The 72,089-nt window shown below is 44.6% G+C and overlaps 1 protein-coding gene and 1 pseudogene across 1 annotated transcript; one reads left to right on the top strand and one right to left on the bottom strand.

Moving 5' to 3' along the window:
* The first annotated feature begins 22,376 nt into the window (after nt 1-22,376).
* Nucleotides 22,377-27,951, top strand: LOC147974287 (putative disease resistance protein RGA4; annotated as a pseudogene).
* A 5,330-nt stretch (nt 27,952-33,281) lies between these two features.
* Nucleotides 33,282-36,201, bottom strand: LOC147974286 (uncharacterized). Its single transcript, XM_087519991.1, has 4 exons — nt 35,420-36,201; nt 34,805-35,376; nt 33,895-34,758; nt 33,282-33,826 (listed from the first exon to the last, which is right to left on the bottom strand). The coding sequence occupies exons 1-4, from the start codon at nt 36,199-36,201 to the stop codon at nt 33,282-33,284; spliced, it is 2,763 nt and encodes a 920-aa protein (XP_087376117.1).
* Between the last annotated feature and the right edge of the window lie 35,888 nt (nt 36,202-72,089).

Below are 72,089 nucleotides of genomic sequence, written 5' to 3'. Positions count from 1 at the left end.
ATATAATTTACAAGGAGCGAACCGGGATTAATGGTATTACGAGGGCCAAACCATAAGACATTGAAGCATTTCAAATGAACTCTGAAAAAGTTGAAAGTTGGTATGGTATCATAATTTCACCCACATAGCATGTGCATGTACAAAACGGACAATGGTATCATACTCATCTGTTACAAAGTTGGCATGGTATTATCATAATAGTTGCGGGAGAAAGTCTTCACTTTTTCTTCGCTTGTGTCATTTCATTATTGCGCCGTAACCATGGATAATCTTCATCGTTTATCAGGATGCTTGGGTCAGCCTTGACTTTGAAGGGAGGAATTTCATGAAACTTTTCATAATCTTCAGACATGTCTGTCTTGCTCTCCACTCCCACGATGTCCCTTTTCCCTGAAAGAACTATGTGGCGCTTTGGCTCATCATATGATTTATTCGCTTCCTTATCTTTTCTTTTTCTCGGTTTGCTAGACATGTCCTTCACATAGATAACATGTGCCACATCATTGGCTAGGACGAACGGTTCGTCAGTGTACCCAAGATTTTTCAGATCCACTGATGTCATTCCGTACTATGGGTCTACCTGTACCCCACCTCCTGACAGATTGACCCATTTGCACTTAAACAAAGGGACCTTAAAATCATGTCCGTAGTCAAGTTCCCATATGTCCACTATGTAACCATAATATGTGTCCTTTCCCCTCTCGGTTGTTGCATCAAAGCGGACACCGCTGTTTTGGTTGGTGCTCTTTTGATCTTGGGCGATCGTGTAAAATGCATTCCCATTTATCTCGTATCATTTGTAAGCCAATACTGTCAAAGATGGTCCCCTGGACAACAAGTACAACTCATCACAAACAATGTTGTCACCTCTGAGACGTGTTCCCAACCAACTGCTGAAAGTCCTGATGTGTTCACAGGTAAGCCAGTCGTCGCACTGCTCCGGGTGTTTGGAGCGCAGACTGTTCTTGTGTTCATCGACATACGGGGTCACCAAGGTAGAGTTATGTAGAACTGTGTAGTGTGCTTGAGACCAAGAATATCCGTCCCTATATATTATTGAGTCCCCTGATACGTCTCCGTCGTATCTACTTTTCCAAACACTTTTGCCCTTGTTTTGGACTCTAACTTGCATGATTTGAATGGAACTAACCCGGACTGACGCTGTTTTCAGCAGAATTGCCATGATGTTGTTTTATGTGAAGAAAACAAAAGTTCTCAGAATGACCTGAAACTCCACGGAACATCTAGTTAAAAATTATAAAAAAATCCTGGCCAAAGATGAAGACCAGGGGGCCCACACCCTATCCACGAGGGTGGGGGGCGCCCCCCCTAGGGCGCGCCCCTACCTCGTGGGCCCCCTGGAGCTCCTCCGACGCCAATTCCAACTCTATATATTTGCTTTCGGGGAGAAAAAAATAGTGGAGAAGACATCATCGTGTTTTACGATACGGAGCCGCTGCCAAGCCCTAAAAGCTCTCGGGAGGGCTGATCTGGAGTCCGTTCGGGGCTCCGGAGAGGGGGATTCATCGCCGTCGTCATCATCAACCATCCTCCATCACCAATTTCATGATGCTCACCGCCGTGCGTGAGTAATTCCATCGTAGGCTTGCTGGACGGTGATGGGTTGGATGAGATTTATCATGTAATCGAGTTAGTTTTGTTAGGGTTTGATCCCTAGTATCCACTATGTTCTGAGATTGATGTTGCTATGCCTAATGCTTGTCACTAGGGCCCGAGTGCCATGATTTCAGATCTGAACCTATTATGTTTTCATGAATATATGTGTGTTCTTGATCCTATCTTGCAAGTCTATACTCACCTACTATGTGTTATGATCCGGCAACCCCGAAGTGACAATAATCGGGACCACTCCCGGTGATGACCATAGTTTCAGGAGTTCATGTATTCACTATGTGCTAATGCTTTGTTTCGGTTCTCTATTAAAAGGAGGCCTTAATATCCCTTAGTTTCCATTAGGACCCCACTGCCACGGGAGGGTAGGACAAAAGATGTCATGCAAGTTCTTTTCCATAAGCACGTATGACTACATTCGGAATACATGCCTACATTACATTGATGAATTGGAGCTAGTTCTGTGTCACCCTATGTTATGATTGTTACATGATGAACCGCATCTGGCATAATTATCCATCACTAATCCGATGCCTACGAGCTTTCCATCTACTGGTTTACGCTTATTTACTTTCTCGTTGCTATTGTTACAATCACTACAAAACACCAAAAATATTGCTTTTGCTTTCATTACTCTTTTGTTACCGTTACCACTACTATCATATTACTTTGCTACCAAATACTTGCTACAGATATTAAGTTATCCAGGTGTGGTTGAATTGACAACTGAACTGCTAATACTTGAGAATATTCTTTGGCTCCCCTTGTGTCGAATCAATAAATTTGGGTTGAATACTCTACCCTCGAAAGCTATTGCGATCCCCTACACTTGTGGGTTATCAAGACCAATTTCTTGCGCCGTTGCCGGGGAGCATAGCTCTATTCTTTGAGTCACTTGGGATTTATATCTGCTGGACACTATGAAGAACTTGAAAGACGCTAAGACAACAATTTATCCCTCAACTACGAGGGCAGGTAAGGAACTGCCATCTAGCTCTGCACGTGATTCACCTTCTGTTATGAGTAAGCTTGCGACACCTAAACCTGCTTCTGCTATTCGTTCTGATATGTCGCGTGTTATTGATGATGCCACTTCTGCTATGCATGAGACTTATGATGAAACTACTGCTATGTCTGATACTACTGTTCCCCTTAGTGAATTCCTTGATGAACAAATTGCTAGGGCTAGAGAGAAAGAAATTATTGAATCTGATTATATTGATGAAAGTGATGATGAAGATAGGCCTGTTATTCCTGAGGGTTATGTTTTTGATATGGAAGCTTATACAGCTATTTTAGCCTGCAAAGATAGAAACGAGCTTAAGAGGCCATTAATTAAATGGAGTAAGGAATCTCTTAGAGATAAAATGAGGCCTGACCCTACTTTTGCTACTTCACCTATTTGTGTCGCCGATAAAGATTATGAATTCTCTGTTGATCCTGATATAATTACTTTGGTTGAATCTGATCCTTTCCATGGTTATGAATCTGAAACTGTTGTGGCGCATCTTACTAAATTAAATGATATAGCCACCCTGTTCACTAAAGATGAGAGATCTCGTTACTTTTATATCCTAAAAGTATTTCCGTTCTCATTAAAGGGTGATGCTAAGATATGGTTTAATTCTCTTGATCCTGGTTGTGTGCGTAGTCCCCAGGATATGATTTATTACTTCTCTGCTAAATATTTCCCCGCTCATAAGAAACAAGTTGCTTTAAAGGAAATATACAACTTTGTGCAAATTGAAGAAGAGAGTCTCCCACAAGCTTGGGGGAGGCTTCTCAAGTTACTTAATGCTTTGCTTGATCATCCTCTTAAGAAAAATGAAATACTTGATATCTTTTATAATGGACTAACCGATGCTTCCAGAGATTACCTGGATAGTTGTGCTGGTTCTCTTTTCAGGGAAAGAACACCGATGAAGCTAAAATTCTATTGAATAATATGTTGACAAATGAAAATAATTGGGCATCTCCTGAGCCAGCTCCAGAGCCAGTTACTGAGCCTATTCCTAAACCAACTCCGAAGAAGAGAGGTGTTCTATTTCTCAGTCCCGAAGATATGCAAGAGGCAAAGAAATCTATGAAAGAGAAAGGTATTAAAGCTGAAGATGTTAAGAATTTACCACCTATTGAAGAAATACGTGGTCTTAATTTACTGTCTGTTGAAGAAACATATAATCTTGATCCATTACCTATTGAAGAACCTCCAGGTCTTGATATCCCGACACAGGTAGTAAAGGTAAATTCTCTCTATAGATATGATAAAGATGAAGTCCCTCCTACTAAAATTGCTTGTCAGTGCTTGGATGAGTTCGATAACTTTATGTTTAAGCAAGAAGACTTCAATGCTTATTTTGGTAGACAATTAAAACAAAATGCTTATATGATTAAACACTTGGGTGGGTATATGGCTAATATTAGAAGTGAACTTAAACTTGTTAGCAAACATGCTTCTATGGTTACCACTCAAGTAGAACAAGTACTTAAAGCTTAAAATGATTTGCTCAATGAAATAAATAGTAAGAAAAATGATTATGCTGTTAGAGTTGCTACTAGAACTGGTAGAATGACTCAGGAACCTTTGTATCCTGAAGGCCACCCTCAGAGAATTGAGCAAGATTCTCAAAGAAATAATATTGATGCACCTAGTTCTTCTAAAAGGAAGAAAAAGAAAAATGACAGGACTTTGCAAACTTCTAGTGAACCTATGGCTAAACCACCTGATAATCCAAATGATATATCTATTTCTGATGCTGAAACACAATCTGGTAATGAACATGAACCTAGTGAAAATGTTAATGATGATGTTCATGATGATGCTCAACCTAGTAATGATAATGATGTAGAAATTGAAATTGTTGTTGATCTTGATAGCCCACAATCAAAGAATATAAGAGATACTTTGTTGCTAGGAAACATGGTAAAGAAAGAGAACCATGAGTTCAGAAGCCCATACCTTTTCCTCCCAAACCATCCAAGAAAAAGGATGATGAGGATTTTGAGCGCTTTGCTGAAATGATTAGACCTATCTTTTTGCGTATGCGATTAACTGATATGCTCAAAACAAATCCTTATGCTAAGTATATGAAGGATATCATTAATAATAAAAGAAAGATACCGGAAGCTGAAATTTCCACCATGCTTGGTAATTACACTTTTAAGGATGGAATACCAAAGAAACTTGGAGATCCAGGGGTACCCACTATACCATGCTCCATTAAAAGAAATTATGTTAAAACTGCTTTATGTGATCTTGGAGCCGGTGTTAGTGTTATGCCTCTCTCTTTATATCATAGACTTGATTTAAATAAGTTGACACCTACTGAAATATCTTTGCAAATGGCTGATAAATCAACTGCTATACATGTCGGTATTTGTGAGGATGTGGCTGTTGTGGTTGCAAACGTTACTATTTTAATGGACTTTGTCATTCTTGATATTCCCGAGGACGATAGTATGTCTATTATTCTTGGAAGACCTTTTCTGAATACTGCAGGGGCTGTTATTGATTGCAACAAAGGCAATGTCACTTTTCATGTTAATGGTAATGAGCATAAGGTACACTTTCTGAGGAAACAACCTCAAGTTCATATTATCAATTCTATTGGAAAAATTCCATTGATTATATTTGGAGGTTTTGAATTTCCTCTTCCTACTATCAAGAAGAAATATGATATTCTTATTTTTGGGGATGTGCATATCTCCGTTGAGATAACTTAGTGTTATTTGAAATTTCTCCGGCTTCATGATTATTCGGAATGAGTTTATTAACAAGACCTGATCAACCTTGCTAGTGGATTCCTTTTGACGAGCATGAGACGGATGAAACTAGAAGCACAACCTTCTGTACCCTCTTTATAATTCCTGTTATTTAGTTGAAATAAAGTAAAAATAGTATTTTCTGTCTGTTTCCTGATTTACCTGTGAAATATAAAAATATCCCAAAAATAAAAGTCCTCCAAATGCCATGCCAATTTAATATGATTTTTTCAGGAATATTTGAGGATTTATGGTGCAAAAATCACCGCGGGGGGAGCTGCCACCTGGCCACGAGGGTGGAGGGCGCGCCCCCTGCCTCGTGGGCCCACGGTGGCCCTCCTCCACTTACTCCTGCACCCATCCTCTTCTTCTTCCTCCCACAAACACGAATAACCAGCTCAAGCACGAGTTCTAGCCCACTTTGCTGTGATTTTCGATCTCCTTGCTCAAAGCACCTCTCACAAAACTGCTTAGGGAGATTGTTCCTTGGTATGTGACTCCCCCATTGGTCCAATTAGTTTTTGTTCTAGTGCTTTATTCATTGCAATTGGTGCTGCATAGGTGACCATGTTCTTGAGCTTGCATGTCAAATTTATATGGTTCCAAGTAGTTCTAATGCTTGATATAGACTTTAGGCACTTGTATGAGTAGTTGCTATCAATTTTGTTGAAGTTGGTTCACTTTTGTTTGAAGTTACTAAAAATTTTGGAAAATTTTCAGAGAAAACAATATGCTTAGGAAGATGTTCCAAGGTGGTTCTTCAAGGAAGCAAGGCCCTAGGCTTGCTATGCGTGATGCTGACGAGGAACCACCAAGAGACGCTCTAGTGCGGCCTTGTGAGTGGCCTTCGGAAAATTTTATGGATCGAGCGGGAATTAAAGAAGAATTTAACGCATATTTGTGTAACGCCGATCTTGAGAGTTTTGAGGCAGACAAATGCCCACAGTACCATGATCTCACAAGCTCATTTGTGAGGAGGTGTGAATTTTCATCTTCGCGTGATTCTCCTTCTTTCATGTTTGATCTTTATGACAAATCTTATACCATGGACTTAGAGGATTTTACTTTTGCCTGCAAACTCCCACAATGGGGTAGTATTAATGATCCCCGTAAATCTGAATTTAGAAACTTTATTGCTAGTATAACTGTGGGAGAATCTAGAGATATAACACAAGCCACCATAGGGAGCATTCACTTTCCTGCTATACATTATTTTGCTCTCTTCATAGGTAGGTGCATAAATGCTAAGGATGAAGCATATCACATGTGTGTCCCTAACCTTAGCATTCTCAGGAGTGTTGTGTTAAGGGACCAATCCTATCATATGGGAGCCATTGTAGCACATAGGTTCCATCATAATAGATATAATGGAGATTTTTTTGGAGGAATTTATGCAACCCACTTAGCTAATTTTCTTGAGGTGAACGTTCGTGAGGGTGACATGGAGTTGCCTCCCACTTATTTAGATTTTAATTCTATGGTCTGCCACCAGTTTGTCGAGAGGAGTGATCACCTCTCTTATATCGACTAATCTTTGATAAACGGCGTGTTGTCCGTATTACTCTTCCTGCTCCTGCCTTCTTTGATTCTCAGACAAAAGAAAGATATGTTATTACCAGAGAGGAGGCAGATGAGTACGAGAGGAGAGTAGAGGCAGCCCAACGCCATGATGCAGCTCAGGCGGCGATCGCCGCTGCGTCACAGTACGACCCCAGCTATACCTACGGATATCCGCCAGGCCATCCCTGGCAATAGACCAACTTAGGCCAAAAGCCTAAGCTTGGGGGAGTATGTATTTCCCACCGACATTACATTTATGTTCACACACACTCATTGCTAGATGTCGGTGCTCATACTTTTTCACTGTAATATCCATGCTAGTTTATTTTCTTTTTCCTACTTTCTTCTTGTGTGTTTAATAAACATTAAGAAAAACCAAAAAAATTATTAGTAGTAGTTACTTTTCTTGTTGTAGTAGTAGTAATTAAAAAGAAAATCCAAAAATTTCCCGTTCTTCTTTTGCTTGTTGGGAGCTTTCCCTTGTAAATAGTTTTATTTCTTTTCTTTTCTTTGGGGGTCGATAGGAGAAGACCATAATCAAATTGTTGAAGTGGCTCTTATATGCATTATTGTTTATTTAACCAAGAGCCCATATTGCCTTGTCTTCTCCTGTTTATTGAATGCTCGCAGATTCCAGCTTATTCCAATGCACGTTCACTCTTATTATTATTCACATCGTTCGGTCGTGCAAGTGAAAGGCAATTATGATGATATATGATGGACTTATTGAGATGGGAAAAGCTGGTATGAACTCGACCTCTTTAGTTTTTGTAAATATGATGAGTTCATCGTTCTTGATTCAGCTTATTATGAATAAACATGTTTGCAATGACAATTAGAGATCATAGTTACTTGTGCCATGCTTGATTAGCTATGAGTTATAATGGTTTACCTTGCGTGCCAACATTCTATTAAAATGGTTGTGATGTGATATAGTGGGGTGTTATCCTCCTTTGAATGATTTAAGTGACTTGACTTGGCACATATTCACACATGTAGTTGAAACAGAATCAACATAGCCTTCACGATATTTATGTTCATGGTGGATTATATCCTACTCATGCTTGCATCCAATTTTTATTAATTTTAATGCATGTTCATGGCTGTTGTCGCTCTCTAGTTGGTCGCTTCCCAGTCTTTTGCTAGTCTTCACTTGTACTAAGCGGGAATACTGCTTGTGCATCCAATCCCTTAAACCCCAAAGTTATTCCATATGAGTCCACTATACCTTCCTATATGCGGTATCTAACTGCCGTTCCAAGTAAATTTGTATGTGCCAAACTCTAAACCTTCAAATAAACATTCTGTTTTGTATGCTCGAATAGCTCATGTATCAACTAGGGCTGCCATTATCTTCCATGTTAGGCGGGTTATTCTCAAGAGGAGTGGACTCCGCTCCTCACTCACGAGAAAATGGCTAGTCACCGGGATGCCCTGTCCCATACTTTATGCAAACTAAATCAAAATTAATTGCAAAAAAAACTCCCCCTGGGACCTGATGATTGTTGGAGGCACTCGTTGTTTCGAGCTAGCCATGGATTGATGCTTGTTGGTGGAGGGGGAGTATAAACTTTACCATTCTGTTAGGGAACCGCCTATAATGTGTGTAGCATGGAAGATATCGCCATCTCTTAGTTATTATGTTGACAATGAAAGTATACCGCTCAAAATATTATTTATCTCTATTTCAAAACCGAGCTCTGGCACCTCTACAAATCTCTGCTTCCCTCTGCGAAGGGCATATCTATTTAGTTTTATGTTGAGTCGTCACCCTCTTATTAAAAAGCACTAGCTGGGGAGCACAGCTGTCATTTGCATTCATTACTTTTAATTTATATTGGGTATGACTATGACTGGATCTCTTTTACCATGAATTACAATATCTAGTCAGTCCTTGATCTTTAAAGGTGCTCTGCATTTATGTTTTGCGGTCTCAGAGAGGGCTAGCGAGATACCATCTTGTTATATTATAGTATGATTGTTTTCAGAAAGTGTTGTCATCTGAGATTTATTATTATCGCTCGCTAGTTGATTATGCTATTGATATGAGTAAAAATAAGACCTGAGAATTATTGCAAATGTGGTTAGTTATAATCTTTGCTGAAAACTTGAATGTTGGCTTGACATATTTACAACAACAAGAGCAAACAGAGTTTGTAAAAGTTTTTCTTTATTACTTTCAGTTTGTCAACTGAATTGCTTGAGGACAAGCAAAGGTTTAAGCTTGGGGGAGTTGATACGTCTCCGTCGTATCTACTTTTCCAAACACTTTTGACCTTGTTTTGGACTCTAACTTGCATGATTTGATTGGAACTAACCTGGACTTACGATATTTTCAGCAGAATTGCCATGATATTGTTTTATGTGTAGAAAACAAAAGTTCTCGGAATGACCTGAAACTCCACGGAACATCTAGTTAAAAATAATAAAAAATCCTCGCCAGAGATGAAGACCAGGGGGCCCACACCCTGTCCACGAGGGTGGGGGGCGCCTCCCCTAGGGCGCGCCCCCCTACCTCGTGGGCCCCCTGGAGCTCCTCCGACGCCAACTCCAATTCTATATATTTGCTTTCAGGGAGAAAAAAATAGAGGAGAAGAAATCATCGCGTTTTACGATACGGAGTCGCCGCCAAGCCGTAAAAGCTCTCGGGAGGGCGGATGTGGAGTCCATTCGGGGCTCCGGAGAGGGGGATTCGTCGCCGTCGTCATCATCAATCATCCTCCATCACCAATTTCATGATGCTCACCACCATGCGTGAGTAATTCCATCGCAGGCTTGTTGGATGGTGATGGGTTGGATGAGATTTATCATGTAATTGAGTTAGTTTTGTTAGGGTTTGATCCCTAGTATCCACTATGTTCTGAGATTGATGTTGCTATGACTTTGCTATACTTAATGCTTGTCACTAGGGCCCGAGTGCCATGATTTCAGATCTGAACCTATTATATTTTCATGAATATATGTGTGTTCTTGATCTTATCTTGGAAGTCTATAGTCACCTACTATGTGTTATGATCCGGCAACCCCGAAGTGACAATAATCGAGACCACTCCCGATGATGACCATAGTTTGAGGAGTTCATGTATTCACTATGTGCTAATGCTTTGTTCCGGTTCTCTATTAAAAGGAGGCCTTAATATCCCTTAGTTTCCATTAGGACCCCGCTGCCATGGGAGGGTAGGACAAAAGATGTCATGCAAGTTCTTTTCCATAAGCACGTATGACTATATTCGGAATACATGCCTACATTACATTGATGAATTGGAGCTAGTTATGTGTCACCCTATATTATGACTGTTACATGATGAACCACATCTGGCATAATTATCCATCACCGATCCGATTGCTACGAGCTTTCCATCTACTGGTTTACGCTTATTTACTTTCCCGTTGCTATTGTTACAATCACTACAAAACACCAAAATTATTGCTTTTGCTTTCATTACTCTTTTGCTACCGTTACCACTACTATCATATTACTTTGCTACTAAACACTTGCTGCAGATATTAAGTTATCTAGGTGTGGTTGAATTGACAACTCAACTGCTAATACTGGAGAATATTCTTTGGCTCCCCTTGTGTCGAATCAATAAATTTGGGTTGAATACTCTACCCTCGAAAGCTGTTCCGATCCCCTACACTTGTGGGTTATCATCCCCTCCAAGCGTTCCTTTTCCAGTCAGTCTTCCCTCATACCGCGATATAGGGAGACATATCTTCTTAAGGCCTGGAATGAAGTCAATACAAAACCAAATGACATCCTCTATTTGATGGCCCATGGAGATGCTTCCTTCTGGTCTAGCGCGGTTACGGACATATTTATTTAGGACTCCCATGAACCTCTTAAAGGGGAACATATTGTATAGAAATACGGGCCCCATAATGACAATCTCGTCGACTAGATGAACTAAGACGTGCGTCATGATATTGAAGAAGGATGGTGGGAACACCAGCTCGAAACTGACAAGACATTGCGCCACATCACTCCTTAGCCTTGGTACGATTTCTGGATCGATCACCTTCTGAGAGATTGCATTGAGGAATGCACATAGCTTCACAATGGCTAATCGGACGTTTTCCGGTAGAAGCCCCCTCAATGCAACCGGAAGCAGTTGCGTCATAATCACGTGTCAGTCATGAGACTTTAGGTTCTGGAACTTTTTCTCTGGCATATTTATTATTCCCTTTATATTCGACGAGAAGCCAGTCGGGACCTTCATACTGCTTCGGAGGCATGCCGTCTTTTTCGTGCAAACGTTGCAGGTCCTCCCGTGCCTCAGGTGTATCTTTTGTCTTCCCATACACACCCAAGAAGCCTAGCAGGTTCACGCAAAGGTTCTTCGTCATGTGCATCACGTCGATTGAAGAGCGGACCTCTAGGTCTTTCCAGTAGGGTAGGTCCCAAAATATAGATTTCTTCTTCCACATGGGTGCGTGTCCCTCAGCGTCATTCGGAACAGCTAGTCCGCCGGGACCCTTTCCAAAGATTACATGTAAATCATTGACCATAGCAAGTACGTGATCACCGGTACGCATGGTGGGCTTCTTCCGGTGATCTGCCTCGCCTTTGAAATGCTTGCCTTTCTTTCGACATTGATGGTTGGTCGGAAGAAATCGACGATGGCCCAGGTACACATTCTTCCTGCATTTGTCCAGGTATATACTTTCAGTTTCGTTTAAACAGTGCGTGCATGCGTGGTATCCCTTGTTTGTCTGTCCTGAAAGGTTACTGAGAGCGGGTCAATCGTTGATGGTTACAAACAGCAACGTGTGCAGGTTAAATTCCACCTGTTTGTGCTCATCCCATGTACGTACACCGTTTCCATTCCGCAGCTGTAAAAGTTCTTCAACTAATGGCCTTAGGTACACATCAATGTCGTTGCCGGGTTGCTTAGGGCCTTGGATGAGAACTGGCATCATAATGAACTTCCGCTTCATGCACAACCAAGGAGGAAGGTTATACATACATAGAGTCACGGGCCAGGTGCTGTGATTGCTGCTCTGCTCCCTGAAAGGATTAATGCCATCCGCGCTTAAACCAAACCATACGTTCCTTGGGTCACTTGCAAACTCAGCCCACTACTTTCTCTTGATTTTTCTCCACTGCGACCTGTCAGCGGGTGCTCTCAACTTCCCGTCTTTCTTACGGTCCTCACTGTGCCATCGCATCAACTTGGCATGCTCTTCGTTTCTGAACAGACGTTTCAACCGTGGTATTATAGGAGCATACCACATCACCTTCGCAGGAACTCTCTTCCTGGGGGGCTCGCCGTCAACATCACCAGGGTCATCTCATCTGATCTTATACCGCAATGCACCGCATACCGGGCATGCGTTCAGATTCTTGTACGCACCGCGGTAGAGGATGCAGTCATTAGGGCATGCATGTATCTTCTGCTGTGTATGTACTGTCGGGCAATTCGTTATCCTTTGGAAGCTTCTTCTTCAATATTTTCAGTAGCTTCTCAAATCCTTTGTCAGGCACATCATTCTCTGCCTTCCACTGCAGCAATTCCAGTACGGTACCGGGCTTTGTGTTGCCATCTTCGCAATTGGGGTACAACCCTTTTTTGTGATCCTCTAACATGCGATCGAACTTCAGCTTCTCCTTTTGACTTCCGCTTTGCGTCCTTCGACAATGACCCGGCGGAGATCATCATCATCGGGCACATCGTCTGGTTCCTCTTGATCTTCAGCAGCTTTCCCCGTTGCAGCATCATTGGGCACATCGTTTGGTTCCTCTTGAACTTCAGCAGCTTCCCCGGTTGCAGCATCACCGTATTCAGGGGGCACATAGTTGTCATCGTCATCTTCTTCTTCGCCGTCTTCCATCATAACCCCTATTTCTCCATGCCTCGTCCAAACACTATAGTGTGGCATGTAACCCTTGTAAAGCAGGTGGGTGTGAAGGATTTTCCGGTCAGAGTAAGACTTCGCGTTCCCACATTTAGGGCATGGACAACACATAAAACCATTCTGCTTGTTTGCCTCAGCCACTTCAAGAAAATCATGCACGCCCTTAATGTACTAGGAGGTGTGTCTGTCACCGTACATCCACTGCCGGTTCATCTGCGTGCATTATATATAATTAAGTGTGTCAAAAACCATTACAAAACATCATGGATAGATAATTAAGTGAACAAATTAATAGAAGTTCATCATCACACTAAAACCAAAGTACATACATAGTTCTCATCTAACAACATATAGCTCTCCAAAGCATCTAATTAATTAAACCATACATTGAAACTATGTAAAATATTTCAATGCGAAAACAAATGCGATCATAATCGCAACCAAGGTAACAATTGATCCAACGGCATAATGATACCAAGCCTCGGTATGAATGGCATATTTTCTAATCTTTCTAATCTTCAAGCGCATTGCATCCATCTTGATTTTGTGATCATCGACGACATCCGCAACATGCAACTCCAATATCATCTTCTCCTCCTCAATTTTTTTTTATTCTTTCCTTCAAGTAATTATTTTCTTCTTCAACTAAACTTAACCTCTCGACAATAGGGTCGGTTGGAATTTCTGGTTCACATACCTCCTAGATAAATAAAATCTATGTCACGTTGGTCGGCATAATTTTCATAAACAGTAAATGAACCAATAGTTATAAAGATAATATATACCACATCCGAATCATAGACAGGACGAGGACCGACGGGGGCGGATACCAAAACCATCGCACTATATAATAACAAGCAATAAAATAGTAAAAAAAATTAGACAAGTATCTATCTAAAGTAAGAATTTTTTTTAAAAAAGAAGATAAGAACAAGAGGCTCACCACGGTTGTGCCGACGACGAGATCGGCCCGGGCGATCGACGGCGGTGAAGACGGGAATGGGACGTGACGGGCCGCTAAACTTAGACAAATCTCGAGGAAAATGAAGTTTTGAGGTCGAGCTTCGAGAGGAGAAAGCTTAACTAGTGTGGCTCGGGCATTTCATCGAACACCTCATGTGCATAGGAGGTGAGGTAGAGCACCACAAAGCCCTCCCCTCGCCGGCCAGAGAAAACAGAGCACTGGAGTGGTCTACTCGCGGGCAAGGGGTATATATAGGCACCTCATTGGTCCCGGTTTGTGGCATGAACCGGGACTAAAGGGCAGCCTGTGGGCCCGGTTCAAGCCACCAACCGGGACCAATGGTGGTGGGCCAGGAGCGAGGCCCATTGATCCCGGTTCATCCCACCAAGCGGGACCAAAGGGGCCAGACGAACCGGGACCAATGCCCCCAAGGCCCGGCAGGCCCCTGGCCTCACGAACCGGGACTAATAACCCCATGGGTCCCAGTTCTGGACTGAACCGGGACTAATGGGCTGACCCGGCCTGAACCAAAGCCCTCTTTTCTACTAGTGTAAGCTGGCAAGTCTTGATTAGTTGTTATGCCCATAATATTTGCCATCCATCCAATCTATACGGCATTGATTTTGTGAAAGTATAGAATCAATACCTGTCCACAAATTTGGAGGGTTTGTTTGCCTCCGAGATCTGGACATCAAAATGTTGCACGAGCTTGAAGTGTGGAGTAGCAAATTTTCCGCCATCTCTCCAACGACTCTATATTGACTGTAGCGGTGAGCTTGACAGGTCATTAAAGCCAGGCTTATTAGATAATCTCCCCTATCTCACCCTTCTATATTTGAACAATTGCCGCAGTGTGGAATCCATTCTACTGAACTCGAGCAACACAAACAATCTCAAGGGTCTGATTCTTGAAGAATGCCTTCAATTATCCTCCATTGGAGGATCGCATGCTCTTTCGTCCATACAGGATGTCGACATATCTAACTGCCCCAGCTTACCGAAGTACAACATCCATTCTTAAAGAAGGGACCGAAGAGATCATAGCAGAATAATCTACTGGCCTTGTATAAATGTATGATCCCTTAGAGCATCTCTAGCGGACCCCGTAAAACGCCGACCCGCAAAACGCGTTTACAGTTTGCGGAAAAACAGCTTTGCGGGCCGGCGCGGGCGAGGGCAGAATCAGATCCCGCAAAACGGACCCGTAAAAAAGGATGCTATCTTGATGCTTTTCAAGATTTGATCTTTTAAGATTGTGTACTTCTTTGATCTCACACTTTTTTTGCTTGCGCTTGCTCATACGTCCCGTCATCTACCTCCTCCACTTCATCTTCATCCTCCATTTCATTGTAATCGAAAAGCGAACGGGGCTTGGTCAATGTCGACGGCGTTGGTGTCCAACAAGCTCACGAACTCGGCACTGGCATTGTTCGAACCACCGCTACATTGAGTGACATCCAGTCACGAGGTGCCACAATGGCGAAAAGCGAAGCAAGAACAAGGGATCAAAGATGCATACCTTCCGGCCAGTTCATCGAACACGTCGCCTGCGGTGGATGCAGCGCCGTCGAACGGCATTGTCGGGGAACATCTCGCCCGGGCGGAGGGAGTGACGAAGGCGCCGGCCTTTTCGTAGGAACCTTTTTCCGCTTCACGCTCAAAACCTTACTCACCTTCTCCGCCGGCGGCCGGGCAGATCATGCAGCGGCGGCGGTGCCCGGCGCTCGTGCCTTTCCGGCGGGGCTAGAAACTTCTTCATATCAAGTTCATCTCGTCTAAAGATCAACTTACTGACATCTTCACGAAGCCACTTTCCCAACCACAGTTTGAAGGTTGTAGAAGCAATCTTAACTTACTTTGTACTTCAGGCCATAGTTAAGATTGAGGGAGAGTGTTAGATAATATATATACATAGTTTCTGTGTATATCCCTATATCTTGTATTTGTACACTTTATGTACCCGTATATGTATGAGATAGGCACACCCGTAATTGGTGTCGTGCAGTTTCCCAAATCCTAGCTTTTACAAGTTTTGCTTCTTCTTGCTCAACTTGTTTACATCATTCATTCACTCAATATTGGTCTACAAATTATGTAGCACGCACGCGTCGCCGTGATGTACAACAGGACAGAGGGACGGCCATTTACGCACACACTATTGGTTGAAGCTGAAAGGGGAGTATGTGTGGGACGACATGATCTGTTGATGAAAATATTGTTGGACATCCGGTAAATTTAGTTTAATTAGAGACATTATGTTACTAGACTTAAGTTGCATGCTATATATGGATGATTTGTTGCTTTTTTCTATCAGAACTTTGATGAATATCAGCTGGTTTTGCATGAATTTTCTCCGGTTAGTTAAAATGCGAGTTGCAATGTATGTGAGCAGTATTGGATGGCGGCCTCCCGCATCCGTGTTCCGCCCGTGGACTGATCCCTCCTGCCCACAAACGGATGCGGAAAGAAATTTGGCGTTGGAAATGCCCTAAAAGGACCCACACACACTCATGTTTAAACCATCAAAATCAAACGGGCAACGCAGTACTAATTCTCGAGTCAACGCGTTTCAAAAGAAAAATTTCAAGTCAACTACTCAACTGATGAACAGTATTTTTGTTTGAAGCAAGATATATTTCACACCGGCAAATACTCTTCATCCATGCTACTCCCCCGTAAACTAATATAAGAGTGTTCAGATCTCTATTTTAGTGATCTAAACGCTCTTATATGAATTTACAGAGGAAGTATATGATTTCCAGCTAGGCGCAGGCTGGTGATTGAACTGCACTTCATCCAAGCATCCGTGAATCTCGCTCGTTACGCAAGCAGCGGCCAGATGTAGATCGATAATGTGAAACCACGTCCTCGATTCGTCGGTGGATGCGGCGTCAATGATTCATCACCGCTGGCAGCAACGACCGACGAAACCAACATGCAGCAGGAGAGCATATACTAACTTCCAAACGAATATCTAGCGGTACTGGTACACGTACGATCGATCTCTATTGTGTAACAAAGCCGCGTGATGAGTTCCAACTTGAAACTCTATGCATCCAGCTTCCGAGCGGACACGACGACTCTCGAGGTCTCCGGTAGGACACACGCTCAAGTCAAGTGTTTCTCCGTGTTGTCAGCATTTTCAAAGCTTGTGAGGCCCCATGTTCAAGCACCTACACTCATGAAGAAAAGCTACACATGGCGAATGCAGACAACGGAGTGTCGGAGTCTCTATCGTCCCAATGGTCATACCAAAGCATGCGTCTGCTACTCTGCTAGCATGCATGCACCGTCCGACCAAAGCAACCACACTAGCTAGTACCGGTACGTACGGTCTGTCTCCATGCGGAAATCAACTGGAAGCCATCCAAACGCTGGACCATTGCACATGCATGCACGCAGGCATACCAGCTCCAAGGTCCCACGTATTTTGCCAGTGGTGACACTTCGCTCGCCTTCGTAATGAAGATAAGTGGCCTGAAGTGCGGAATATAATAAGTTAATATTATGTATATATGGTACTAGTGTATGATACTTTCTTCATAATGTGTAGTGTCATAGATCAGTATATCTTAGATGATCTTATTTATTGCCATACAAAATATAAAGAGTATAAAATTTATTATAATACAGTATCATTATATGATACTTCGCTCTTTTTTTATTTAATTCTATGTCACCTTATCAAAATTGTCTAGTTAAGATGCATGATACTAGTTATGATAATCCACTACGAGCAGCCTAATTTACGACACAAGGTGAATATGGATATCTCCGGTAGCTGGACCAGGGCTCATTAAAGAAAATGCATTAAGAGCATCCCTTTCCTTGATAATTTTCTTATATCAGGGAGTTGGATAAAAGCCCGCTCCAAGAGAGTGCGGCGGTTTGGTGCCGGGGCTCAGATGAACCCGGGCATAAACAGTACCGCCATTTAAAATACAAAAAAAGGCTCAAAAATACTTTTGAAAATTGCATTGTTCACGCCTGATTTGGTCTTTTTTGTCGCGAGCTCTTCGAATGTCCAAACTTCACAAAATTTTGCACAGAATACGTGCACAGGAGCATCTTGCACAACAAAAAAATTTGAAATTTTTTGAGGTTTTTTTATATTTTCAATCAAGGTACTGTTTAGGCTCCAGGTTGAATTATCGGAAGAGCTCATCTTATTCCAATATTTTTTTATGGTAAAAAAACTCCTCCTCCAGAGAGGGGGAGATGTATCTCACCCAATATTTCCACCCATCGGTGGTGGAAAAAAAAGTCTTGTTCCCCACCCTTGCTGCCGCCTGTCCTCCGTGTGTCACAGATGGCTGCACCACCCCCTACTGGCGAAAAAATGATATGATACTGATGCATTATCTTTCATCAGTTAATGTTATGTCATGTCATCAATATGCCAAGCATACATTAAATGGGGTTGCGTGATATTATGCTATGATACACCACTGTGATGTCTAAGGCTAGTTGTAATGGGGAGTATCATATACTAGTATTATGCATGATACTAGTATATGATACTACCTCCCTAATGCATAGTCATATATTAGTATCATGTAGTACTCTATTAATTGACATGCATGACACAAAGTAGCATAGCATTTAATATGATACGGTATCATGATATGATACTACATCCTCTCTTTCTTCATTTAATGCTATGACACCTCATCAAAATTGTCCAGTTGGCATGCATGATACTAGCCTTAAATGTCTAATGCATCTTCTAGAGCACGGGTAATAATATATATACTCCCTCTGTACCGGTGCGGAGGTAGTACCAAAATATTGTTGTCGTGTTATCAAGAGTCATCATACCAATCAATAATGCTTTTGAATTCCATTACAGGAGCATCTAGCTTTCAAACAGACAATGTTGGTATCGAGGTCTCCAGTCGGAGGACAAACACATGAGTAAAGTTTTTCGCTGTTGTCTGCAGTTCAGGGCTAAAATGAACGGTCTCTTAGCAATCAAATTTTGATCATAGAGATAGTACCGTCTGCAATATCGGTCGGTCCATCTCAAGACAGACTGATCTTCCCTTGTAATATGATTGAAACTTTTTCTTGTAATATGATTAAAACTTTTTCTTGTAATATGATTGAGTCTTTGATCATAGATACTACTCATGATTGCTCGTCACTCAAGTCCAGCATGGGAAGGGCCCACATATATTTCTTGCGACTGTGAAGAGGATGAAATTGGTAGCCCACCTCTCTCATAAATCGCATAAAATGGCACAGAGAAATGATATCACGGAAAGAATAGAAGCTCATGACTCCGGCAATTTTTTGTAACTAGTGTCGGGCAAAGTTCAGCCTTGCATAACCAAGTTCTCCTCTGAAATAAAGAGTTGATCATCATTTTCAGTTTTTTTCTGGGTATACATATATAGTTTCCTTTTCAAAAAATACTTATATAGTTTGTCTTGGTCTCTTTTTTCAGGGAATTTTATTCTTACTAGACTAAGATTTGACTAGTAATAATTAGTGGGGTGAGCATATTTTGAAGGAAAGAGTGAGCATTACTGAGTTTGTTCCCGATCAATGTCACCAAACTACATGCAAGATATGTTTCGAAATTATTGAAACTTCAGTTGCAAAATTTTGAATTTCCAAAATTAGGACATCACACACTTATGAAATTTGAGCAACTTTTTTAAAAGAACTACACTGTAATTGGAGGACTGCAGGAAATTATGTTATTTTGCTATTCCCCATAAATATAAATTCGATGGTTTTTGGGAGAGGAAAAAGTTGGATGCTTTGTCCGCTAGTGTTGTCCACTAGACGTTTCTTTTGTTTGGTACCAGATGACCCATTTTATCGATCGAGTGTTAGTAAAGCACAACCCTATATATTCAGCGGTACACACGCTTAAATAACCTCACCACACAAGCACATTGAGTAGAGAGACATGATCTATCCCCGTACTCCCACCGTGATGCTAACCAGCTGGGCATCCATTGCCATGATGATGCTGCTGCTGATCACGGTGCCAGCGGTCGCCGCCACCGGTGATCCACCAACGATGATAGGGATGCCAAACTGCAACACCACCTGTGGCAACGTGACCGTGCCTTACCCGTTTGGGATGGGCCCGGCCCGTTGCTACCGGTCGCCGGAGTTCAAGCTCACCTGCGACCACGGAAGTAGTAATGTCCCAAGGCTTCTGCTCTGGTGATGGTCATGCCGGCATGCTTGAGGTCGTCGACATCTCCCTCAACGACAGCACCATCAGGATCCACACAGTGCAGTCTGTAAACATGGGCGGCTGGTCCGGCCAGTGGAGCCTCGGTGGCGCTGAGACCAGCGGTGGGTTGTCATACTTCCTGGAACCGGGATACAACGAGCTCATCGTCACGGGCTGCAATGTGAAGGCAATGCTAAGGGGGAATGGGAGCCTCATCAGCGGCTGCACCTCTTTGTGCGGCGCTGGTTCTGTTAAGCCCGACATTTATTGTCGGCCAAACAAGCCATAGATACAACCCATAGTTTGGCATTTATAGCATATCAAGGCAAAATTCGTAGTTTAATTAGATTGAAGCCTTTTCTTTTCCTGCATAGTTGCTACGTGCGTAACATGCTCTTAGCTAGTTGATGTAGCTTGGAAGGTGAGGTTAATTGGAACATATTTTGTAGAAGTTAGATGCATTGTGACGGTAGGTTCAAGTTTGAAGGAAGGCCTTTGTTCAACACCGATGTTGCATGGTTATTCCCATGTAGTAGGTTTGATGTTGTGCAAGGTCCTCATAAACAGGACTGATTCTGTTCAGCAGCAGCTCAGGCAACTACTGGAAGATTTGGGTATTTGGAGCATCTGATTTCTATTTGTGAAAGGTCTTTGGAGCTTTGGTTTGCATAGTAGAAAGGCCATGATTTGTTTAGCACATAGCTTTGATTTTGATCTGTGCAGTACAAATTAAGCTCAGTCTTTCTTTTGGAAGCTTTCTTTTGTGTGCAAGACACACTTTTCCGTTACAAGGAATTGTTGGTAGTCTCTGCTGACTGTATCTACATGACTATCCTTCTTTTCCATTTTCAGCATGTGATTGTTGATGTGTGAAAGGTAGTAATATAGAGGACTAATTTTGTTTGCATCTCTTGTTTTCAGTTCCATCTCAAGCCACTGAACCCTGCAACTACTTAAGAGGGATATATATCTACTCCCTCCGTCCAATAATGTAAGAAAGTTTTTGGTTCTAGTGTAGTGTCAAAAACGGTCTTATATTATAGGACAGAGGGAGTAGCTTTTGCCCTGCAACAATATCCGTCTCTCATCTTTCCAGTCAGTTCAAGGTGCAAATTAGAAGAACATAGCGCCAAGAGTTCGGACTTTTGCGTGGAGGCTTCTTTGCAACACATTAGCTATAGGTAAAAGGGCAGGTAAGTATTCTAAGTATATCAGTGAAAATTGTTCTACCTGTGGAAATGTTGAAGATGAAATGAATCTTTCCTTTTTATGTCCTTTTGCTAAAGCAGCTTGGTATAGTTTTCCATTGTTCATCAAAACTGAATTATTAGCCCATCATAATCACTCAATTCCAAATTTGATCAAAGCTTTGATTACTTCCAATCACCCACAAATAAATATAACATCACTATATACTTTTCTGTGGTGCATTTGGAAATTTCGGAACGACGCACGTTTTTTGCAGGAAATTCCACACTCCTTCTCAGGTACATGCAGCTGCAGCAGCAATCATGCAAGGTGCAAATTTTGAGGCAACAAATACGTCTCAGGCTAGCAGCGCAGGGCAAACAGGAGCTGTTCTTACTCACAGTGTGCTGCCATCTCTGTTGGAGTTGTGTCGAATATAGTGTACAAGGTAGGTTACAGTTGGACTTGTAGTTGTATTGTGTTTACATAGGATATGGAGTCGTGTCCCTTAGATTTATTGTAACAAGTGGTATCAGAGCTAGGTTATTCGGAGGCTGTGGATCGTTGATTTAGAGGAAGGATCGAGTTGAATATGCAGCCGGCTGTGGCGTGGTTCTCGACGAGATTGGCAGAAGCATGCAGAAGTTCTACGCGGCGGCGGACACGCGGAACCACAGCATGTGCTGGTTCGCAGGGCTGGCGGTCGCGGATTCGATCGATCAGCAGCGGCACATCGCGTACGGGCAGGCGGACAGCAGGTCGATCGATTGACGGGTGCTGATTGCGGAAGCCCAAGGCGCGGGACAAGGCACGTGCGTGGGCAGTGGCCCAGGTGGCGGAAGCCGCACACGCTGCAGGCACGCGTGGCACGTACATGCGGAGGAAGGCCTAGATGGATGCGTTAGCGATCTACGAGAGATTTGTTGAAGACAAAAAGAGGACCGAGTCCTCATGTGATACAAAGAGGAAAATCGAATCGGCAAGGGAAATAGTCTATCAAGACATACACGTACATCGGAATTAGCAGGCGTTTTGGCAGACAAGTTCGCTAGCATTGGGAAGTTGACCAAGATCAAAGTTGCTATACACGTGAAGACCAGAAGAGTTTTTTTGGTTGGAATTGCTAGTAGTACACAGAGGACCGGAGGTTCAGTTTGCATATTTTGGGCATCGCGTGCAAAGCTCAGATAATTTTTCGCAGGGTCAGCCGTATGAAGAAGCATGGCGTCATCAGGCATCAGGTTTGAGGTGAAGAAGTTCAGGAACTGGAAACCTTGGGTTATGGCCGACATGGATGAAAGATTTGTTGACACAACAGAGATGCTTGAAGGCGTTGGGGGAAGTCATGTCAGCTAAGATGGAATTATCATCTGATGGATGGAAATTCGCCGAAGACGATTTGAGAGCCTTGAGTGTGTCGTACAGTCGAACGAGTTCGGCTGGGTTGGACTGGACAGTCTGACGGATAGACGCAAGTCGGTTGGTACAGAAGACGGTGGTGGGATCGACGACGATGACATAGGAGCGTGATGCTGATGGTGACCGACTTCTGAGTCGTGGAAACACATGGCACATGCCTAAGGGCTTGTGTGGCTTCGACAAGACTATCGCGCGGGATTGATACAAGGTGGTGTATACACGGAGCTTGAAGTCGATGCGGCGCAGGGGTGGACTGATCATCTACCATGGAGTCATGTTGAAGGTGGAGCTGGATTGAGAGGCTATGTCATAAGTCGACAGGGAGTCGAAGGCTATTCAGCGATGGAAAAGCGAGGGACACGTAGTTCGGACTGGAGCCCAGTGGTCTGATGGAAGCGTAAAACTCGTCATCGGTCGGTGATGATCGGTGGTACTCTGCAGTGGGGGTTTGAGTGGTGTGGGTTTGCGACCCTTGAGACTCGACCGGGACAGCGGAGGCTCGACGCAGTAATAGCGGCGAGGCGTGCGGTATGCACGGGACATGGAGACGGGCCAGGGCTCCGGTGGTCATACATGTGGTGAGACAACTGTGAATTTGACTCGGGATGACTACAAGCAACGGTGAAATTCCTTGAAGTTTCAGACAGGCGGTCAAGAAAGGAGCGGTGATGTTGAGTTCAGATAACTCTTGTGTGTGACACCCAATATGTGAGTTGTTCACTTTCACGCAGGTCAGTGATTGGTGTTTGATGGTGTTGAACTGATACTCTGGAAGTTGGGAGCACAAACTAGAGTAACAAGGAACTTAATTTTGCTCGAGTGTTGACTGTGGTTAAGAAAAGAAGGGACTACAAGTTGTAGGTGGAGTGACATGGAGTCTTTGGAGTAGCAGTGGTTCTCATGGGATAAACTCAAGTTCAATGTACATGGAAGTTTGATGCATGGAAAATTCAAGGTGGTGGAGTATATTGCCAAGGTGGAGTTTGTTGGAGTTGTGTCGAATATAGTGTACAAGGTAGGTTACAGTTGGACTTATAGTTGTATTGTGTTTACATAGGATGTGGAGTCGTGTCCTAGTAGGACACTTGTATCCTAGGCCTCTCTTATATAGCGGGGGTAGACACACGATGTAACTTATGCCAACATAAGAGCACAGGCGCGCAAGGGGGAGCCGGCGGCGTGTGCCGGCGCCCGGGTGGCCGGTGTGCGGTATTGTGACGGTGTCACGGGGAGGAGCGCCCGTAGTCAAGCCCCGGGGATGCAGCCATATCGGTGAACCTCGTTAACAAATCTCGGTATCGTGCACGTGTGATTGCTTGGTTCTCGAATGATCAACAGTATGCCTTGAATTTATTCTAACAATCTCCAGGAAAAACAATCATGGACTGGCCAACATTACAGGTCCCATAGTATTTTCAGATGCTTCCTGGGCTCTAGGACCTAAAGGGGGATCGACAATTGGAGGAATAGGAGTTTTTATCTAGTTTGCAGGTTATAGAAGCTGCTCTCAGCTGTGCATATCTGCCACTTCGACACCACTGGCGTCGGCCATTCAGGCTGAAGCATTCAACATGATGCTTGCTTCCCAGATTGCTCAGCTACTCAATCTTCAATATGCCACTTTCCTAACAGACTGTGCGACATTGGCGTCAGCTGTAGTTTCTCAAGACCTTATTTTAGATCCAGGTCATTGGATAATCAGACCTCAGCTCGCACATATTGCAGGTTCCTCGGTGTTTGATATCACAAGGGTCTACCACATTAACAGAGGCTATAATTTTTGTGCTCATCATCATGCCAAGCTTGCTCTCAAAATTCAGAATACACCTTACAGGTTCAGATGCTTAGGAGTAGGCAATGAAGCCTGCCTCAATGCAGTTGTAGCTGCTCTTACTACTCTGCTTAACTGCACAATTGTACATGTACGATGTTGCTAAATAAATGAAATTTATCTGTTTTTAAAAAAGGTACTTTGCTGATTCCTGCTACACCACACTTACTCTAGCGATTTTTCCCTCTCTGAAAGAGATGATCATGTGCCTTTCCGTTTCAATTGTTGGTGTTTGTTCAAGGTAATACTGCCTAGGTTTTATTTCAAGCCAAATTTGTGTGCAATGTCTTCTAGTTTGCGAGCCACACTTTCTTTCCATTTGTTGCTAGTCTCTAGTGACTAATTCTGATTGTCCTTCCTGTTACCATGGGACTGTTCATTTGTAATACAGAGGAACAAGATGCTTGCCGACCTGGCCAGAGAAAAGGTGGCCATGCTAATCGGCGCGTCCGACGGGATCAAAGACCTGAGCATCAAGCTTGGGGAGCTCAAGAATTTCCTTGCTGATGCTGATAGGAGGAACATCACCAATGAGAGTGTATAGGGGTGGGTGGGGGAGCTAAAGCGTGGCATGTACCTGACCAACGACATCATTGACCTATGTCAGCTCAAGGCCATGGAGCAAGGTCAAACCAAGGATAGGGGGTGCCTTAACCCTCTGTTCTTTTGCATGTGAAATCCCGTCCACACCCACGACATTGGCACCCGCATCAAGTTGCTCAACCAAATTTTGGATGCTATTTGCAAGAGGCGCAACAGTTTCATTTTCATCAAGCTAGAGGCCTACGAAGACAGAAAGACGAAGGGTAGGCTCAAAACATAAGTTTATAAGCCTAATTAGCAAGCGCATTGCATTTGTGGCACGTAAAGCACCACAATATAATTCCTAAGTGGTATATTTAGTTGAAATATGATGTTCAGATGGCAGGCTTAAGCCTATTGAAGCCCCCCTAATAGAATCACCACTGCTTATGGAGGTGCTTACAAGAGAGGCACCTGGTGACAAAAGTGATTGCCACATGGTGGTCGCCATTGTTTGTGGTCTGCAATGATGATGGTATCAAAGGCATGTTCACTAAGAGGATATGGCTTAGCATCACACAGGATTTCAATGATGTTGAGCTATTGAGTACGGATATCATAGCTGTTGGTGGAGACCTGCCAGGAGGTGGTGGGGCTCGAGACGGAAACCTACTTGTTGGTGCTCTCAAGATTACCATCGGGGATAAGAAGTTTTTTTCTTTTTACTAGATGACATGTGGGGTGTCGACGCATGGGACAAACTGTTGAGGGGGCCCCTTTAGCTACGGCAGCCCTGGCAGCAGAGCCCTTATGACCACAAGACATGACACTCTAGCCCCAAGCATGAAAGCTGTGCACTACCACCATGTTGACAAATTAGGTGCTGAAGATGCATGGTCATTTCTTAAGAAGCAGGAGAGCATACCTACTTACTAGTAGTAACTTCTCACTACCCTTAATATATAATAATCTAATAATCTAGCACTAGTTTACTTCCAACCAGATTAACTTGCTTCCTGTCCTAAATCCACCTTCATTGATTGTCCACCACCGTTCGACGAATACTATAGCATATACTAGTACTATTTGCTGTAACAGGCAGTGGGATTTGTATGTCCAACACAGTAAACTTCATGCACTTTTGATGCTTCTTTCAATTTACCATTAGACCTATTCACTCATGTGAGTAACAGTCAACCACACACATGTGATGCATTATGCAAAGTTCACAATATATTTCAAGAACTATATTTATAGGTAAGTTTAAGATTACAACATACACATACAACTATCGACCATGATATCACTTTTTTGGCAGTTTAATTCAGATATGACAGGATTACCTTTTGATAGTATACTTTAGGAACAATCTAGCTTATGTGTAAAAAAAAGCATGGGCACTAGCTACTGCTAATGTGTTATGTGTCTATTATTAACTATATATCCAACTCCTTGCAAGTACTATTGGCTTGCAGGAACAATAAACAAAGAACCTGAGATTGAGATCCTAAAGGATATTGGCTTGCCGATTATAGAAATGTGTGATGGTCTAACACTTGATGTAAAAGTGATGGGAGGGCTTCTATGCCAGAGGGAAAAAGAACAACGTGCTTGCAAAAAGGTTCTCAATGATGCTATATGGTCAATATCCCAAATGCTAGAAGAGCTAAATTATGCAATATTTTTTAGCTATGAGGACTTGCCCTCTTCTTTGAGACAATGTTTTCTCCATTTCTAAATTCAACCTAAAAAGAAAGTATGCTATCGTATGAAATTGTCGGCATGTGGGTCAGTGAAGGTTTTGTTCATGGAAACTCAGATGGATTAGAAGAATCAGGACTTGAGTATTACAAGGAACTGACACTACGTTACATTATAGAGCCCGATCCGGATGACATTGCTGTAGATATGTACAATATGCATGATGTTGTTCACTCATTTGCTCAACTTTTAGCTAGAGATGACGCGATAATAACTCACAATGGAGAAAATGTTTACCACAAAATTAGTTTGCAAAGTTTTCTTAGGTTGTTTGTAGAAACTGAAGGATTGGGATCAGATACATTTGACTGGAGAACTTTACAAGAGGAGAAATCACTCACATCGTTAATGATAATTGGGAGTTTCAAGATACAGATATCAATGGCAGAGCTATGTGTATAGCTGAGGGGGCTGTGGCCCCCCGCCCCTCAGCCCAACACAAATTCCTAAAGGAATTTTTTTTTTGGGGGGGGGGGACAAAATTAGAATAAAGTATTCTCATCAGCCCCACCAAACACGTATACTTTCCCCCCCCCCTCCCCCCCCCCCACCCTCCACATCGCTGTCAAGCTCCGCCATTAAAGGTCATATGCTTCATTGTTAACCTTTTCAAGCCTACGGATGCTACATATAGAATCCTCAAACTTTGTTGCCTTGGCTAAATCTTTGTATAAGCTAAAACACTTGAGGTATTTGGCATTAAAAAATGCAATGGGTTAAATAGACTACCAAAAATGCAATGGGTTAAATAGACTACCAGAGAACATCAACCAGATGAAATTCCTACAACACATTAGCCTTGAAGGTTGTGAAAATTTTGTGGAACTTCCCAGTAACATTGTAAACTTAAGGGAACTAAGATTTCATGACCTTGACGAGACATCTATACATAGTATGCCGAGGGGATTTTGTGCTTTAACAAATCTGAGGACACTTTATGGGTTTCGAGCCCACATGGATGATAATTGGTCTAGTTTGGAAGAGTTTGGGCCTCTTTCCAACCTTAGGATCCCTGGATTAGAGGGTCTGAAGAATGTATCTTCTGCCTCTTTAACCACAAAGGTCAGGCTTGATGCAAAGGTCAATCTCAACATTCTGACTCTGAACTGCATGAGCAGACGGGTCAGCAATGAATTGATGAAAGATGGAGTGTCTGAGAAGGATCTAGGAATGATTGAGGAGGTGTTTGATAGCCTCTATCCTCCTCCTTGCATACAAGATATTCATACCTACAGCTATTTTGGGCATCGACTCCCAATATGAATAGAGCCATCACCTATTTTACACATGTTGGAATTTCGCCCACAGGATCAATCACATCAAATCATGATGAACACGCACACGCAAAAACTTTTACCAAAGGCACGTGTCGTGCCTCTCTTATCATCTTTATTTCTGTTCTGGTTTTCTCCACCATGATGTTACAAATATCTCAGCCCCGGTCATGTATATATGCACATCCAACCAGAGCAACCAACGACTAGGACTCCAAGCTAGCTAACCGACTAGACACAACTCCTTCTCCAATACGAACTAGTTATCCATCACGGACTAGTCCTTTACATCGATACTTACCCAGTTAATTAATTAGCATAGTCCAAACCGGACTACTAAACACACGGCAACCTTGATCACTACGTACCAAACTTGACACGCATCTAGTCAAGCACATGGCAGTTTGAACCAGCTACACACTTGACGCAACACTACTTCAAGATTAAAGCTAACAACACAAGGGAGCCCTACAACATGGAGACAAACATCAGGTGTAGTTACTATGTTTTTCTTCATCTTCTCTTGTTGATTCTGTCATAGTATAATAGTTCATCGCTAATGCTAGAGCCTGCAAATTTGTTTTGCTTGTCAGGAGTTGTCAGGTGTTGTTAAATTTCTCTAGTCAGAGGGTGAAGATGGACTGCCTCGTTTTGCTGCCCTGATGGAGTCTGCGGATGAAAAAGTGGAGGATGCAGAAAACCCAGACAAAATCGATGAGGAACTCATGGGCCAAGGAAGGAGGAATAACAAATCAAGGTGGCAACAACATACATGATTTCCTGTTGCTAGTTATGTATAGTAGAAAATGGAACTGGAGACCAGCCTGGGAGGGATCACATGGTTCAAAAGCTAATTATATATTTCCGCATTTTATTTGGTGTAATGTAGAAAACTAAGTACAGCTATGCGATGGTTGATCTGTGCATTATGCTATTTGCTTTCTTAGTTTGTCAACATGGCAGAAATATATGAGCACTTCCTCTTCGGTACACCCCCCTTAAACACATCGACGACTATTTGCTTGATCTGTGCATGACGCTATTTGCTTGGTTAGTTCGTCAAAATATATGACAGTGTATTCACTTTGTAATGCTATTTGTACAGCTACTCCTGAACTTTTCTTGTGCCCCAGTGTCTGTGTATTCACCCTGTTGCCGCTGAGGCTGAACATTGCAATCTTCAGTTGTTCTACTGTGTTTGTCAACACTGAAATCTGAAGGAGCATGCATATCAATCGTAGAACCTACTGTAAGAGAATCGAGAATGATTGATATCCATGATCAAACTGAATCTGCTGCAGTTCTTGTGCATGCAAATACAGTGCAGTGAGTCGAATGAAGATGCATGTAGGCGGCTCTTGTTCTTGATTTCTCAGGACTATGATTGCAATGCGTGGAAGGAAACAAACATGGAGACAAATTTCAACCCCAAGGTAATATATATAGTTAATCTTTTTTCTTAATCTGTTGTTGTTGATTGCATTCCATCTTAGTAGTTCAGTGGCGTATATGCTAGGGCCTGAAGATGTGGAGGATGTAGAAGACAGCCAAGACCAGAATGACCTTGCCGTGACTCTTGGAGAGGAAGGAGTGACAAGTTAAGGAGGCAACGACATTGTTAACTTCCTGCTAGCTACATACGGTGCTGCTCACAGTACTTGGCGTGCAGCTACACCAAGTTGGAACAGAGATGTATCTTGCTCCCTGTTTTCTTTTGTTTCTAGTATTAGCGGTGGTTATTTAATTTGGCCTGTATGTATATAAGTTAGCAACAGATACCTGCTGACATTAACTGCATGTACTACTCAACATGCTTTGTAATGAATGGATTATAAATGTAGAACAAGTCCTTTTGGGTTTAAGGACGACAAATGGGTGCCAGGCAGCCCTTATGATATATGCAGGAAGCTGTTGTGCTGCTACGTAAAGATCCAACACTAGTTTCATAGTTTGGCTTTCTACCATTGTGTGCTCCTTCACGAAACATCTCTTGTCTACGTCTCACGGTTTGGAAGATCTAGAATACAGATAAGTTAACTGGCTATATGAATATGATGACCAGTAGTGCATATAAGTGGGTCATGTTGAAATTCAGTATTAGAATCCTATGAATAGGACGCATCAGGAATAGGAGTTCAATCCGAAATTGAGAAGTATATGGTCGATTTGGATCAAGTTCCGTTGGATGCGAACGGGAGCTGGTGGTGCTGTCCTCAAAGCATAACTCACAGATGCATTCCAATCCGGTCATGTTTGAATGCATCGTTCCACAAAATGAAAAAATCAGCCTTTTGTCGCACTGAAAAAAATCATCAAGTATGTTAGCTTCAAGATATTGACCAAAGTCGCTAAAGATAGGATGAATTCGTTGGCTGATCGTCTGGTGAGTCCAACTCAAACAGCTTTCATGCGAGGACGGAATATCCTAAATAGGGTCGTCATCTTGCATGAAACTGTACATAAGTTGCATTTAAAGAAAATGAATGGGCTGTTCTTTAAAATAGACTTTAAGAAAGCCTATGATGAAGTGAAATGGTTGTTCCTGTTACAAACTCTTCGTCCAAGTGGATATATTGGATTGAGTCTTTTGTCTCGCGAGGACACTACAAAACATGCGATATTCTGTGATGTTTCACTTGTGTCCCGTAAAACCGTTTTTCCTCACCAAATATGGTCTCATTATTAGAGAAATGGCTATAGCCACAACTTTAATCGATGGACCCCCATTTTCAATCCATGCCACCACTATTTTTCTAACAGTGGTGGCAGTGGCATATTTGGTATGCCACCACTATATCGTTACTGGTGGTGTATCTTCTAAAATACACACCACTAATATTTGGGATACAACAGCTGGGTGAGAGACCGGGCAATCCCTATTTGACGCTGCGCTTCGCTGAAGCCGCTCGAGCGAGTACCAGGGCCAGCCCACTTCGAGCGTTAGAGCAGGGCCAGGCGAGCCGGTTTTGGGAACCTTCTAGAAGGCTCCCTCAACCGGTTTTTCTTTTCTTGTTGTCTTTTTTTTTGGTTTTTTGGTTTTACCTCTTTTCCTTTTTTTCCTTTTCTGCTTATGTTTTCTTTTTTCTTCTGTTTCTGTTCCTTTTTTTCTTTCCTTTTATTTACACTTTTTCATTTTTACTTTTATCCTTTGTTTTCATTTTTTTTCGAAATTCCAATTTTTGTTCATGATTTCAAAATTTGATCACAGTTTTCCAATTTGATTCACATTTTAAAAATTTGTTCACAATTCAAAATTTGTTCATCGATATCAAGAAAATGTTCAATGTGTATTTAAATTTTGTTTTTGTGTATATCACAAAAACGATCAGTGTGTAGTTAAAAATAGTCCAGCATATATTACTAAAAATGTTATATTTAAAATTTATTCATCTTATATCACAGAAATGTGCAGTGTGTTTGAAATATTGTTCAGTGTATATCACAAAAATGTTAAATGTGTAGTTACAAATTGTTCAACGTGTATTACAAAATGTTCATTGTCTATTTAAATTTTATTCATCGTATACTAAGACATTGTTCTACATATACTATAAAATGTTCATTTTGAGTATTTTTTTGTTCAATATATTTTGCAAAAAGTTAACTGTATTTTAAATTTTGTTCAACGTATATCATAAAAATGTTGAATGCAATTTTTAAGGATTTGCCGCTGTATATTGTACTTTAAGGTTTCCACTGCGTTTATATTGTTCAGCTTCACTATCTGTTCTGGCTAGCCTCGCTAGAATCCTGCGTGAGGTCGGTGGGTCGATCCCACGCATTTGCTTGTTTCTGTTTTGAATTTTTGCCTATCGCGTGATAATTGGGCCGGCCCGTGTGTGCATCGCTTCAGCGAAGCTGCTACGATCGGACGCACGTGGGCGGCATATATATAGGAGCTCCCAATAGACGGTGCGAACCCCTCATCTCTCTGCCGCAACCACTGCCAGTGACCACACCTTCTCTCACACCTCATGGCCGGCCCACTCTGCTCCCCTCCCCACCCCGACCTTAGGCAGCGCCCTGATCCACCTCCACTGAGTGGCCCCCGTCGTGACCACTTGCTACAACCAAGAACTCAGACCAATTTCGGCGAACCCCGGTGGCTATGGTGGACGCGTAGCTCAGCCCCGACCTCGCCTCCCTCCGCAGCATCATCCCATCCGTCCAGATCCGCCACATGTGGCCTCTAGCACTCGTGCCCAAACCCTCCCCTTCGTCGCTGGCGCGGCTCCGCTCAGCGGCTCAGGTACTATCCTACGATCTTCTTCTATAGTACACTATTAGGTTGTCTCCTAGTAGGGTACAGATGCTAGTTTAGTGCTTGTTGTTGTTAGCCCGAGCTAAGCTACTGACCACTACTCTCGCTTGCTCTACTTTCTGATCTTGCTGTGCTTAAACACGCTAGTGAAGCACACATTCACTGGTGTAGCACACACACACACAAGTATCTAGTAGTAGTACTTGTATTAGCTCTTGGCTTGGAATGGAATACTTACAACCGGGGGACTTGGGGCCTATTTATAGGCAGTACAAACCGACTATGAAGCTAAGATATTTCTACTAGCTGCCCACCTCATCTCATACGTGTACTAGACTAGAAACTACTACTAGTTACTACCTAGCTTGCCTTAACTGGTAAGCCACGCAAGTGTTGCCGACTTGCCGACCTGCCGATTTACTACCTTGCTAAGTAATAGCCGCTGCTGCTGCCGACATGCAACCATGCATGCATCTGTGTAAATGCTGCTCACCAAGGTTCACTCAACATTCTCCCCCTCAACCTTGTCGAACAAGCTTGGTGTCGATGATCCCGACCTTGTCGTGCAGCTCCTGGAACCGGACACGACCAAGTGACTTGGTCAAGATGTCCGCCTTTTGCTCACCAGTCCTGATGAACTCCACGATCACCGTGCCTTTCTCGACGCAGTCACGTATGAAGTGATAGCGGAGATCGATGTGCTTGCTGCGGTCGTGAAGCACTGGATTCTTGCAGAGGGAAATCCCCGACTTGTTGTCGACGAAGATGAGCGCAGGGGCTGTGTCCTGATTCAGCATCTCGCCGAGAAGGCGAGCAAGGAAAATGCCTTGACAGGCCTCTATAGCTACCGCGATGTACTCCGCCTCGCACGAAGATACGGCGACAACCTTCTGCCTCACCGATTGCCAGCTGACGGGACTATTCCCAAGAAGGAATAGTATGCCCGAGGTGCTCTTCCGGGAGTCCACGTCACCAGCGTGGTCGGAGTCGCTGTACCCGACCAAGCTCTCGCCGTTGCCACGACGATACATGCATCCATGCGTGAGCGTACCCGTGATCTAACAGAGCAGGTGCTTGATGGCAGCGAGGTGATTGCTTGCCGGGGCTTCCATAAACCTACTCAGGTATCCGACAACGAACGTGATGTCCGGTCGGGTGTGCACGAGGCATCTGAGACTCCCGATGATGCTACGGTAGAGTGTAGCATCCACCGCCTTCTCGGGGCTCTCCTTGCTGAGCTTCAGTCGTGCCTCCATTGGAGCGTGCACGGCATGGCAGTCCTTCATGCCTGCTCGCTCGAGCATCTTGGTGGCATAGTCCGTCTGTGTGATCGTGATGCGACCACCCTCCTGGTTCACCTCCAGCCCGAGGTAGTACCGGAGTAGCCCGAGGTCGCTCATGCTGAAGAGACGATGCATCTCTCCCTTGAAGCGTTGAACCTCTTCAGGTTCTGCCCCGGCGATGACCAGGTCATCGATGTAGATGCCGACGATGAGCAGCGTGTTCGCGGTGCCACGCGAGTACACACCGTGCTCAGAAGCGCTGCGTGAGAACCCAAGAGATGCGAGGCTTGCATCGAGCTTGGCGTTCCACGCCCTTGGGGCTTGCCGGAGACCATACAGGGCCTTGTGTAGTCGATACACGCCCTGCTCGTGGCCCTTGGCAACGAACCGGGTGGCTGGGAGACGTACACCTCCTCATTAAGGTCGCCGTTGAGAAACGCCGACTTGACGTCCATGTGGTGTACCTCCCACCCGCGGTGAGCAGCCACGGCAAGGATGAGCCGCACGGACTCCAGCCTTGCCACCGGAGCGAAGACTTCCTCGAAGTCCACTCCTTCACGCTGCACGTAGCCCTTGGCGACGAGGCGCTCCTTGTGCTTGACAATGGCGCCGTGCTCGTCCTTCTTCACCTTGAACACCCACTTGAGCTCGATGGCTCGGTGCCCAACAGGCAGTGTGGTGAGTGTCCAAGTGGCGTTGTTGTTGATCGACGCCAGTTCGTCCAGCATTGCATGGCGCCAGCAGTCCTCTTGCTCGGCCTCCGCGAATGTGGTCGGCTCCTTGCCGGCCATCAGATGCAAGACGTCGTCGTCATCAACGTCCTCTTCCTCGGGCTGTTGCGGTGTTGCCGCAGCCTCGCCGAGGAGATCCCCCATGCGCCGAAACCTGTGGGGGGCGCCAACGCTGTCGTCGACGTCGAACAGCTCCGACCTCGCCGTTGGCGGGGTTGCGAACTGCCTCCCGGGACCCACCTTGCTTGACGTCGGGGTGTCCGGGGACACCGTACTCGGGGACAGTGTTCTCGGGGTTGCGGTTCCCGGATCCACACTTCCTGGGCTTCCCGGGGTGGAACTTCCCGGGCTCTTGCTTCCCGGGGTCCTAGAGTACATAGGGTACTCCACGGTGAAGGAGCTGCTTTCCGGGGCCTCCCCCGACGCCTCCCAAGTCCATTGCGCATCTTTGTCGAAGATGACGTCGCGCGAGACATGCACACGCTTTGGGACGGGGTCATACATCTTGTACATCTTGTACGCTTTGAGACATGCACACGCTTTGAGACGGGGTCGTACATCTTGTACATCTTGTACGCTTTGAGACGGTGAAGACGACAGTTCCGCGCCCGTGGATCTCCACCACGGATCCGTCCGTGAACCGCACCTTCCCGGTGATTGAGCGGTCCAGCTCCGCGAACACGTCGACCGAACCAGTCATGTGGTTCGTGGCGCCGGTGTCGAGGAACCAACCCTCACTTTGCTTGCCGCCTGCAAGCGTGGGTGTGGTCACGGATCTCTCCTCATTGAGGAAGACATAGCCGCACGCACATGCCGTGGTCAGGGAGCCATCTCCCTTCAACACAGTGGACCCCGAACACTTTGTTGTCGGGGTGTGGCTGACCTGAGTCTCCGTGCACTCCTGCACGGAGTCGATGGTTGCCAGCATCATGGTCGGAGCATGGTCCGCCATATGCGTTGTTGCCGCGCCAACTTGCGCGACCTCGTCGGGTCCCGAGTTCGGGGACGCCGTCGCTGGGGTGTGGCTCCCCCACACCCGAGCCTTCATCGCCTCCCAGTCGACAGGCCCCGAGAACGTCGTTGTCGAGGTGTGGCCTATCACTGGAGTGATGGTTCCCGTGGACGGGTTTCCGTGCCTCCTGCACAGAATGAGTGGTTGTCGGAGCCATGGTCGCGAGAGACGCTGTGCTCTCTTGCACGGGCTCGACTCTTGCCAGCATCATTGCTGGCCCGCCGTCCACATCAGCTTGGACGAGGTTTGTCGTTGTCGCGGCTGCCTCGTCGGCTTTCCTCCTACGGCAATCCCGGATCCAGTGACCCGGCATGTTGCAGTAGCGGCACTTGCCACCGTTGCCAGCGCCTCGCCTTGCCTGGCTTGGCTTGCGACCGCGGTTGCCGCCGCCGCTCTGGGTGCGGCCTCCACCTCTGCCGCGACCTCTGCTTCCCGTGGGGGCGCCTCCCCCACTGCCGGAAGAGCCATCGCGGCCGCGCTGCTGAAGCTGCGCGTCCCACTGCTCCCCGGTGAGCAGTAGTTCGCCGCCAGCATGGTTGTCGGCTTCGTCGCCGCGCTCCTCGACGACCTTCAGCCGGCCTACCAGCTCCTCTATCGTCATGGTGGAGAGATCCACCAAGCTCTCGATTGACCAGGCCAGTTGCTTGTATTGCCTGGAGACGACGCGGAGAAACTTGAGAATCACCATCTTGTTGTCGATGGGATCTCCGAGCGTTGCGAGCTCGTTGACGAGACCTTGCAGCCGCAAGGCGAAGTCGTCGACTTGTTCACCGGCCTTAAACCGGATCTCCTCGTACTGGAGGCGCAAGGTCTGGGCCTTCGACTCCCGTACGCGCTCCACGCCGATGCGCAGAGTCTTGATGGTGTCCCATGCTTCCTTGGCCGTCTCCTTGGCGCCAAGGGTGAGCACCATCTCCTCTGGGACGGAGCGCAAGATCGCCTCCATCGCCATCCGGTCCTCCTCATACTCGACATCGCCGGTTTCCACCGCTTTTCACATATGCCGAGCCTCCATGATGACTTTTATCATGACCGACCAACTGGGGTAGTTGGTCCGCGTGAGGAGAGGGAAGGAGGTGCTGGATATGCCCACGTCACGCACGGAGCGTGGTGCACCCAGCTCACCTCCCGGCCTGCTTCGCAGCGAGCGCGTCCGCCGCACGGGTGTCCTCAGCCGAGCTATGCTCGGCGGTCTTGGAGCCGTCGCCGGCGACGCCTTCCTTCGGCATATGCTTCGGCATAACGTAAGGCTCTGATGCCAATTGTTAGCCCGAACTATGTACAGAGTAGCTGGCTACTCAGGATCAGACACAAGTCGAGGATGAGATGAACTACACAGGGCAGCGGCTGTGTGGTACTAGCCTACTACTACTTGCACTCAAGTATACTACCGAAGCAACAAGCAGAATGGCAAAGCACACTTGCAAGTGCTGCTTACACACACGCACACATATGTAGTAGTACTACACTTGAGACTTGGCTGGATAGAAATGAAATGGCCTTACTTACAACGATGGGCATCGGCCCTATATATAGTGTAATGAACCGACTATACTACGCATAGGCTGACGTCAAACAAGTGAACTACGTCACTGCTGACCTCTTACTACTTAGCTACTAAGGCACGCCTGCTGCTCTTGCTAGTAAAAGATTTTACTTGCTGCCGTGCCGACATGCAGCCATGCATGCATCTGAGACGTAAATGCTGCTGCTGCCGTTGTGTGCACCGGAAGACCAAGGTTGACCCAACAGTTTTGTGCATAGAGGCCAGAGAATAGTTCTTCGGATTGTACATAATTGATTTGATGCATACTTTGATCCATTCTTTCTAGTGAATGGACCACATGTGCTCCGACGTACAGTACTAGATGAGTGTGAACTATGATCTTCCTTTTTGCCAAGTTTAAATTTAGCTAAATTGTCATCTAACTGCTATAATTTTTCAGAGATAGTGCAGTCTGAATGTAAGAGCATGGCGTGCTATATATCTAGGCCACCATGTCTTAATAGTAAGGTATTAACGGAAATCCATTGGTGCTCCTGCACGTGATTATTCTTTTTGACATGTCAAAAAAAATCCAACAAATTTTTATGTGTTCTTTGTCACATCCAAATGCTACAACAAATTTGTAGGCAAAAAGATTAAACATTTAGGCCTGTGCAAAAAAGCAAAATAAACACCAAATGTTACCCCAAAATGTCACCCTAAATTTGGTTTTTCACCGACGAAACACCGCTGCTCCATTTCGCATGCAAATTTTCAAGGATGCTTGTGACACTAACTTGAACATATACAAAAAAATTCAAAATTTTTTAAAAACATTTACTATATTTATTTTAGCTATTCACGTGGGAGCGCGCGCTCCCGGGAGTCAAAACGCCATTATCAGTATGTACGTACTAGGATATATGTTACTCCAAATTAGCAATTAACACTTATCAATGTTTTGTGTAATTTCTTCATGATTGCTCTGCAGGTCTGCTCATGTAGATAATGTAATTTTTTTAGTATGATATATGCAAGTAGTTGTGTTGTTTTACTCTCAAACACCAAAAATTTCAGAATTATTTGGCCTTCTTTTTTCTTTAGTTCCAATGTTAAATTTGAGGATATGTGGGTGTGCACTACTGGATTCGCCACCTATGCCGACGGCCCCGGGCCATCGACATATGCCGTTCGCCTTCGGCTTAGATCTATGCCGACGGCGGCCGACGGCATACCCCTGTCGGCATAGACCACGTCAGCGTAGTCTTGTCAGACCGTCGACATAGTTTAGCCGTCGGCATAGGGGCCTATGCCGACGGCTTCCGTACGGCCGTCGGCATAGTTTAGCCGTCGGCAGTGATTTTCACCTGACGGCAACGGACGGCGCCGTCAAAAGCGCTGACGAATCACGGGCCGCCGCGTGGCAGAGGTATGGCCGTCGGCATAGATGAAAATGGACATCCGGGCCAAACCCACAGCTACATCACCTCCGTGTAGACCCGACGCGTCCGTTTCCCCCTCCAAGTGCTGGCGGCGGCGCCGTCCGTGAGGGGGGCCACACCCCGGAGACGTGTGCCGCCTCTTCAGACATGCCACAACACCACCCCGTATGTATGAGGGCCCGGTGCGACGCTTCGGTGGCATTGCTACCCCCCGGGCCCCCGTCCCGCCTTACCCTGGAGCGGTTGACCACAAGATCTAGCCCTTTGACTTTCCACGGACGTGTTTTGACCAGGTACCCTCTTCACCCGGTTGTGTTAGGTCAGCCCATAGGAACACCTGGGAGCAACATCTGGGCCATACCCACAGCTACATCACCTCCGTGTAGACCCGACGCATCCGTTTCCCCCCTCCAAGTGCCGGCGGCGGCATCGTCCGTGAGAGGGGGCCACACCCCGGAGATGCGTGCCGCCTCTTCAGACATGCCACAACACCACCCCGCATGTATGAGGGCCCGGTGCGATGCTTCGGTGGCATTGCTACCCCCCGGGCCCCCGTCCCGCCTTACCCTGGAGCGGTTGACCACGAGATCTAGCCTTTTGACTTTCCACGGACGTGCTCTGACAAGGTACCCTCTCCACCCAGTTGTGTTAGGTCAGCCCATAGGAACACCTAGGAGCAACATCCGGGCCAAACCCACAACTACATCACCTCCGTGTAGACCCGACGCGTCTGTTTCCCCCCTCCAAGTGCCGCGGCGGCGCCGTCCGTGAGGGGGGCCACACCCCGGAGACGAGTGCCACCTCTTCAGACATGCCACCACACCATCCCGCATGTATAAGGGCCTGGTGTGACGCTACGGTGGCATGGCTACCCCCCGGGCCCCCGTCCCGCCTAACCCCTAGAGCGGTTGACCACGAGATCTAGCCCTTTGACTTCCCACGGACGGGCTTTGACCAGTTGACCTCTCCACCCGGTTGTGTTAGGTCATCCCAAAGGGACACCTGGGAGCAACATCCGGGCCAAACCCACAGCTACATCACCTCTGTGTAGATCCGACGCGTCCGTTTCCCCTCCAGGTGCCGGTGGCGGTGCCGTGCGTGAGGAGGGTCACACCCCGGAGACGCGTGCCGCCACTTCAGACATGCCACAACACCACCCCACATGTATGAGGGCCTGGTGCGACGCTCCGGTGGCATTCCTACCCCCGGGCCCCCGTCCCTCCTTACCCTGGAGCGGTTGACCACGAGATCTAGCCCTTTGACTTTTCACGGACGTGCTTTGACCAGGTACCCTCTCCACCCGGTTGTGTTAGGTCAGCCCATAGGAACACCTGGAGGCAACATCCGGGCCAAACCCACAGCAATATCCTGTCCGTGTAGACCCGACGCGGCCGTTTCCCCCCTCCACATGCCGGCGGCGGCGCCGTCCGTGAGGGGGGCCACACCCCGGAGACGTGTACCGCCACTTCAGACATGCCACAACACCTCCCCGCATGTATGAGGGCCCGGTGCGATGCTCCGGTGGGATTGCTACCCCCAGGGCCCCCGTCTCGCCTAACCCTGGAGCGGTTGACCACGAGATCTAGCCCTTTGACTTTTCATGGACGGGCTTTGACCATTGGACTTCTCCACCCGGTTGTGTTAGGTCATCCCATAGGAACACTTTGGAGCAACATCCGGGCCAAACCCACAGCAAGATCCCGTCCGTGTAGACCCGATGCGGCCGTTTATCCCCTCCAGGTGCCGGCGGCGGCGCCATCCGTGAGGGGGCCACACCCCGGAGATGCGTGCTGCCTCTTCAGACATGCCACCACACCAACTGGTTGTGGTAGGTCATCCCATATATAGAAACACTTGGGAGCAACGTCCCCTCCGTATAGACTCGATGCGGCTGTTTCCCCCTCCCTCACGGCCGTCACACCCCTTCGTATAGAATCGAAAAAAATGTTTACATATATTAACAAATGCTACATGTAAGTTAGTCAAATAATAATACATAAAAAACATAAAAATATAGCTATGCAAAAAAAAGGTATGCCGACGGCATAGCTGCGGCCAGGGCAGATGGACGGCGCGGTGCGGATCGATGGCGTGTCATCTATGCCGACAGCAGCCGTCGGCATAGGCCTTGGTCGGTGCGCGTTGGATCGATGACCGTTCTTTGCCGACGGGGGCCGACGGCGTATACTGGGATAGCCCGACGGCCGTTGTACGCCGACGGCCTGCGGCCAGCCGCCGGCATACTTTTGGCTGTCGGCATCGAGCCCTGTTCCGGTAGTGGTGGAACATTGTTCTCATCTACCACTAGTGCAAAAAATGCTAGTGCCGGCGTTTTAAAAATGGCCTTTGCTGCGTTCACGCCCGACACCATCAATATGGTGCCATTGTTTACAAAATAGTATTGTACGGATTAACATGCTATTTAAGGAGAAAATTAAAAACATCCAAAGAAAGAAACAGAGTCAATGCATTTGGCATTATATAAACAGTAGCACATGGGCATAGCTTTTATGACATATTGGCAAGAACAATATGAGGGCAACCAAAAAATCTAGCTACATACTCCAATTTTCCTTATTGCCCTTATTATGAAGAACAGTGTGCAAGGCTATGTTCTTGATGGCTCTCGTTGTCATGTCTAGTACTTTGTTGCCCTCTCATGCTGAAGGAAGGATCATGTGTATGTTTCCTTAACGGAAATGTTAACGCCCACACGTGTGAGCGTTAGCCAACTCGCCCACACGCCTACATCACCGTCCAACGCCTCTTGCACGAATCTTGGCATAAAAAGGTTGATTTTATGTGCCACGTAGGACCACTCGTGTGTGTGGCATGTGGGGGAGTTCGCCCACACGCCTGTTTTCTCTCCGCGGCCAACGTTCGCCAGTCGGGGCATGCGATGGAACTGCTATCGCGCCCGCACGCCACGCACCACTCCTGTTCCCCATCTCCCACGACTGCCATTCACCCACTCTCCCACACCTAAGCTGTCATTTGCCATGTTTTTGAAGGATATATGGCAACTGCCCTATTTGTGATTGTAAGCATTTGGCAACTCTCTTTTTACCCGAACATGTTATTGTTGACACGTCTGTTTTGTAGCGTTACATGGCAACTGTCTAGTGTTAGTAGGTGGCAACTCCTAAAGATACCACCGTCACCCACATGCCCGTCTCCTCTCCCACACACCAAAAGCCATCAGTTGCCATGTGTTTTGCAGGATACATGGCAACTGCCCTCCCGTCTCCTCTCCCACACACCAAAAGCCATCAGTTGCCATGTATTTTGCAGGATACATGGCAACTACCCCTAGCGTGCTTGTAAGCAGATGGCAACTCTCTTTTTACCCGTAACATGTTTTTTGCCATGTTTTTTAGTGCTACATGGCAACTGTCCAGTGTCAGTATGTGGCAACTCTTAAAGTTTTCCAAAATCATGATAACTGTAGTTGTCTGACATGGCAACAACTGCAGCTGCCCAAAAATGGCATCCGACACTTTTGACCTAAGACGGCAACTGCAGTTGAGCAACCATGGCAATTGTAGTTGTCCGACATGGCAACTGTAGTTCAGCAACATGGCAACTGCAGTTGAGCAACATGGCAACTGAAGAGGGTCCGGACCATGGCAATCGCGGCGGGACGCGTGGTTACTGACACGCGGGGCGTGTGGCTCGCAGGCGGGGAGGGGCGACGGCCGAGACGGGTCGTGCGGGCCGCGTGCTCGCTCGCCCGGATGTGCTCGTGCGGGGCGATCGCGCTGCACCGGACGTGCGGGCTATGGCTGCGCGCGCCCGGACGCGGTCATGTGGGCGGGGTCGTCTCCGTGCCACACAGGACGTGCGGCACAACCACCCGATACACCACACGTGTGGCAGTTATTGGGGTCCTTCCTTAAGTCTTATTTTCTCTTCATATTTGCATACACAGTTGGATGTACTAACTAGGAAGTTGTCGTTGTCATACCCATCCCCTGCGTGCAGATAAGAAGGAGACGATCCTCACGTTGCCCTTGCTTTGGAAACACTGCACAATCGATCTATGCTGGAAAAATTGTTCAACACGTGGATATGCTAAGAGTGAAAGCACATGTGATTCATACAAAAATAATAACTATTGCTGCTGTGCGACAAAGTGAAGGACACCACTATGATGAATACAAAACATCATCCTGCACTACGTCTAATTTTTAATTGATTTTCTGCTCTAAGGATACCATTACTACCATTAGGATTGTAGTTGATTTCCAAAATTGCATCATGAAGAAGTATATGGTAAGGAGATGGATAAGTTTTCTATCTCCTTATGATCCCTACGCTAGTTTTCCGTGCGGTCACATGCAACCAAATCGAGGTTTTTGATCACATGAACATCTAATAGATACATGTGGGATATGATATGCATCTCATCAAACTTTGAGAGCGAAGTATTAATGAGGTATGAAGAACATCGTGGATATACATGTTATATGATGATACTAGTTAAAGCTACTAGCATACTAGACCACAGAGGCGTATGTTGTCGCGCCTGTCCACGAACCCTCAAAATTAGAGAAGCACGAGATTATGTCAGTGCAAGAAACTTCAAATTATACAAATACTAATTGCAAAACTGGGAAACCAATGAAGAATCCAACCCCTATGTTTTCCACCCACCGCCCATAATCATGATCCTCATCACAATAGGTCAGTCTGAGAAAGGCGTGGGCTTGTTGTATTTGGAGAGGACTTCACTTCCACGACAAGCATCATGTTGAAGGAACAACTCGATATACATGTGCCTTCATATTATGTACTACATATCTCAGGATGGAGTGTCTCATTGACTACAACTATGAGAAACGAATGCTGACGCACTGTTAGAGTGTTTTTTTCTCTTGGTTCCAATATGTAGGAGTTTTAAAGATTTTGAATAGAAGAAACAATAGAATATATAAAATAGATTAGTAGATCCTCACATGACAAGCTTGAAGCAAGACCAGTGTGAGGCGAACATTCACCAGACACTATTAGGAAAAGGGCTACTAATGGCGCACCAGTTTTGGCTACTGATGGCGCATCACTGGTGCGCCATTAGTATCACGCCACTAGAATCTTTTTCTAATAGCGCACCACTGGTGCGCCATTAGTATCTGGTATACTAATGGCGCACCAGGCAGTGCGTCATTAGTTTTGCCCACAGTGCGCCACTAGTGTCTGCTATACTAATGGCGCACCACAGAGTAATGCGCCATTAGTAAAAAAAAATTAATTTTTTTTTCTTAATCTCAGGTCACTATTTCACCTATGAGATATCGAACACATATATATACAACAAGCATCCATATAACAATCATAGCCAACACACAAGTTCCATCATATATACATACATAGCCAACACACAAGTTCCATCATATATACATACATAGCCAACACATAGTTCCATCGTTACATATTACAAAAGTTTCACATTGTTCATCCAACACCGTTATCCATCAATTCACAAAAGTTTCACATTGATACAAAACAAAAACACAAATGGAAAAGAAGCACGCCATCCATGCAAGCTTCCATGAATTAAATCAAATCTGCAAAATGATAAACAAGAAGTTAGAAGAAGAAAAAGAAGAAGACTAGAAGAATACTAGAATAAGAAGAACACTAGAAGAAGAATAAGAAGAATTTTGGAAAAGAAATAAGAAGAAGACTATAAGCTTATTATGTAAACTTGATCATTTTGTGCTAACATAAGTTATTTAGGAGCTAACCTATAGGAAACTAATCATATACGCTCTAAGTTAGTATATTAGAGCCAACTTAGGTAAAATGAAGCTAACCTATGTCATTTTGGAAAAGAAGAAGAATAAGAAAAAGACTATAAGCTTATTATGTAAACTTGATCATTTTGTGCTAACATAAGTTATTTTGGTGCTAACCTATAGGAAACTAAGCATATAAGCTCTAAGTTAGCATATTAGAGCCAACTTAGGTAAAATGAAGCTAACCTATAGGAAACTAAGCATATTAGAGATAACATAGGTAACTAAGTGTGTGTATATATATATATATATATATATATATCATTTTGGAGATCTGACATACCTGACAAAGTTCAGTTCTCATGCATTGTTCTTCTCCTTCTCCTTCCTCAGTCTGATGCGCCAAGAGCGGCGAGGCGGTGGAGGCGGTGGAGGCAGTGGGATGTAGTCTTCTACCTCAATTGGCGTGGTCATGTCGCCCAGCCGTGGGATCGCCGGCGCCACCACCGGTGCGTGGTCATTGTCAGGCTCCACCACCATCGCGAGGCCACCTTCAGGCACGATCATTGCTAGGTCATCCTCAGCCACCTCCATCTCTTGCCCATGGTCAGCCACCACCATCTCTTGCCCTTGGTCAGCCACCACCATCTCTTGCTCTTGGTAAACCACCACCAGCGCTAGGTCATCCTCAGCCTGATGCCCATCGTCATCCTGCAGCTCCTCATCCCCACTCTGCTCCTCTTCTCCCGCACTCCAGTCCGGATCATCCTTCTTGTTGTCTATGCTGCTGCCAGAATCGCTGCTGCTTTCTCTACAGCCAGAATCGCTGCTGCTTTCGCTACAGCCATGGTCACTGCTGCTTTCGCTACAGCCATGGTCGCTGCTGCTTTGGCTGTAGCCATTGTCGCTGCTGCTGCTCCCATTACCTGTCCAAATGCAACAATGACCGTTAACAATCGATGTGAGACAAAGCCAAATGTAGAGGAATGAGAAGAGGCAGAACGTACCGGCATCATAATCTTCAGCGTAGCGCATGCGACACATAGTCGCGTTGAACACCTTCACGATGAGCATGGTGGCGTCGTCGTCGTACCTGAAGAGAAGGAAGTACCCCAACCGCAGGTCGTAGGCACGGTAGAACTTCTCCCACCCACGAGACAAGTACATGTGGGCCTCCTTGATCACCAACTCCACATCCCACAGCCTGCGAAACCCGCTGCCGGCCTGTCGCAGCTTCACATTATTTGGCGGATTTTCACCCATCAGCATGTTCATAAAACTGTCAGGCAGCCTCTGCAGTTTGGGACAATGAGTGATGTAGCAAACAACAGATATCATAATGAGATGGGTGAAGGGGAGATCTCTCGTTTTATATACCTGCGTCATGGATGATACTGAAGTCCCAAGTATGATAGTGAAGAACTCGGAAGCATCCAACTCGTACTGCTTCCCGCCATCTCTGATAAGCAGCAGAAGAGACCAATTAGTACCCTTACAACAGATCATAAAACATATGGAGTACCTAAATTTGCCGGAACGGAAGTTAATCGACATTCCGGCAAACTCAAGGGCCTCTCGGGGTACCTGCAAAATCATTATCCCCGCGTAATGAAGTCACCAATGGGTCATTTCAGAAGATCACAAGTAGCATCATCACAAGTACAACATCATCACAAATACAGCAGCAGCAGCAGCGAATACAGGCATAACAGCAGCAACAGCAGGTTTATTCTTCTTCTCCATAAACATTATTTCTAGATGCCATAATCAGATCGAAATTTCAAACCACACACTTACTTTCAACTATAAACAAAACTGACTTGTTGTTACTGAACAGTGGCTAAAGATATATAAAACTCCATTGCAAATGTGCCATGTCAATAAAACAACTCATGGAAGTAAACTACTAGCAGGCTCAAAAGTCAAGTAAACTGAAGATTATGATAGCTTGCAAACACAGGACCATGTCATTATCATGGCAGTCCACTATATATTTTTATGACAAAATACATCATTATCAGGGCACATTAACAGCAAGGTGAGACTAGGCACTGATGCGGCAGACTAAGTAGACTATGAAATATGCAATGTTAGAAGTAAAATGAGTCAATCATCACATCATCCTACTGTGACTACTGAAATAACACAACCATCAACCGGAAAAATCTGGTAACATGAAAACTGAAAGTGCGTTATATCGACTAGAGGGGGGGGGGGTGAATAGGCGATTTTTATGAAAGTCTTCAAAACATGAGAGTTATGAAGACAATCAGCGAAGAATATGCCTATTACTATGCAGCGAAAGTTAGATTACACTAGGCCAGCCATGGTCATGTATTCAATAGAGTGAAAGCACAATGACAAACAGCTTCAGTGTAATAAGGATCAGGTAGGAAGAAGTTATGAAGCCAAACAGATCATACTTTCACGTTGTGAAGACAAAAGATAAAGCAAGCATGCAATGGCTTCACAATGAGTAACAGTAAGAGAAGTAAGTGAAGATAAAACCAGTGATTCGTTGAAGACAATGATATGTTGGACCAGTTCCAGTTGCTGTGACAACTGTACGTCTGGTTGGAGCGGCTAGGTATTTAAACCTTAGGACACACAGTCCCGGACACCCAGTCCTGAACACACAGTTCAGGACACCAAGTCCTCACCGTATTCTCCTTGAGCTAAGGTCACTTAGTCCTCGCCCAATCACTCTGGTAAGTCTTCAAGGTAGACTCCCAAACCTTCAAAGACTTCGTTCACTGGCAATCCATAATGTCTCTTGGATGCTCTGAACGCGACGCCTAACCGTCTGGAGGATTCACAGTCCTCAAGTGTAATAAGTCTTCAGATCACACAGACACGAAGACTTAAGTGATGCCCAATTTACTCTGGCTTTGGGTGGTTAGGGCTTTTCTCCTCACTAGGAATTTTTCTCTCAAAGGCTTCGAGGTGAGTTGCTCTCAAACGACAAAAGCCGTGCACTGAAATCTGAGCAGCCAACCGTTTATGGTTGTGGGGGTGGGCTATTTATAGCCACTTGGCAACCCGACCTGATTTGTCCGAAATGACCCTGGGTCACTAAGGAACCGACACGTGTCTCAACGGTCAGACTTCAAACACTCATGGCAACTTTACTTGGGCTACAAGCAAAGCTGACTTGTCCGGCTCTGGACAAGATTCGCTCTCATTGTCTTCACTCGAAGACATAGGTTTTTGATTTAGGCATCACTTCAGTCATTCTGACTGGTTCTCCTGGACCCCACTTAACAGTACGGTGGTTCCTATGACTCAACATAAAATAAAATGAACTACGAAAGATCTAAGTCTTCGAGCTCCATAGGCTTCATAACGTGTCTTCTTTTGTCATAGTCTTCAATGTGAATATCTTCATATACCACCTTTGTCTTCAATGTCTTCATACATTTTTAGGGGTAATCTTTGATAGTAAAACCGAATCAATGAGGAACTTCTACCTGTGTTTTTCTGCAATTCTCACAAACACATTAGTCCCTCAACTAGGTTTGTCGTCAATACTCCAAAACCAACTAGGGGTGGCACTAGATGCACTTACAAAAACATACTTGCAACAATCAGTGCATGCTTTCAGTTTGGTCACTGAATGTAGTCTGTTTTGTTCACTAAACACAACTACCCCAAAATAAACAAATACACTACAAGCCTATTGTTGACAATTCTTCAGATCAAACAACCCCATTATTTGGTTTTGATGGCTTGGACAACGGTAAGTTGCTAAAATATGACTATAAACTGGTAATGTTGTGCCTTGGATATATTATACTAAACTGGTAATGGAATAAAGATGCTTAAAACAAAACTTTTGCCTAACTATTTGGTCTGAAAGTGTTTCCTTCTGGTAGCCACTTCACAACTACACATTACAAACAGTGACCAATATCATATTAAATTCTCACTGTTGACAATTTGGATTCAATCACCTTCATTTGATCAAAGATGTTCAGCAACACTACAGTTGTCATAACTAAACAAGAAAAAGAACAGAAGCCTCACACTGTCCTCAAATTAGCAAGCATATTGTTAAGACAATTTTTCAAACCAAACCAAACCAAGCATATTGTTAGGAATTTGTTCGATTAATCCACACTAATTATGCATCAGTCAATAATACTAAACTGTACAGAGAGAAGTAATTAGACTTGTAAGCCGTTGCTAGCGAGTACAAGCATGCATGAGAGAAATTATAACATGCCGCCATGGCCCTAGGGTTTGCAGGGGAGGGGGTGGAGGAGAAGGGAGGAATCACCTGGGGAGGGGATGGAGGAATGGAGGAAGACGCCGGCGTTGAAGCTCCGGCAGCGGCTGGGCGTTGAAGCTCCGGTGACACGCGGCGGGATCCTCCACTCACCTGTCTCTGCGTCTCGGCTTGGGCGGGAGGACGTCGAGGGCGCGGGCGCGGGCAGAGGGGGACGGCGAGGGAGGCGGCGCTCCGCTCGGCGTCGCGTGGCCAGGCTGAGCTGAGGTAGAGGCGGTCGTCGTCTCCTCCTCCTCCTCCTCCTCGTCCTCCTCCTGGTCGGGGCGGCGGAGGCAGGGGACGGAGGGGACGGAGAGGGCGTGGGGGCGCGGGGGCGGGGGTCGGGGCGGCGGTGGCAGGGGACGGAGGGGGCGTGGGGGCGCGGGGGTGGGGGTCGGGGCGGCGGCGGCAGGGGACGGAGGGGGCGTGGGGGCGCGGTGGCGCGGCGGCGGCGTACGGTTGGGGCGGAGGGGGCGTACTGAGTGGGGAGGAAGGGAGGGAGGGGAATAGGTGGAGTGGGGGGGAAGGGTACTAATGGCGCACCAAGCGGCGGTGTGCCATTAGAAAGTTTTTTTTTCCAAAAAGTAAAAAAAAAAATTATTGGCGCACCATGTCGCCAGTGCGCCATTAGTAGTTCTAACTACTAATGGCGCACTTTGCCCGGATGCGCCATTAGAATGTTTGAAAAAATGAAAAAAAATTGTTTTACTAGTGGTGCACCTTCTGCCTGGTGCGCCATTAGTGTATTCCACTCTATTGGCGTATTTTCAGCAGGTGCGCCATTAGTATATAGTAGTGGCGCACCACTTCTCTAGTGCGCCATTAGTGTCAATCCTATCTTTAGCCCTTTTCCTAGTAGTGAGATGGAGAAGAATGCCAGAGGCGAGTGGTGGATTCGGCATCGTGTGGTGCATATCTACATCTGAGCAGCGGATTTGGCATCAGGTAGTTCACTTTTTTGTTGTTACAAAGAAACATGAGGGAATGACACAAAGCGTGATGAGATGAAGTCATGCCACAAACTAGCGTGCTCCAAAAATCTCTAGATTGTAACCCAAGCATCCATGGTAACAAATCTGCTACCGCTGAGTTTCTGTCGTGGAGACATCTTCATCCTGTAACACCTCTTTGTTCTGCACATCCCAAATCTTCTAGAGGACAATGAGTATTATCAAAAGTTCTACGGTTCTCGACATTTGTAATACTCCTTTCTATCGTTGAAAAAAACGGTAAGGCCTTATATAAATTCCTCCCGAGAACACGAACTGTAATCCAACGAATTTTTTTTTGCGGGGTTAAAAGGGATTTCATTGCTTAGTCGATTACAAGTTCGTTCCTACAAAGCATAGGAACTTCTGCAGGTCCTGAGCGCAACCATACTGCAGTACGGCCCTCGACACGGCCAAATGCAGCTAGGTAGTGACTAACAGCGTTCTGACTCCTACTTACATGAGCAATGGTTACATCCCTTTCACCAAAGAAACTCTTAACATCATTGACTATCATCACATGCGGAGATCTATCTAGAGAAGGTGATTTGATTAATTTGACTGCCTCCATGCAGTCCATCTCAATGTCCACCGGCAGGGTAGACCATTGGAGAGCAAGGTTCAGACCCTCCTGGCAGGCAAGAAGCTCGGCTTGAAGTGCCCCAGAGCAGTGCAGGATGGAACGGCATGCAGAGAAGATGATACTACCCTCGCTATCTTGGAGAATCATTCCCGCTCCCGCTTCTCCAGTGGCTTGAATATACGAACCATCAACGCTGAGCTTTACTCGGCCAACAGGAGGAGGATCCCAACACACTGTAGGAGGTGGCGGTGCTGGGGTATGTGTTGTGGACGGCTTGCACCCAACATGCAACAGTACCATCTTCCCTTTTGTCACGTCACTAGCAGGAAATTGTTGTATGCATTGGAGAGATTCCTCATAGCTGACGAGAAAGCGTAGAGATGTTTCAAGAGGGGGAGGCGGTTTATTATGGACAACCTCATTCCGGACATGCCAGCTTCTCCATAGCACCATGAGCACACGCCTGCGCTCATCGTCTTGTAGTTCGTGCAGCAGATCAAAGAGCCACTCAGGTCCTGTGTTCCTCCTTGCCCTGATGTCCGGAAGCTGCCATCGCTCCGCCATATGTAATTCAACGAATTAATCCATGGGCTTGCTCCTATTTCTGCAACATAACTTCTAATTCGATGTGCCATTAATTATGTTGAAGCCTCAATAGTCGATCGTGATACATATGGTCAACTTTTTGACAAAGGATGAATTTTATTGGCTCAAAATGGAGCACCAAGAGGATACATAAACATAATGGGTGCACACACAGTACTTACATAGCTAAGATGCCCACAACCAACACCAACACGGACAAAAACACGTCAACAACTTGCAATGTCATATAAGAAAAATGATATGCGTGGGAGAGACGAAAAAACTACAATAAGATATGTGATGGGCAAACTACAGTGAGCTTCTACAATAGAAATGCCTTCAGTAAGGGAGCAGTACTCAAGCGTCATCATCACCGGATTCAACAAACAAGGACATAATTTATGTTTTCACCGTGAATAATCAATCCGAGCAATGTCTTCAACATGGTAACGACGTAAAATAAACATCGTCATTGCAAGGTATACGCAGCTTGGGTCAGACCTAGGCTTTCACCCCGAAGCTTTAGACTGGGTGCTAGATAGCACCACCATCGAAGGGACTAAAGTGTTGTCCACCTTTTCGCTATCCCAAAAACTACATGCGGTGTGATCGCCGCCTCTGCAAAACCATCCCTCTGTGTCAAGCCTTCGTCCATAATTTGCATCTCACCGTTGTAGCCAATTATTGGATCTGTTGAGATGAATAGTTCTGGAGATCTGTCAGTGACCACCGCCATTGTGGAGCCAGAAAAAGGTCATTGCAGCGCAATCATCCCCATCCGGCCGACCGAATCTGAATCACGCCTACCAAGCACCATCTGACGAGACCATCTGACGAGACCATCTGAGCCCTTAATTGACGCAGCTCAGAACCATGCAGCCCAAGGGCTCTCGCCCCAAATCTGACACGGAGAAACACGAACAAGGCCATGGATCGCCCCCCTTTCAGATTTGCGGTACGACTACCCGTGAGAACGACGAAGCCTCCAGTCTAAGCACCAAGCCGAGATATCCACCTCATCGCCGACAGACACGCATGAGGGCAAGGGAGACGGTTGCATGATCGGACGTGGCCTCCCAGGCCCCCTAGAATAGAGCAGTGTCGGCGCGCGATGAATCATAGAGAGGTGGTTTGGAGGGTGGAGGGGAGGACGAGGAGGCGACGACGCCACCGTCGCGCGCTGGCCGCCGGCGACAGTGGCGAGGGTGCGAAATCTAGTCGTCGCCTGAGTCGTCCAGGAGAAACGACGCGAGGCATTTTCTGATCAAAGATTGTCTATCTCGGCATACATGTGGTTAACTAGGGCTAGCTTTGGAGAAAGTCATGTTCTGCTCCTGAGCTCATTTTGAGCTCGGGATGAACAGCAAAATCTAAAAAAAAAACTTTCTGAATTTTTTGGGTGAAAACATTGGCAAAAGTTCTCACTGCTTACAAAATTTCATACAAAAATGACATTCGTACAATTCGTGCCAAAAAAAAGGGTACTCCAAAATGTTTTTGGAAATAATATTTTTGGAGCATCAATTTTGCTTTTTTGCTAGAACTTTGACGAATGTTATTTTGTGAGCATTTAGATCTTTTGTCAATGTTTGCACAAAAAAAACAGAATTTTTTGAAATTTTCTAAAAATATTTTCGGGATTACTGTTCACCCAAGCTCATTTGAGCTCGGGCTCAAATACATCACGTCCTTTGGCTTTGGCTTTGGCAAATATTCCAACATAAGTAGTATGTGAAAATGAAGGAAGGCGAATCAAGCTGTATAGGCACGTGCAGAAGGTACGTGAGTGAAGGACGAGATTTCCAATGCCTGCAAACCGTACTGCGTCTTCATGCACCTGCGGGCTGCGGCTTTATAAATTTACACTAGTCCGTGATGTTTGGCCTGGCTAGGCAGCTATACTCTAGCGGTTGTGGTTGCTACTTCACTACATGATCAAGTTTCTCCATGAATACTATCTATGTATGTGTGCGCGTCGTTGGTTCAAAGATAGGTGGTGGGATTGTGAGGCAGCAGAAATCCGATTGAGCAGTAAAATAAAGCTATTTGCATGAGGATACATGGATAGCGAAAAAAGCCTAGTGCTTGCAGTGTTGCGGAGGAGCTAGATGTGTCATCCCAATAGTGAGAAAAGGGTTAACGAGGGTATCGAGCTAGGGAGAGATGGTGGGTCCGTGTGGTGGGTGTGTGAACTGCTGCGGCTTTAGTGAGCAGCGTGTGGTTACAAGGGACCATCTAGCTTTTTTCCGTTTGGATGAGCGCATGTGGTTACCTCTTTAGTGAGGAGACAGCCAGGCCTAGGACAAAGCAGAATTATGTGATTTAGCAGCACAAACCAAGTGTCTGTTGGCATGCTTGTTCGAAGGCCAAAGGTGCAAATCACCATGGAATTTTGTTGGTTATCAGATAACTTAGATGCATATTGTCAGTGACTAGCGGAGCTAGTCGTGACATATTTTTACACAAAACACCCTGTTTTTTTTATTTAAGGAAGAAGTGAACCGTAGCGATGTATTTTTACAGAAAACACCCTCAAGTTTTTTATTTACAGAAACCTCCGTAAACTAATATAAGAGCGTTTAGATCACTACTTTATTGATCTAAATGCTCTTATATTAGTTTACGGAGGGAGTACAAAGACTTGAATTGGACCTGCAACCAGGTGTTTAAATCAATACAATCTAGCCACTACAACCGATCAGATCTAGATGTCTAAAATGGGGACGCATGTGGAGCTTAAATGGCCTACGGAGACTGCGGCCCATTTTATCTGCGGTATTTCAACAAAAATGTAAACATGTGTACTATATAAATGTGTGTATTGCATATCTGGTTTAAAAATATTATTTTAATTATACGAACATTTCAATAATTATAAATACACAAATTTTGTATAGTTCAATGTTTGTATAATTAAAAATATTAATAATTTAAAATCTAAACTGTTAAACGAACATTCAGTCGTGGCTAATATTTTAGTTATACAACTTTTTTGAACATAAGTCATGAATAAAATTTTTACACAAGTGAATAGTCCTAAATATTTAGTAAGTGTTTGTGTTCATCATTTTTTATAATTTAAATATAAGCCTCAAGTGTATATTTTTTGGATTTATTAAAAATATTTATCTAATAAACATTATCAATGTCCATATTAACTAAATATAAGCCGCAAGTGTATATTCAGTTTTTTTATCTACTAATCATTATTTGTATATATAATATTTTTAACACACAAATATGTGAACATACCTTATTACTTACAAATTATCTTTACAAAAATAGTGCGCGCAAAATGGGCCGTAGTATCCGCAGCTCCATTAAGCTCCACATTAGTCCCCGTCAAGTACATATATGCTGATTATCCATATTAGACAAAATACATGTATGTACAGTAACATGGTCCTGCTTTTCTTTAAAAATAATTTGAGGGTGTTTTGTGCAAAAAATACGTCATTGTGGTTGATTGTTTTGGCAAATAATTATTTTCAGAGTGTTCTGTGTAAAAGTACATCACGTCCAGCGCCATCAATCACTGACAAGTGGGGCCATACACATGGATACGCCCGCATATGCATAGTGTGACCGTATCAGCACACTTAAGTTAAGTTATCTGACTACAAAACCATATTTTCAAAGTTCTAGCACCAAACTGAACATGCGACACAAGTTCAATGACTTCCGACGATATTACCTCTACAAACAAAGGAAAACAGGGAGGGATACAAAACAGGGAGCAAGCTATATATCCAGTAGTCCAGCAGCCATGTATCCAGTACACCTAATCTTGCGTCACAACAGGGTATGTAGCTAGCAGTAAGTTAACAATGTTGTTGCCTCCTTAACTTGTTACTCTTTCCTCTCCACAGGGTCATTTGGCTCTTGGCTGTCTTCTGCATCCTCCACGTCTTCAGACTCTGGTTCAGCCGATGACCACTCCCGCCAAGCAAAATGAAACAGTGGCAGGAGTATATTCATGCTCTAGCATGTACCAGTGAACTACTAGGATGAAATGAAATCAACGGTAGGAGATTAAGAAAAAATATTGTATAATTCTTACTCATCTAATCATAATGGTGCCTATATGCTCGGAGCTATTATTTTACATTAAATTGGATCTAGCCCTTCAACAAAAGAAAACAAAAGCATTGAACCCACACACCGGTCGGCATGTGAATGAAGTGGCCGACAGGCTAGTTAAGTTAGGATCCAAGTCATTTTTATGCTAGTGCTTGTGTTTCTTAAGACGTGTACAAGCCCTATATATAAACAATTTCTTGTTCAATTTAATTAATTTACCACAGGGCATAGAGAAAAGATAAGACTATGTTGTGTTATTAACTTCAAGGCTAAAATATATGACCGAGCGTTCAGTACACATCATATCTTTATAATACAACAGTCACATGATGAATATTCAAGCAGTAGATGGTTGACGGGTGGCCAGAAGTTGCTCCTTTCACATACTGTCCCATGTGAGTGACTAGTTTTTATAGTATGGGCCAACACTAAAGCATGTACTATCTATTTTTGTGTAGTTCACCTCATCAGAAGGCATTTATTACATTTAATTATCTTCTCTTTACAGTAGCGTATCCACACACATGATAAATATACATGTACTCCAATCCTCCATCTACAAAATAATCCATCTCTACTTTGGCTTTCGAGCTTTGTGTTTCTCAATGGAGGATCAACATCTCTCATCTAGTTGTTGTTCGAACATACCAGTTGTCCGTGTTGAGTGCCAGTATTAGAAGTTATGAGTGGGATGCATCATAAATGTGAGTTCATGTTCCAAGCGAGGATCTGGCATGATCGACATGCTATCATTGATAGAAATCATGTGTATAACTAACAAGTGTGGATTAATCCTCACCAAATGGAGCACCACATTGTAAGTCTTTTGATTAGCTGAGTAATTATGTCATAATTTGTGTAAAAACACAGATAGAATTTGAAAGTTAACAACAGTTTACCCGCGTGATCAACGAGAATTTGAAATTTGGAAGCATTCACGCGTCCCCGATTTCCAGTGCATATGTAGGTTCCAAATGAGTAGCACTGAAAGGACAGGCCGGCGACGCCTGTCCAGCTACCAACAAAGATACCCATTATAACGGACCACATTCTCCGGCAAACACTAAGGAAATAGCTGAGGAACAGTCCTTCGACCAAGTAAACACTAAGGAAATAGCTGAGGAACAGTCCTTCGACCAAGCAAACACTAAGGAAAAACCTGAGGAACAGTCCTTCAACCAAGCAAACACTAAGGAAAAAGGCGATGTCCAATATATTATATATGAATTACTCCCTCTGTTCCAAAATATAAGGTGTATTGATTTCCATGCAAGTCAACCATTTGAAAGTTTGACCAATATTATAAAATAAAATAACAACAACTATAACACCTAATAGATAAAATACGAAACTACTTTTCTTGATGAATCAAATATGAAACTACTTTTCTAAATACTTGGTCAAACATGCACTCGTTTAGCTTTTGAAAAAACAAATACACCTTATATAAAGGAACAGAGGGATTATCATGAAAGTAACATTCCATTCAATTAGAGGTGACATAATGTAGCTAGTAAAAGTACCATCCAAGTGTTATAAAAACCATTGTTCTATCCTAGTGCCAAAAATACAATGTGTGTCCATTTGTTTCTGTCACTGGGATGAATCACCAAAGGTCAAACCGACTACCATGCACAACTCCCTCTAAAGAACTACTAATCAATCATGGTCGGAGAAGACACATAGAACAGAGAGCATGCATGATTAATTATTTACGTAGAAAAAAACATCAAAAAGATTCAATATATATAATTCAATGAACAATCTTTTCATAATGCGATAATTCATCATATCCAATAAAACAGAAACACCGATTACATCATATGGATCCCCATCATGTGAGACAACTCATGGGAACACATGGTCATGGTGCAAACAAGGTCGATGAAGATGGCTCTTGTGATGTATTCCCCCTCTGGCATGGTGCCGGAACATGCCTCCAGATTGGATCTCCTCGGAACAGGAACATACGGCGCCGGAAAGGAAATGATGAAAAATGGTAGGGAGGGTTTCGGGATTTTTAGAATTTATAGGGGAATGAATGGGCATAAGGCATGCCGGGGGCCCCCTCGCATCACACGTGGCCGTGTTGAGGCCAGGGGTGCCCCCTGCTCCCTTCCAGTGTTTTCTGGAATTTTCATACTCCAAAAAAATTCTTCGTAATCCCCACGGTATATATTTTGATCTCCGCAAATATTGATATTCTGAAAACTTAAAAACATGCAAAAAATAACACCCGGCTCTGGGCACAGAATTTACTAGCTAGTCCAGAAAATTAATTACTATTAAAATATTAAAAAATGATATTATAATAGCATGAAACAATAAAAATATATAAATACATTTGCGACGTATCAATGGTACCCATACGTCATAGGGTAGCACCTCGCTAAACTAAAATCATATTTTTCTCACATATATACGTTGGCATTAACTTGCATGCAAAACAATCAAAAACATAATCCCTCATGTCCTCCACCGTGATACATGTGGTTAACTAGGGCTTGCTTCATCTCTCAAAAAAAAACTAGGGCTTGCTTCGGCAAATATTCTGACATAAGTAGTATGTGAAAATGAAGGAAGGCGAATCAAGCTGTATAGACGAGATTTCCTATGCCTGCAAACCGTCGCGGCCTGCTTTGATCGCTCACATCACTACATGGCCATTATAAATTTACACTAGTCCGTGATGTTAGCTTGCACCTGGCTTGGCCTGGCTAGACAGCTATACTCTAGACGTTGTGGTTGCCAATTCACTACATGATTAAATTTCTCCATGGATACCATCTATGTATGTGTGCGCGTCGTTGATACATAGTTAGGTGGTGGGATTGTGAGGCAGCAGAAATCTGATTGAGCAGTAAAATAAAGGTATTTGCACTATGATACAGTGATAGATAAAGAAGACTAGTGCTTGCAGTGTTGCGGAGGAGCCAGGGAGAGATGGTGGGTCCGTGTGGTGGGTGTGTGAACCGCTGCGTCTTCAGTGAGGAGCGTGTGGTTACAAGGGACCATCTAGTTTTTTCCCATTTGGATGAGCGGATGTGGTTACAGAAGCCCTATCTTTAGTGAGGAGACAGCCAGGCCTAGGACACATCAGAATTATGTGATTTAGCAGCACAAACCAAGTGTCTGTTGGCATGCTTGTTCGAAGGCCAAAGGTGCAATCACTATCGAATTTTGTCGGTTATCAGATAACTTACATGCATATTGTACATCAAACCATCTAGGACTAGGCCATGTCCTGGTTGGGTTTTCGATTGGATAGGACGGTGGCCTTCTTCGCGGGCGGTGGGCGACGATTCCTGTTGCCCTGTCCACGATTCTCCATCCCTCACACTACCTCTACAAACGATCTAGCCCCTGGTTGAATTCAGGGAACAACTACCTGGAATTTAGTGAGGGTAGGGTCAAACCGACCCCCACTTTATTTATTTTCTCATGTCGTAACACTAGTAGAAAAAGGGTCATCTGTCCCGGTTGGTAAGGGCCTTTTGTCCCAGTTTTTGAACCGGGACTAAAGGGGCGTTACTAATGCCTTAGCCCTTTAGTCCCGGTTCTTACATGAACCGGGACAGATGGGCCTCCACGTGGCCGGTGCGCCGAGCCCAGGCAGGAGGGCCTTTGGTCCCGGTTGGTGGCATCAACAGCGAGCAATAGGCATCCACGCGTCAGCATTTCAGGTGCTGGGGTTTTTGTTTTTTTTTAAAGAGGGGGGAGGGGGTTGGGGGTTTTGGGGGGTTAATTTAGGTGTTTCATATATTGTGTTAGCTAGCTAATTAATAGAGACAAGTGTCCTCTCTTATGTCCGTGCTTGGTCGACGCTATATATACGTATAGAGAGGACTAGACACGCTAGCTAGTAAGCAAATGAAGGAAACAGAAGATCGTCATGAACATATGCATACAGAGAGAAGTGATATCGACCACCTCTCCTTCTCCGAGAGATTGGTCGAACAACAAGTTCTCATATATCTATTCGACACTACCGGCTACATATATATATACAATAATTATCTCTTACAATATAATCTCCTAATTATATATGAACACAGGGTCCACATAGTATTCTCCGTCTTCAGCGATCACATGGTCAAGGAAGAATGCCGCCAATTCATCTTGAATTCTCGCATACGATCTAGTGGTAGGAGTTCATTCCGCATCCAAAAGATCTAATTTGAACAAGGAGCTCAATACATATATACATATATATATATATATATATATATATGAATAAATGAAACTCAACACAAATGATGGTAATAAAATAAAATTGTGAATATTATTTCTGAAGTACTTCATATTGTTCGTCAGAGTACCCCCGTTCACAGGTCGTGTGGCGGATGGACTCGCAAACGTAGTATCCACATAAATCATTCCCTTATTCCTGCCACAACCACTTTACAAGAAATAGAGGTCAATCAAACTGATAAGCAAGCATGCCAAATGGTATTGATGAAACTAGCCACTAGTAGAAAACGGGCCATTAGCACCGATTTGTAAGGGCCTTTAGTGCCGGTTATGGAACCGGCACTAACGTTTCGGCACTAAAGCCCCCCCCCCCCTTTAGTACCGGTTCAGCACGAACCGGTGCTAAAGGGGAACCACGTGGCACGAGCCAGCTCCGGGGGCCGGGAGCCCTTTAGTACCGGTTGGTAACACCAACCGGTACTAAATGGTTGGGGGTTTTTGTTTTATTTTGTATTTTTCAATTAAATTTGTGTTATCAATTTAATTTAGGATTGTTTTACGTTATAATGAGTTGTAGTCGTCATCATCATCATCATCATCATCACATATTAATAAATAAATAAACTCTAGCTAGCTAAAAATCATCGTAGTCGTCTAATTACCACTATTTAATCATCATAGGCATTACCGCGCTAGCTATCTAATCATCATCAACGCTGGCTAGCTTAAAGAGGAAACATTCACTTTGTAACAGAAGCAAAGATATCGTCAAGTTCAACATAATCGTCACCAAGATCGAAGTTCAGGACACGGACATGAGACAAGTACTAATTAAGAGCATGAACTAGTAGCTACTGATCCTGCTGCTCCCTCTCAGGTAGAATAGCATAGAACATGTATAGCTCTCCTGATTCATCATACTGCAGCATGCAGATGAATCTGTCTCCTAATCTTGGGTTGCGCTTCACCTTACTGCCCCCTAGTACTTCTCTGCGATCGTTAACAATTTTGCTCCAATCTTTCACTATTAAGCATTCTTCACTTTCAGAAATCCTGAATGCACTCATGTGCAATGTAGGAAATCTTGGTCGTAAGCTAACCATTGACATGCGACCTTTTGTCTCGATCCACTGAGGCACAACTGTCATCGGAAGTCCCAGTTGAACAACATCGTATAGTAATTAATATACTAAGCAATGAAAGTTTAGCTTCAAAAATAATGTATGCAAAAGATGCACTAATTAAGGACAAATATTTAAAATCTTACCATCTTTTGATTATAGATGTGACCGTAGTTCAATACGATCACCATTGGTCGCACGTTTTGAGTACTAACATTTCTATGTTTAGGAAAAAAATTTATCTTGACAGTATTAAGATCCTCAAGCAATGAAACATAATGACTTATCTCCTCGCAGTTTAGTTGAGCCCCGGGAAGTAGTAGGTCCTGTCTACCAAGCACCGGACATGTTTGCTTGAACCGAAATAAGCTGACAATACAAATTAGTTGTCAACTATTTTTGAATAAACTGTATGAAAGACATAAACATATGCATGCATGGTTGAGAAAAACTCACCAAATGGTAGAACTGGAGGCGTTTGCACATCGACCCAGATGTCTATATTACCTTCAATATCATCTTCCGGACGAATATCAAAGGTGATAACCATATCAGGCTCAAATGCATAAGCCTTGCATAGTGTTTGCCAAGTTTTGCATTCAAAATGGGTGTGTGTGTCTCCATTATATAATTTGACGTTGAAAGTATACCCATGCTCCGTCTTCAAGTAAACTCTCTTTACCTCCATATAATCTATAGCACTAAAACCTATCTTATCCAAGACAAAAATTCTTGCATGGCAGGGGATGCGCTAGTAGAATAGTGAAAATTTAAAATTATAAGTTGAAGCAAATAAAGCATAAGTTTTGCATTCAAATAATAATTGACAAAGTGACTTACTGTATCAACTTCGAATGTCTCATCCAGCTTGATGCTGAAGCGCCTACCATCAACAAGTAAATTTTGGTCGCACAGGCCGCGCTGGTCTTCACAGTGTTCGCACAAAATATAATCTTTTTCGTCGTCAGATGACATTTCCTATGTTCATATAGGTGAAACATTAAACACCTATATCTAGCCAAATATATATTCATCTAACATTTGACATTAATATATCTAACTATATATTCAATTGACATTACTATATATTTAACTTTTCTATCTAATTCATCTAACATTCGACATTAATCTAACATTTATATAAACTCAAAATATATAAAAAAATAAATAAACAGAAAAACTCATTAACAAATAATATTTTAATTAGATCATCAAATCTCATATACCTAAATTTTCTTACTAAAATAAACTAGTTATATTAATTATTCCACTAGTTCTAATCTCATATACCTAAATTTTCTTACTAAAAATAAAATAGTTATATTAATTATTCCACTAGTTCTAATCTCATATACCTAAATTTTCTTACTAAAAATAAACTAGTTATATTAATTATTCAACTAGTTCTAATCTCTAGTTCGACAATTTTTCTATCTAGCTAGCTAATTCATCTAACATTCGACATTAATCTAACATTGGATCATCTAATTAACTTTTCTAAAAAAACAGAAAATAAGTAAAAAAAATGGGTGTGTGTGTATGTGTGTGTATGCATGTGTGTGTATATATACGTATATGTGTGTACGTATGTGTGTATGTGTGTGTGTATGCGTGTGTGTGTGGTATATGTGTGTGTGTGTGCGGCCCCGTACGCCGCCGCCCCGTACGTACGAGCGGGGGTGCCGGCGTACGGTGCGGGGGCGCCGGTGTGTGTGTATGTGTGTGTATGTATGTGTGTGTATGTGTGTGCGGGAGCGAGAGAGAGACATACGGCCGCGGCGATGGCGACGGACGGCGGCGGCGTTCGGGGCGGCAGCGCGAGACGACGACGACGGGCGGCGGCGGGGACAGCGACGATGACGACGGACGACGGGCGGCGACGACGGGATCGAGCGGCGAGCGCGGCGGAGGTTAGAGACGAAGTGGGGATGAAACTGAAATTTTCGTAAGAGCTATATATATAGGATGGGCCTTTAGTACCGGTTGGTGGCTCCAACCGGTACTAAAGGCCTATTTTCGCCAGGCCAAGCGGCGGGAAACGAAGGCTTTTAGTACCGGTTGGAGCCACCAACCGGTACTAAAGGGGGGGCCTTTAGTACCGGTTGGAGCCACCAACCGATACTAAAGGCCTTGCGCTGCCACCCCAAAGTTTAGTCCCACCTCGCCCGGCGAAGGGCAGCTGCACTGGTTTATAAACCCAACCGCGGCTACCTCTTCGAACTCCTCTATATAGCAGGCTTCTGGGCCTAATTAATTAGGGCGCGCTACCCTGTGAGTCTGCTGGCCCTCCTGGGCCTGCATTTGCACACCCTAGCTCTGGTAGACCCACAGGGCGGTGCGCCAACAAATTTGTTATATAGTTTTTTCTTTTTTGCATTACTTATTTTCTTTTATTTATTTTTGAGTAGTTTTTATATAGTTTTTTCTTTTCTGCATTATTTATTTTCTTCTATTTATTTTTGAGTAATTTTTTTGTATAGTTTTTTTATTTTCTGCATTATTTATTTTTGTATAGTCCGAAACCCTGATACTTGGAAAGAGTTTGTCCAATTTGTACACGAAGTGCGTCCAGTTTTTGCCGTGACCCTCTCTACTCTTTCGCGCATGCTATGCGGGTGATATGATGATACCATGGCAAGTTTCAACATTTTCAGGATTCATTTTGTAGTGATTTTCAATTTCACGGTTATTTAGCTCTCTAAACAATTAGGTAAATGACCGAAAAACAACAAATGATGTCAGAACATGTTGGAAATTGATGACGCCGCTTTAAATGCTGCATACTGAACACAAAAGAAGTCCGGAGTTTAAATAAGTTATTAAAAATAAAAAAAGAGGTGCAATGCTGGTTAATTTGCTTCAAGCCATTCGGAATAGTGTAGACTGCATTGCACATTGCTCAGTGCAATCTATGCTATTCCGCAAGGCTTGAAGCTAATCAACATGTAGGTGAGCATTACAACTCTTCGTCATTGTCTGTGCACTCACGGCTTATAAACCGCTCATACTGCCTCTCTCTTGACGAGGTGGGACTAATTAAAAACAGCTCGCCATAACCTCATTAGTACCGGTTCGTGGTAAGAACCGGCACTAAATGGTGATGGTGGGGCCATAGCCTGACCGCAGGCTGATGCAGCCTCTTTAGTACCGGTTCGTGGCATGAACCGGTACTAAAGGTTCGCCACGAACCGGTACTATTGATCGCCGCCACGAACCGGCACTAATGTACACATTAGTGCCGGCTCTAATTCAAACCGGCACTAATGTGCCTCACGTTTGACCCTTTTTCTACTAGTGAGCGCTTGAATCACTAGGAGATGCACGGAACATGCTACTATAGTACTTACTTTCGGGTGTCTAAATTACAGCTTCTTCGGCAGTCCCGGAGCTTTTTTGGTGAATTTTCTCCAAACCCTGCCAGACAAAGAAAACAATTACTTGATATCAGGAAATGAACAAAGTTGCTGATATGGTGGATAATGATCGATTTAACTTACTTCTTGAGCATTTGAGTCATGTCCGCTTACTCCTGGGGATCTTTTCGTCTCGAGTCTAAGACGGTTACTAGGAGAATATAGTGGAACCTGCGGACTCATGCATAACTCATCAATTACATTACTATAACCTGGACTAATATATAAGGGAAACCGAATATGCACAAGATAGTAACACTCACTTGAAGTTGTAAGGAAAGAGTATTATATCTTTTTTTTCATTTATAACCAATGATCGTAGAAAGTTGGCCTCGGTATATTCGGCATGATATTTAACCTCAGTTGCATCTATAAGATTTGTGTTAATGAACCCAATATCACCGACTTGTCTTTTCTTCAATTCGGCGATCTTCAATCTGCATAATATAGTGAGGATAATTATAAATACATGCAATGAAAGAGCTGACCTATATAGAGAGACTTAATGACAGAAGTAGTACTACTTACAGACAGTAGCAAGTGACCGTTGCTTTATCGAGGGCCTTTTGATTGAAAAACTGGAAGAACTCCTCAAATGGAACATTCAACAGTTCAGTTCCAACGACGTCATGCTCCTTTCTAACTCTCAGCGTCAAAGTATTCCTCCCCCCAGACTCTCTGCAGGTTTTAATGTACCAATCATGGAATCTTCGCATCATCGTTGTTAGAGATATTTCATCTTTGACTCCAAGAAATCATAATGTACATCGTCGGGCGGGTAATCTCCAAGATTGTTATAACCAGGCACCATCCTCGGATCATTAGCGACGATGTCGCTAGACACCTTGAGCGGGGGGCACGATTGGTTCGCTTTTTCGCCGAGCTGGGCAATTTTCTCCAGCTCGTCGTTCTTTTATCCTTTGATCACTGACAGTACTTTCCGGCCGCTCCGCTTCGACAAATGTCTTTGCAATAATGTGCTCATAGTTGCCTTTCGGCGAAGACTTTGGTGGTTTTGTCAGTGCAGCCAGAGTGCGCTTCGCTTTCACCGGATCTACATTCTCCTCCGGAGGTGGATGTTTCTTTGCTTTCACCCCTTGAAAGAAGTTCGTCACTTCGGCTCGCGCGATCTTCGCGTTCTCCTCCGGGGTCCTCTCGTATGGTAACTTCTCTGGAGTCTTCAGAGAAGGACCGAATCTGTATTGCCTCCCGCCTCTGGCTGTACTGCTAGACGCCGGCAGAGTAGACGGAGCGCCTGCGGCTGTCTTCTTTCCTTGCTTATGAGGCGGAGGAGAAGTACTACGACACGCCAGAGCAGCCGGAGCGGTGGCGGGTCTCTTCCGCCCTTGCTGACGAGGCGGAGAAGGAGGAGGCTGGTTGCTCGGGCGCGCCGACGCAGGCGGAGAAGGAGGCGGAGTGCTGCCACGCGCCGAAGAAGGAGGCTGAGTGCCCTGATCACTCGCCGGAGGAGGGGGCGGAGGAGGAGGCGGAGTGCCCTTACTCGCCAGAGGAGGAGGCGGAGGCGTCCAGTTCGGAAGGTTGATGAGCTCCTTCCGCCATAGGCATGGAGTCTTCAGAGAAGAACCCAGCCGAGTCTCCCCTTCACCGGTAGGGTGGTCAAGCTGGAGGTCCTCAAATCCCTCCGTTATTTCGTCCACCGTCACCCTAGCATATCCTTCTGGAATCGGACGATAGTGAAAAGATGCGCCGGGTTCAGGAGGTCGAACAGAGCCGACAGCCGCCTTGACTTTGAAGTTCTGCCATTGCGTCATAAGGTGGCAATGTTGAGACTTCGTGATAGCATCCACAGGGTAGCTAGCAGGAGCCGTCAAGACATGCTCCGGCTGAAGCAGCTCGGTGGAAGCCACGCTGCTTTTCCGCTGAGATGGCGGGGTAGCTTCGGGGGTAGTTTCAGCAGGTCGCTTGCTGCGAGCTACTTCTCGTTCCTCCAGCGATTGAACCCTTTCGAGCAGCGTCTGAATTTGGGTCTGCTCCACTTTTTTCCTCCTCTCCTGGCATTTGTAACCGCATGCGTCCGGAAAACCAGCCTTCCACGGAACGGAGCCTGGCGTGCCTCGTGTCCGTCCAGGGTGCTCAGGATTCCCAAGGGCCATTGTGAGCTCGTCGTTCTCTCTGTCTGGAACGAACGTCCCTTGCTGCACTGCATCGATATAGTGTTGAAGCCTCTTGACTGGTATTCTCATATGTTCGTCTGTCCAAACGCACTTCCCTGATACAGGGTCCAAGGTTCCGCCAGCCTTGAAGAACCAAGTCCGGCAATGGTCTGGCCAGTTATTGTCTCTAGTTCGATCCCTTTATCAAGCAGATCATTCTTAGCCTTGGCCCACTTAGGCCGGGCTTTGAGGTAGCCACCTGACCCCGTGCGATGGTGAAGCTTCTTCTTCGCAGCATTTTGCATGTTTGTCGCCGACATCTTCTTACTCTTTTCAAATGTCTTGTGGGCCACAAATGCGGGCCAGTGATCTCTGATCTTCTCATATTTGCCGATGAATTCTGGTGTCTCTTCTTTGTCGACAAACCTTTTCAGCTCATTCTTCCACCTCCTGAATAGGTCTGCCATCTTCTTAAGAGCATGAGACTTGATAAATTGCTCTTTAACTGGCTTCTCCGGATCCTCCTCTGGCGGTAGGGTGAAATTTGCCTTCAGCTTAGTCCAAAGATCATCTTTCTGCATATTATTGACATAAGACACCTCAGGGTCTTCGTTCTTAGGCTTATACCATTGTCCCTAACAAGAACCCCGCACTGAGCAGCAAATGCTTCCTTTGTCCGGATGGGTTCAATCGGTTGGCCGTCGCGCGCGATTGCTGTGATCTCAAACCTTTTATCCCGAGCGCAACTTTTTCTTCAGGCCTCGTCTCTTTACCGAAGTTGTGCTCGATCTGGAGGGCTAGAAAAAAGAAGAAACACAAGAGTTAATTAACATGCGTACATACCAAAACAATGAATGCATCAATTAGCTAGTCAGCACATGCTTAACTAATATATATACCTGGCCGGACTCGGTTCGGTCACCAGAGCCGTCATCACGGTCTCCTTCTTGCACCATCATTGGGTCACCGGAGCCGTCATCACGGTCTCCTTCTTGCACCGGCATTGGGTAAAATGAGCCATCATAATCATAGCCTGCTTCTTCACCCTGTCCTTCCAGACCATCGGTGTCGTTGAAAAACGAGAAGACGGCATCACTTCCTTGTGCGATTATGTCCCCCAATACCGCTTCTGTTGCTTCGTCTCGGGGGTCCATACTTTCTATAAATATTTACAACATGGCAATTATTATTCAAACATGACAGATGGATATATTAGTGGCAAACGTAGAACTAGCTAGCCAATCACAATAAGGAATCATATTAGTGGCCTCGACGCTGCTTCTCTAGGGTTTGGGGTGGCCTCGACAACGCTTCAAGGGTTTGGGGTGGCCTCGAGAGAGTTTGTCGGGTAGGGGCGCAGCGGGAGGGGGTAGGAGACCGACATCATTTTTTTCTAGGGTTTGGGTGTCCTCGAGAGTTTTGGTCGAGCGAGAGGGTCGGGGGGTGCTCTCGCGGTATAAGTTATCACAGTCGAGAGGGGGTATATATATCGACCGCCCCTCATGTCGAAGTTATCCGGGAGGGGATAATATCGACAACGACGACATACATACACGGGAAAATAATGTTATCGGGGAGGGGGTATATCGACCCCCCCCCCTCACGTGTTGAAGTTATTGGGAGGGGGTTATATCGACAATGACGACATACGTACATGGGAAAATAATATTATTGGGGAGGGGGTATATGGACCCCCTCGTGTTGAAGTTATCGGGAGGGGTATATCGACGACGACAGACCTGATAAAACATAAGAAAACGAAGAAGAAATAAAAAGAGGAGAAGAAGAAAGGAATAGAGGAGAAGATCGAAGAAAAAGAAAGAAAAAAAAGAGGAGAAGAAGAAAGGAATACAGGAGAAGAAGAAGAAATAGAATATTTTCTATTTTTTCTGCTTCTCCTATATTCCTTTCTTCTTCTCCCATTCTTTTTCTTCTTTTTTCCTCTTCTTATTTATTTCTCCTCTTCTTCCTCTCCTCTTCTTCTTTCTTCCTCTTCTCATTTTCTTCTTTCCTATCCTTCTTTTTCTTCTTCTTCCCTTCCTAGCTAGATATATAAATTTTTTCTAAAATTGTAACTTTTGCATATATAAAACTTTTCCATGGATCATCATTTCTCATATATATCGAATATATATCCATAGTCATATATAAAAACTTTTTATATATGAACAAAAAACTTTCTATGAACAAAAAAACATTTTTGACATATATATTTAGCATATTCTAAATTTTCCTAACTCTTTTACAACCAGAAAAATTACATATATGGAAAAAACATTAATACACATATGAACAAAAAATACATATATGAACAAAAGCATGCTCTGAACAATTTTTTATACATTTTGAACATCTACATACACATAGCCACATACATACACATATACATTATATATATATGAAAAAAAAATAACTAATAAAAATGAAAAAAAACAGAGCCGAGGCGGCGCGGCGGCTCACAGAGGGGCGACTAGCGATGACAATGGCGACGGCGGCGGCGGCGAGGGCGCCGGCGCGCGGGGGCGGGACGGGGCAGGGCTCGGGGCGGCGCGCGCGTCAGAGTAGGGGAGCTCGAGGCGGACAGCGCGTGGGGGCAGGGCGACGGCGACGAGGACCGGCTGCGACCCGTCGGGGCTAGGGCGCGGGGCGACGGCGACGAGGAGCGGGCGGCGACGGCGAGCACGGGGCAGGGGCTCGGGGTGTCGGGGCGGCGCGCGCGTCAGAGCAGGGGAGCTCGAGGTGGGGCGGCGTGTGGGGGCAGGGCGACGGCGACGAGGACCGGGCGGCGACCCGTCGGGGCAAGGGCGCGGGGCGACGACGACGAGGAGCGGGCGGCGACGGCGAGCACGGGCAGCCTAGTGGCGTCGATAAGCTCGGCGTTGTCGGGGGCAAATGGTCGATGAAACTGAAAAAAATCCTAAGTCCTGCTTATATATACAGAGTATTGGTTCCGGTTCGTGGCACCAACCGGGACCAATGCCCCCCTTTAGTCCTGGTTGGTGCCACCAACCGGGACCAAAGGTCAGTTTTCGGCAGCCAAAGGGCGGGAAACAGAGACCTTTGGTTCCGGTTGGTGGCACCAACTGGGACTAAAGGTGGGCATTGGTACCGGTTGGTGCCACGAACCGGTACCAATGCCCCCCTTTAGTCCCGGTTGGTGCCACCAACCGGGACCAAAGGCCTTGCACGACGTGCGGCCAAAAGTTTAGTCCCACCTCGCTAGCTGAGAGGGGCTCGGAGTGGTTTAGAAGCCCCACTGCGGTTGCCCCCTCGAGCTCCTCTGAAATGCAGGCTTACGGGCCTAATCTTACACTATGCTGTTTGTGGGCCTATTGGCCTTCTGCGGGCCTGAATCCTAACCCAGGTTGGGTTTCTAGTCGTATTCAGGCCGTGGTGGCCCAATAGGTGGCAGTTTTTTTAATTTTTTTCCATTTTTTGTTTTGTTTTTTGCATTATTTATTTTCTTTTGTTTTTTGCTTTATTTTTTAATTCTTTTTGCTTTTAGGTCAGACAAATTATAAACTTTCTGTTAGTGCAATTAGTTTTCAAATTTGAATCGCTAAAATTTGAATTCTTTCATATTTGTGTGAATCACAAGTTTGTGATTAATTTTACTATAAAAATAGTTTTTTTTCATTTTTTTGTTTTTTTGCATTATTTATTTTCTTTTGTTTTTTGCTTTATTTTTTAATTCTTTTTGCTTTTAGGTCAGAAAAATTATAAACTTTCTGTTAGTGCCATTAGTTTTTGAAAAATTATAAACTTTCTGTTAGTGCCATTAGTTTTCAAATTTGAATAGTTAAAATTTGAATTTTTTGAAATTTGTGTGAATCACAAGTTTGTGATTAACTTTACTATAAAAATAGTTTTTTCTAGTTTTTTGTTTTGTTTTTTGCATTATTTATTTTCTTTTGTTTTTTTCTTTATTTTTTAATTCTTTTTGCTTTTAGGTTAGCAAAATATAAACTTTCTGTTAGTGCCATTAGTTTTAGAAAAAATATAAATTTCTGTTAGTGCCATTAGTTTTCAAATTTGAATAGTTAAAATTTGAATTCTTTGAAATTTGTGTGAATCACAAGTTTGTAATTAACTTTACTAAAAAATGAGCATAGATGCACCTATTGAGGGAATTCAACATAAATTCATAATAAATTTCTATGAATTTCAGAGAAATTCACTCTGAATTTAGGTCAAATCCCCTGTATAAGGGCATCTATTTTCACATTGAGAGAAGCTCAACAAGGCAGAGAGGGACGGGCTTATAAACCGGTGTGAGCGCCCTTCGGTTGGCGAGGTGGGACTAAACTCTGACCGCAAAAGACCAACCCTTTAGTCCCGGTTTGTGGCACAAACCGGGACTAATGGTCATGGGCCAGGGTAGAGGCGCATTGGTTCCGGTTCGTGCACGGAATCGGGACCAAAAGGTCCAGACGAACCAGGACCAATGGCCCATGTGGCTGCCCTCTTGAGTGTTCTTGGTGAGAATATAATTTACAAGGAGCGAACCGGGATTAATGGTATTACGAGGGCCAAACCATAAGACATTGAAGCATTTCAAATGAACTCTGAAAAAGTTGAAAGTTGGTATGGTATCATAATTTCACCCACATAGCATGTGCATGTACAAAACGGACAATGGTATCATACTCATCTGTTACAAAGTTGGCATGGTATTATCATAATAGTTGCGGGAGAAAGTCTTCACTTTTTCTTCGCTTGTGTCATTTCATTATTGCGCCGTAACCATGGATAATCTTCATCGTTTATCAGGATGCTTGGGTCAGCCTTGACTTTGAAGGGAGGAATTTCATGAAACTTTTCATAATCTTCAGACATGTCTGTCTTGCTCTCCACTCCCACGATGTCCCTTTTCCCTGAAAGAACTATGTGGCGCTTTGGCTCATCATATGATTTATTCGCTTCCTTATCTTTTCTTTTTCTCGGTTTGCTAGACATGTCCTTCACATAGATAACATGTGCCACATCATTGGCTAGGACGAACGGTTCGTCAGTGTACCCAAGATTTTTCAGATCCACTGATGTCATTCCGTACTATGGGTCTACCTGTACCCCACCTCCTGACAGATTGACCCATTTGCACTTAAACAAAGGGACCTTAAAATCATGTCCGTAGTCAAGTTCCCATATGTCCACTATGTAACCATAATATGTGTCCTTTCCCCTCTCGGTTGTTGCATCAAAGCGGACACCGCTGTTTTGGTTGGTGCTCTTTTGATCTTGGGCGATCGTGTAAAATGCATTCCCATTTATCTCGTATCATTTGTAAGCCAATACTGTCAAAGATGGTCCCCTGGACAACAAGTACAACTCATCACAAACAATGTTGTCACCTCTGAGACGTGTTCCCAACCAACTGCTGAAAGTCCTGATGTGTTCACAGGTAAGCCAGTCGTCGCACTGCTCCGGGTGTTTGGAGCGCAGACTGTTCTTGTGTTCATCGACATACGGGGTCACCAAGGTAGAGTTATGTAGAACTGTGTAGTGTGCTTGAGACCAAGAATATCCGTCCCTACATATTATTGAGTCCCCTGATACGTCTCCGTCGTATCTACTTTTCCAAACACTTTTGCCCTTGTTTTGGACTCTAACTTGCATGATTTGAATGGAACTAACCCGGACTGACGCTGTTTTCAGCAGAATTGCCATGATGTTGTTTTATGTGAAGAAAACAAAAGTTCTCAGAATGACCTGAAACTCCACGGAACATCTAGTTAAAAATTATAAAAAAATCCTCGCCAAAGATGAAGACCAGGGGGCCCACACCCTATCCACGAGGGTGGGGGGCGCCCCCCCCTAGGGCGCGCCCCTACCTCGTGGGCCCCCTGGAGCTCCTCCGACGCCAATTCCAACTCTATATATTTGCTTTCGGGGAGAAAAAAATAGTGGAGAAGACATCATCGCGTTTTACGATACGGAGCCGCTGCCAAGCCCTAAAAGCTCTCGGGAGGGCTGATCTGGAGTCCGTTCGGGGCTCCGGAGAGGGGGATTCATCGCCGTCGTCATCATCAACCATCCTCCATCACCAATTTCATGATGCTCACCGCCGTGCGTGAGTAATTCCATCGTAGGCTTGCTGGACGGTGATGGGTTGGATGAGATTTATCATGTAATCGAGTTAGTTTTGTTAGGGTTTGATCCCTAGTATCCACTATGTTCTGAGATTGATGTTGCTATGCCTAATGCTTGTCACTAGGGCCCGAGTGCCATGATTTCAGATCTGAACCTATTATGTTTTCATGAATATATGTGTGTTCTTGATCCTATCTTGCAAGTCTATACTCACCTACTATGTGTTATGATCCGGCAACCCCGAAGTGATAATAATCGGGACCACTCCCGGTGATGACCATAGTTTCAGGAGTTCATGTATTCACTATGTGCTAATGCTTTGTTTCGGTTCTCTATTAAAAGGAGGCCTTAATATCCCTTAGTTTCCATTAGGACCCCACTGCCATGGGAGGGTAGGACAAAAGATGTCATGCAAGTTCTTTTCCATAAGCACGTATGACTACATTCGGAATACATGCCTACATTACATTGATGAATTGGAGCTAGTTCTGTGTCACCCTATGTTATGATTGTTACATGATGAACCGCATCTGGCATAATTATCCATCACTAATCCGATGCCTACGAGCTTTCCATCTACTGGTTTACGCTTATTTACTTTCTCGTTGCTATTGTTACAATCACTACAAAACACCAAAAATATTGCTTTTGCTTTCATTACTCTTTTGGTACCGTTACCACTACTATCATATTACTTTGCTACCAAATACTTGCTACAGATATTAAGTTATCCAGGTGTGGTTGAAT

The sequence above is a fragment of the Triticum urartu genome, chromosome 4A, assembly GCF_056163025.1.
Source record: "Triticum urartu cultivar PI428250 chromosome 4A, HENAU_Tu73, whole genome shotgun sequence".
Classification (NCBI taxonomy): Eukaryota; Viridiplantae; Streptophyta; class Magnoliopsida; order Poales; family Poaceae; genus Triticum; species Triticum urartu.
The sequence above is the reverse complement of the archived record's forward strand: the minus strand, read 5'-3'. Positions and strand labels throughout refer to the sequence as shown.

Bases quoted from the DNA above. Each gene is read 5' to 3' on its own strand.
- LOC147974286 (XM_087519991.1), bottom strand. From the start codon at position 36,201: ATGGCGATGGAGGCGATCTTGCGCTCCGTCCCAGAGGAGATGGTGCTC. The intron at 34,759-34,804 runs GTACAAGATGTA...CATGTCTCAAAG, and splicing joins CGTCTCAAAGCGTACAAGAT to CGTACAAGATGTACAAGATG. The intron at 33,827-33,894 runs GTTCGTTGCCAA...GTCTCCGGCAAG, and splicing joins GTACGTCTCCCAGCCACCCG to CCCCAAGGGCGTGGAACGCC.